Source organism: Lycium barbarum, chromosome 1, assembly GCF_019175385.1.
Source record: "Lycium barbarum isolate Lr01 chromosome 1, ASM1917538v2, whole genome shotgun sequence".
Lineage (NCBI taxonomy): Eukaryota > Viridiplantae > Streptophyta > Magnoliopsida > Solanales > Solanaceae > Lycium > Lycium barbarum.
In genome coordinates this window covers 37,605,951-37,678,039 of record NC_083337.1, presented here as the reverse complement: position 1 = coordinate 37,678,039, position 72,089 = coordinate 37,605,951, and the positions used below count along the sequence as shown (strand labels likewise).

The following is a 72,089-nucleotide window of genomic DNA, read 5'->3' as shown; positions in this document are numbered from 1 at the left end:
CTCTATATTTTTTCTACACCCCACATGATAAGGATGACTTCTAATTTATAAGTGAAGAAATTCATCCTTGAATTGAATTGGATGAAAAGTGAAATAGTGGGTATTAAATTGGTGACAATGTGAGTGAATTAATTTGACAATGGGGAGAAAAGTTACAAGGGAAATTAGTGCCACATTCGACCACTAACTAAAGTGAGTAATAAGGAACAAAATGCCACTAACGTGTGAAGGTAAATGCAGCATATTGGATAAGGAAGCAAATGAGACACTTTAATATAATACCCAACATAGAAAAATGAAAATCATGGTCAGAGATCCTCTCTTGAAATTTTCATCTGTGCAAGTTAATTTCTTTTCTCCAACTACCGTCCATGGCTATTGAGAAAGGCAAAGACCAATCCTCTAATTCTCTTCGCTTCCAGTACGTCCTTGGAAATATGACGTTTTCTTGAGTTGTACAAGTGATGATACTTCAAAAACTTTTGTTGCTCATCTCTACTCAACATTTTGCCAAGTTGGAATCAACACATTCATTGCAGGTGATGAGCAGCTCTCTGAAGTCGCAAAGGCAATTGAAGGATCGATGATTTTTATTAATATTCTCTCAAGAAACTATGCCTCATCTAGAAGGTGTCGTAATGAGCTTTTGCATATACTTGAACTCAAGAACAACTCGAAACAGTTAGTTCTTCCTATATTCTATGATGTTGATCCTTCTGATGTGCGCAAGCAAAGTGGAATCTTTGTTGAAGCCTTTGCAAGACACAAAATATGTTTCCAAGAGGAAAACAATATTCTACTCTGGAAAGCTGCACTCAATAAAGTTGGCAATTTATCTGGATGGGATCTCAGGCATGTTGCTCAAGGGTAATATTTCCTTTTTATAATTTCATCCCTATAGTTTATAAATTTCATCTCTATTTTGGGGGAAGGGGAGTCCTGTTGAATTCTGATTACCTCATCTAAAAGTTTAATCAGTTAAATTGTGCGCATTTTATTTACAATAATTATGTACTTGTTAGTAGTTGTGCGTCCACCAAAACAATGTACGAAAGGACCTGGTTATCTAACAGTTTCCTTATGCAGTGTAGTAAGTAAATAACATCGCATATTCACGTGGAAACTCCCTGCTCAAGGGATTAAAAACCACGACCTACCACATAGGATTTCAACTCCACTAACTGAGCAACTTTCAGATTGCAACCTCTTGCAATCTAGGAATTAACCTCTTAATCCCTCACCCTTACAATAACCCTGTTGTAAGCTACACACTCTTGACTACCTCTAGCCAAGCACTCAACAAAGTTTGACTACCTCTAGCCAAACCAACTAATACACCTTGACTATCTCTAGACAAGTGTACTACTCAAAAGCTTAAGTAGGTAAATAGCCTACAAACAACTTTTGAGAATTGCAGAATACCTACACAATAACTTCCATTAGAGAAGAGTAGGTTTACAATTTATAGAGCAAAAGACAAAGACTCAACAAACTTAAAGACCTAAAACATCTTCACTTGTAAGGAGCAGGTCCTGCAGTTTGTTGTAGCTTTGCACTTGGAGGCACTTGAAGAACCTTGTGTCGGATGCTTTTCAGTATGGTGAAATTAGGTTTTTCAAGGCTCACATAAGACCTTGTAACATGTTCATTATATACTAGGGAAACATGAGAAGTGAGATGGAAACAACTCATCTTTATGTTTGACCTTTAGTCCGCTGCAGCACTGCTGTCCTTGCACACAGTGAACAGTTGCAGCTTTACAGCTGTGACTGCTGACTGCAAGCTGTACAAAGAGAACAGATAGAAGACCAGGTCTCGCTTTGGTTCTTCACGGTTTGACAATCATCAAAACATAGAACGTATCATATCTTATCAATTTCCCCCTTTTTGATGATGACAAACTTAGAAGCGATGTTCCCCCTAAGGACCAGATCCCACTTGTTCCCCCTACAGATCAGACCATTTTTAGAACAAAACAACATGTTACAAACAACAACAGTACCAAGGATGGAAGACTGATAGTATTGATAGTGTCAAAGACATATGTCAGTTTCCTAGTTTTCAGGACCTTTCCCTCTTTCACAAACACATGACCTTCCCTTACCCTCTGATGGTATTTCTCCTTTTTGGTATCATCTAAAAGGGTAATTAGTATAAAAAAAAAATTCAGCATTACTAACTCGAGCCACAAGGGCGATACAACAGGAAATGTATAAGAGCAAGCAAGCAGTTAACCAAGAAAAGATAGAGTAAGAGCCCAGACAATTAATATATAACAACTTATAGTAGTCAATTCAGAAAGTGCATGAAAATAAAGATTGTCATAGATACCATAGCCATTGCTAAGCGAAAGAAAAAAGAAAAAACAGGGAGCAGAGAATATGAGTTAAAAGGGAAACAGAGGGAATGGAATATTGACAAAAGGATCTTGAAGGAGACTAAGGATTTTGGGAATTCTGAGTCAGAGCATTTAGAAATTTGTCCACGCATTCACTGTTGGCATGCTGGTCCTGGAGCATCTGGTCCTTGAGCTCGTTCACCTTCAGTGTCAATCTCTTGTTTTCTACTTTAAGCCTCTCGATCTCAATTCTTGCATCCTCCGAAGCACGTTGGGAACCAACTTCTTTCTCATTTAATCGAGCCCGAAGAAGAGCGTTCTTAGCCTTGACTCTCTGCAATTCAGCAGTGGTTCTCTCCTGTGCCTCAAGCAGAGGTGAGATTGTGGAGGTACTTCCAAAACCACCTTTCCTGGGTGTACATTCATGTTCTTCTAGGGTGGTCATAGAGAACATATGCTTCTTGGATCCCTTAGTAGCTTTGTCAGTATTGACCTTGAAATGTGGAAATACCTTGGTCAGAAAGAACCCATAAGGAAGCCCATGTTTTCCTTCTGGAGCATTTAGCACCTTGATTATATGCTCAATCATGATTGCAAGAAGGTTAATGGATTAGAAGTTATTCAATACCTCTATCAGCACCAGGTCTGTAATGGAGGCAACAATGTGACCCTCAGCCCTTGGAAGTAGCACTTTGTTGACCAACTCAAACATGAGTTAGTACTCCAGTTTTAGCTCTTTCTTTAGGAGTCTTGCCCTTGCACCTGCATTTTCTACAACATCTCTAGCAATCATTACTTTGAAATTTCTTGAAGCAACTTCATCAATGGTCCTTATTCCTTCAACAGGATCATCCAGAATTTCACCCAAAACCTCTTCATTTAAAAAAAACTCAGTCTCGCTGATTGATGCAATAAGGGTACTGTGATCACAGGAGTAGCAGAGATTGGCAAAGAACTTAGCTACTTGTACGTCGTAAGCACTTGGGACTGGTGAAGCAAACAGATGACTCCATTTATGAAATTCAACGATTTCAAGCAGTCCTCTCATCCCCAATTTGTCATCAATTTTAGGGTCAAACACCCTACCCAGCAACACCTTTTGTTTCTTCAGATTTTTCCTTCTTTCCTTTCAACTCTGAGCGACAGTTTTGCCCACCCTCTGCTTCTTTGAGGAACCTGATTCCTCGTTTCCTCTATCCTTTCTTTTTATAGAAGATTAAGTTCCTTTGATATATTTGTCACCCCCTACTGGTGTGACCCTTTGCTCACTCCTCTTTTTATTTTCCTTCTTTCTTATCTTAAAGTTTTTCCTCTCAAGCGGAGCATCTTCCACTTCTACCTCTTTTTCATCAATTTCATCATTAACTGTTGCAGTCTCCACATCTACCAGTTCAGTTTCATCAATCAATTGACTTCTCACCGGAGAGCCTCTAGTCTTTTTAGTACCTTTTGCTTTATTAGCCTGAAGAGCCGAATCCAAAGCAACATTTACAGCTTTCTTTCGCAGTCTAGTTCTCGGTGCAGTTCGAGCAAAGGTAGTTCTCATAGTGCATGCAGATTCTTTGGATTCTTCAGTCCCAGATCTTTTTCTCGGCTTAAAGATTAGAGGTATTTTATCCTCATCAGATTTATCAGCACGGTCATTATGACCATGATCCTTCTCCGGTGAAATCTCAGCCAGAGGTATAGCATCATGAGGTACAGGTTCAGGATTTAAAATTAAGTCTAAGTTCATTCTAGACAAACCTGGTGACTTGTTCCACACAGGAGATGTCCAGAGTTCAGATTCAGGTGCACTTTGTACTGAGGGAGCAGGTCCCTCTTTCATTTCCTCTGAAGGCCTTACACTCCCTAAATCACTTATAGTGCTCATGGTTTGTGCAATCTCTTCTATAAGAACAGTGTTACTGTCCAACCCACCAGACCGCCCTTGACCAATCCCAAAAAATAGACCCATCTACTTTTATGGGAGACGTCTCTACTGAATCCTCTACTCTTTTACTGAGATCAGAGGAAAGAGAATTACCTTCTTGCATACTGCTCATTTCCACACTATTCTTGTTGATTTCTGCGGTTTGTTCTACTTTGTCACTCACAACTTTCTCTTCATGCATGTCCTGAGAGACCAAGTTTTCTTTATCTAGGTTCGACTCTATTTTCCCAATAGATTGGCTCGTAACTTCTACTTCATTGTCTTGTCCTTCCATTTCATCAGTAGTTAGAAAGTATCTAGACACAGATACTATATGACCACTACTGATAGAGTCAGGTTTTTCGATTTGATCAGGAATGGTTGATGAAGGTACAATTTTTCTGGGAGTTCGGCTGGAGACAAGGGATTTTGAGGAAGTGGTGACGGGAGTTTGGGGTTTTGGGGAGGACATATGTTGTTTTGATTCAGTCGGAGTTTGGGCTTTGTACGATGAAAAAGTAGGGGCAGTTTCAGTTGAAGCTTGAATGGTGGATTCTTCGTTAGACATTATGGTTATTTTTTTATTCCAAGAAGGATTAAGAGAGTTTAGAGAGAGCAGGTTTATATGCCGAAGAAGAAGTGAGAGAGAAATTTGAGGTTTTGATTTCAAGTGAGGAAGGGAAAGAGAAATCATGGGTGTTTTAATGGGTAAAGTGACGAATGGGTCGGGTTGTGAGTTTTTTTTTTTGATCGGGTCGATTCAGAGAAGGTGTAATGCTAGAGGAAAATTTCAAAAATTAAGAGGGAACAGTTTTGATGACTAGTCACATAAATGACAATTTCAATTTCATACAGGTGCTGAAGAGACGACTAACTTGAGTTGAAGAGACCAAATCTCTTGACAGTTTTGCTTTAAAAAACATCCGGGCAAACATTCTGAAATATGCAGTATAACGGTTCTATTTTTTCCGATTTGTATTTGCACTTGCCTCATTTAAAAAGGAAAGTGTCCCGGGGAAGTACGGTTGTCAATCGTACCGGGAAAAAGGAAAAAATGTACTTATACGTGGATGGTGCTCTAAATGGACTTTATTTTAGAGTCGCAACCTAATATTTAGGAAATTAGGAAAACCAGTTTGAAAAGGGTTCATTCAAAACTGTTAAATTTTAAAAATTTCTAATCTAACCAAAGTATGGGTAAGGGTTCTGGTGATCCCCCGGAGAAGGTGTTAGGCACCCCCGTATTAAGGATCCGTAAAATACGGTTGACCTACGGGTTCTAATAGTATGCCTTTGTAGATATAAATTGCTTGTGATAAAAACTGTTTTGTTTCATATTTTCGCAAATAGAAATTAGTCATTCATGCAAAAAAACACTCCTTTTCAGGAAAAAAGGAAAAATGGTAGAGTTTTGCCCAAAATTGAGCGTTTAGGGTGTCGGACTAGAAGACTTAGGCTAATACCCGAAGGCTCTTAACCTAAGTAGGACTCTACGTAAGTCCACCCAAAAAATAGTTTTGGAGAAATATTTTTGTATAGAAAAATAGTTTTTTAAAGAAAATAATTTAGGCATACTATTATAGTCTATACAGTATTTTTTTTCCCCCTCCCATTTTTAGGAGGATTAATAGTGTTTCCACACTTCCCCTCCAGTGTGACTCGAACCCAGGACCTACCGGTCGTGGGTGGAGGTGCTTAACCACTGAGCCATCCCTCACTTGTCATCTATATAGTATTGTACATATGTATAGTCCATTTTTTATTCTATCTTTTGCCAAGTTTTAGTCAAATTTTATTTTTTAGTCTAAGTCTAAATAATCACAATTAGTCCCACAAGTTTTGACTGTTAGTCCAAATCGGTCCACACGTCCAAGTCCACAGGTTTCATAAATATTCAAATCAGTCCCACAACTTAACATCCATATTTTCATAAATTTCATCAATTTCTGCATACTACAACATACACAACCGTCCATAACATATAAAAGAAGATTGAATCTAACCTTTTTCCACTTGTCTTCTTACTTGGCTAGGGTTATGAACTTGAAAGAATGAATGGTTTTCTTGCTCCAACAATTATCCCACGTTAAAGAGGACCTTCAAATTAGTAGGAATACTAGAAGAAATAATTTTTTTGATCAAGATTTTTGGTCTCCAATTTTTGGCTCCCTTGGCTGAATGGGGTGATCTTTGTTTTTCTCTCCAAGTTTCTTGATTGTTCTTGAATTGAAGATGATAAAAATGATCCAATACTACTTATTTTAAGGCTCCATATGGGCCTTGTCCCATACCTTGGCCGGCCACCTTGGCCTTTTTTTACCTAAGCCCAATTTCGTTTTTTTTTTTTTTTTTTTTTTTTTTTTTTTTTTGTAATTCATGAAAATTTATTTTCCAAATTCGAAATTTTCCCTTGGCCTTCCTCCATATTTCTATGAGTCATCTTGCAAATTTTCCTTTTTACCCTTAGCCTCTCTTAATATCTCCACTTCAAAAAATTCATAACAACTTGTGTGCTAAGCAAGATTAAAACATAGCCTTGCTCTTAACTTCCCGCAATTATCTTGAATTATCCGAATGTACAAAATGCGGGATATAACATCCTCCCCCCCTTTAGAACTTTCGTCCTCGAATGTTCAACTGACCTTATGGGGTCTCATAATACTTCGGGGAGGTCTCTTTCTTTCCTTCAAAATTTTCCAAACGTTATAATTGCTATCCCCTTTTACGTACTCGCTTTCTTTCCATTCCCGAACATCGTTGTACTAGGACTTCCCAGCCTTAACTAGTGGTGGAACCAGTATCAGTCTACTTTGTAACATCTGTACCATATGTTTCGCGTTGTCTCTTAAATTCTGTTCAGTTAATGTCTTTCATATATCGCAACACTGGCTGCTGGGGCCCACCTGCAGATCGGTACAGTTATAAACGGGATATCATATGCATACATATGCATTTACTACCATTTTTCTTACAGAATATTTCCAAACGCTATTCAAACTTACTCTGATTCCAGAGCTGCGCTGCGTTTTCTTCCCTTTCACCGATCTAGTCCGCCTTAGCCTACGCGACCTTTCTAAGATTTCTAACCACCCCACATATTCTAATTTCCTTTCGGTTACCCTAATTTCCCATTTGTCTCTTATATCTATATTTGTGGAAATTTTAGTACACTTCCCAGGGGGTCACCCATCCCAAAATTGCTCTGGCCCCAGCACGCTTAACCTCGAAACTTTGATGAATTTCGGTGCATTAATGTTGGTATAATTGCATCCGCTTCCCCGCACGACCTTTGTCACGTAATCTAGGGTAAGTCGGGGTCCTAACAACTTCCGAAAGGTTCTCGTAACATATCTCACTCCGATCTAGAGAGAACCTTTTACTCTTACGACTATACAGTTATCGGGTTAGCCTTTTAAATTCTTAACATTCACTTTTCATCTGCACGTATGACTACCTCAGACAACTCTATCGATTCGGGTTGTATCCCAGTTTTACTATCAACCAGGGGGGAAAAATATATGATAAAATAGAGTCTGGATCTATCAATGCATATACACTTCGGGAGTAGATTAGTAATGTACCTGTAACCACATCTGGTGGCGCCTCCTGTTCCTGTCGGTTGGCCAATGCATATAAGCGGTTCGAAGGACCGCTGGAACTGGGAGCTCCGCCACGACCTCTACTGCGGCCTGCTGGTGTCGGCATACCCTGCTCCGTAGGGCGCATGACTACAGAAGGGGAAGATGAGCCAGCAACTGACCCAGTAGGCTGGGCTGAACCACCTGGACCACCTCTAAACGGGCACTCCCTCATAACATGGCCTTGACGGCCGCAAGAAAACAAAACACCGGTAGTGCGACGGCATTCTCCCAGATGGCGTCTGCCGCACCGAGGGAACTGAGGCAAAAGTGGCCTCGTCTGGCTGACCCCTCTACTCGCCTATGAACCCGAAGCCCTAGAGCTTTGACCAGCTCCTGAATATCTGACACTATCAAATCCCTCTCCGGTAGACTGTGAGGGTGCACTTCGCGCCGGCTGAGAAGACTGTCTAACATACTGTTAAGGCTGCCCGCCTCAAAACTCCCCAGAATGACCAGCTGATCTAGCCCTCTTGGGCTAGCCCCGGTCATAATCTTTGTTGGGCTGACGCCCTCTACGTCTATCCTCCATCCCCTGGGCATATGCCTGCACCCGAGCAATATCCATCCCGGGCTGGGATGCCACAGCCATACAGCTATCAATTAGATAATCATCCAACCCCATCACATACCGATGCACCCGATCAGTCATATCAGCTACGATGGTGGGTGCATATCTGGCTATGGAGTCAAACTCTAGGCTATACTCTCGAACACTTCTGCCCCTCTGTCTCAGCTGTAAAAATCTGTCAACCCTCGCTCGCCGCATCTCTGGAGGCAGAAAATGGCTAAGAAAGGCCTTTGTAAACTCATCCCACACCGCAGGGGGAGCATCCTCACCCCTAGACCGCTCCCAGGACTCGTACCAATTAACAGCTACATCACGTAATCGATATGAAGCCAGCTCGACAGACTCAATCTCAGAAGCTCTGACTAACCTCAGCGTACGCTGCATCTGTCGAATAAAGTTCTGGGGATCCTCCTCGGGCTTTGACCCGTGGAACTTTGGGGGATTACAGGTCAAGAAGTCACGAACCCTCCAGCTGTCACGTCTATCCACATCATCAACCCCTAGCCCGCGTCTGCGAGCCTGCCCTGCTACTAGTCTAGTCAGCAACTGTACGGCATCCCTCATCGCCCTGTCCTCCGCCCTGGGCTGAGGAGCTGGAGGCTCGGCGCTGGAGCCTCCGGAGCTAGCGGCGGAGCCGCCCCCTGATCCATAGCGGCAGCGGCTGCTGCTCCAAGCTCCTCTGATGATGGCGGCATAGCAGAGCCCGCTGACTGGGGCATAATCTCAGGCATAAGCTGAGCACGGGCCCTGGTAACTCTCTAGGCCTGGCTAGTCTCTCCAACTGCTACTGACTTGCCCTTCTGGGTAGTTGTCGCTTTTCTCAGAGGCATCGCTGAAAACATAACAATCTGTCAGAAAGGAACCATTCTAACAATACGGCTCTATCGCACGATCTAAGATCAAAAGAAAGGGTAACATCCTAAATGTCCTGTAGCCTCCTGTTTATAGATGTGGTGCACCACACACCGATAAACAAGACTCTACTAGACACGGCCTGTAGACATTCCGAGGACAAACCGCTCTGATACCACTTTTTTCACGACCCAACCCCATGGGTCGTGACTAGTGCCCGAGCTGGACACCCATACACACCTACTTACCAAATCGACATATCCATAACTTATCCATATCCAACATATATTAGTTTATACTGATACCGAGAACAGACATCGTCTTAAGTGGTCACCTGTAACATACATATCATACAGAAGCCACCAAGGCTGTCGTGGGAGATATCATCCAAACACATACACATATGTATACATACGTACAAGCCGTTAAGTCTATCATAGCAAATGGAACCGCTTAGGCGTACGCCACACAAACATAACTGAACCACAATGACCCATGACCCACATACATGTCTACAGGCCTCTAACAAAGACAACGGAATCACATGACGAGACAGGGCCCCGCCGTACCCCTGAATAGTCATATACGCATCAATATGTACAACGGAAAGATCTGTACCAAAAGTGTGGGCTCCGAACCAAAGGAGCACTCCAAAGTAGCAGAATGGGTACCCTAGGCTGGCAGATCACCACAATAAGCGTCTGTACCTGCGGGCATGAAACGCAGCCCCCGAAGAAAGGGGGTCAGTACGGAATATGTACTGAGTATGTAAGGCATGAAATACAGAAGGCATAACCACAACCGAAACAACCAGTACCAGAGTAAGTACACTATCCAGAATGCCAAAATGTTTACCTTCCAGACACAAATCATGTATACCGATGTCGTATGTCAGATGAAATACAGAAAATAAGTGAATCATCCAGAGTGCCAAAAGAGCTTACTTTTCAAACACGGATCATGCATGTCAGAATCATATATCACATATGCATATAACGTGCCCCGGCCCTCCAGTGAGGGACGCGGTAAGTCATATATCATGTATGCATATAACGTTCCCCGACCCTCTAGTGAGGGACGCGGTGAATCATATATCATGTATGCATATAACGTGCCCCGACCCTCCAGTGAGGGACGCGGTGAATGAAACCATGTATGTCATCATCATGTATCCTATTTGCATATAACGTACCCCGGCCCTCCATTGAGGGACGCGGTGAATGAAATCATGTATGCCAATGTCATGTATCATATATGCATATAACGTGCCCCGTCCCTCTATTGCGGGACGCGGTGAATGGAGTCATCATATGCCATCCTGACCGCCATTCCCGTGCCATCATATCATCATATACATATACATATAACGTGCCCCGGCCCGCAAGTGAGAGGGACATGGTGAACAATGTAGTGGAGTGCGCACGAGAACGTATCCTGGCCCGGGCTCAGTGAAGGACATACTGAGGCTTGCACGAACAGAGTAGTGCAAAACCATATGCACACAAATCAAGACTTGATAGACAAGTATACTTACCGGCACCTGAAGGCTCAGAAACAAGTTTCGGGTCAATCCGACTTAGTATAAGAAAGTTATGAGCGTTTGAAGTACAGAACCTTCTACAAGCGTTTCAGAAGCCATTTTTAGAAAATTAAAGCCACTATCATGTTAGGTACTTTTCGAATATCGTTATGGATCAAATCAATATACCGACATCATATATCATATATGCATATAACAAATTCATGCATGCATACTCATAGAACATCATACAGTGTATTGCTGCGGAACGTGCAACCCGATCTATAAATATATTGTATTACTGCCGAGGAACCTTCGGCCCGATCCAAGACTATATGCAAAAGTTAGAAACATTAATACTTACAGAACCATTTTAAGGACATGAACTCTTATACTTGTCTCGTTATCCAATCACGCCACAAACTCAACGATACTACGTATATTCATATCGCTAGGCAAATAAGAATCAGAGACAAACTCGGAAACATATCCAATAGAACTTTGGAAATCATGGATCCGTATCACAACCATATGAAATGGCTCATGGAGGTCAAGAATATTAGCCATCCTAGTGGCTCTAAGAATAGGAGTTGCTTTGTAATCATACATGTACGTCATATGTTCGTTTCATAAGGATCATGCCAAAAGAAAGAAAGGGTAAGCCTTACATACCTGCTCCACGACCTATTAGCTACGCTTACTTGTCCAACTTGCTAGTCTACATTCAAAAGAGGTTACACAATCACTAGATTCGTCGTCATACACTTGCCTTAGTTTCTCAAATAAATTCACTTATAATCTGCCGAAATTTCGGCAGCATTTCCGCTGTAAATACCACAACCCCGAGAATTCAACTCGGCCAAATCATCAACAACAAATCCAATGGTCATTCTAACAATATCAACAATCAATTCAAAACGCATTCTAACGTTAGCAACATTCTTTCTACAACCTTTAACGGCGTTTCATTTATATTCAATTCATAATTGTTCACATATTCAAATACTAATCCGAAACCATTCAAACAATATCCAAGAATACTTCAACTATCCGCCCGACATTTCAAACGGCCCAACCAACATACTACCCGAAACCTTCAAATTCAACAAGAACCATAACAACACATTTCTTTCTTTCAACTTCACGAATTACACGAACAATTCACGCTAACAACATTATCTTCCATAAAATACAAGAACACTACATTCAATTCACATTAACTTCTAAAACAAGTCTCCAACCATTACAACTTCACTGGGATCATTAAACTTTCATTATCAACATGGAATCCATAACAACAACAACCAAAATACTAAGTAAAATTGGTCCCTTAATCCTACACAACACACACGGCCACAATACTATATATACACGGCCACAACTTAACATCCATATTTTCATAAATTTCATCCATTTCTGCATACTACAACATACACAACCGTCCATAACATATAAAAGAAGATTGAATCTTACCTTTTTCCACTTGTCTTCTTACTTGGCTAGGGTTATGAACTTGCAAGAATGAATGGTTTTCTTGCTCCAACAATTATCCCACGTTAAAGAGGACCTTCAAATTAGTAGGAATACTAGAAGAACTAATTTTTTTGATCAAGATTTTTGGTCTCCAATTTTTGGCTCCCTTGGCCGAATGGGGTGGTCTTTGTTTTTCTCTCCAAGTTTCTTGATTGTTCTTGAATTGAAGATGATAAAAATGATCCAATACTACTTATTTTAAGGCTCCATATGGGCCTTGGCCCATACCTTGGCCGGCCACCTTGGCCCATACCTTGGCCGGCCACCTTGGCCTTTTTTTACTTAACCCCAAATTTTTTTTTTTTTGTAATTCATGAAAATTTATTTTCCAAATTCCAAATTTTCCTTTGGCCTTCCTCCATATTTCTATGAGTCATCTTGCAAATTTCCCTTTTTACCCTTAGCCTCTCTTAATATCTCCACTTCAAAAAATTTCATAACAACTTGTGTGCTAAGCAAGATTAAAACATAGCCTTGCTCTTAACTTCCCGCAATTATCTTGAATTATCCGAATGTACAAAATGCGGGATATAACAGGTAGGAAGAGCATGATAGGTTTAACATAAATGTCAGATAAGACAGAATCTAACTATGGTACAATGGATTGCCAAGACAGGATCAACAAGTTCTTAAGAGGGTGAAGCTAGCATAGGTGCAAACATAGTTCAAACCGCAGTCATAGCAAATTACAAATGATAGGAGGCTTATATGAGAGCAATTACAGATCCAAATAGTCCTAAACTGTGGCCATAATGGGTTTATGATACTGTCCTGGGCTCAAAATACCAACTAAACATATCATGGTTACTAACAGTCAGGCAGAGGTGGGAAACTATGCACATAGGCTACAGAAGATCACAAGTTAGCTATAGAGGCAGGTACAGGTGAGCAAATGCTATATCTGTTCTTGTATAGATAGTTTTTTATTTCACTTTTAGCTTGGCATTGGGTGTCAAAGTTCATAATCCAAAATGTCCTAAATAGAAGAGATCATGGTACACTTTTTAGATGATAAAGTAAGTAGTATTGGCAGTTAAGAGACAAGGATGTGAGGCAGTATAGACAGAAGTCAGGCGAGGGGCCATACTCATAGTTCTTGTTTTTAAATCTCTTTAAGGAGTGAAATAGCAATCAAGAAGAACAAAGTGATGAATTAACCAGCCATGAGTTCATTTTCTAATTAGCATGAAACTGAATCAGTTCCAAGAACCCTTCCTAAGCTATACTGCACTCATCCAAATGCCATAATGGCATGTAGTAGGTCCAAACCCTTCCAAGCTAGTCTCAACTTAAACAGGTCAAGATGTACAACAATGGCAATCACAAATTATCAGCTAATCATAAAAAATCAACTCAGCACACAATAGATCTTGGGAGGTACCAATAAAGTCTGAAAAATGGTCTGACCTCATTCCCATGATTACACAAGTAAGCAAGACATATGTAAAAATCCAAACCAAATTCAATCAAGCTACAACAAGGTCAAAAGGGAGCATGACACTGTCCTAGGTTCAGGTGCAGATCAACCATGATCCTAACAGACCTCATATAATAGGAAGTTTCAAGTAGGAGAAATGATAGGCTAAAAGGAATCAAATTTGGAACAAAAGGACTCATGACACTGAAGTAGGTCTTATTTCAGTTTGGATTTTAAAATTTAAAAAAAGGAGGGGGGGGGGGGGGGGGGGGGGGGACTGCAAGTCACCATAGCACATAATCACAATTTGAAAACTTTAAAATCAAGATAGGTCTACTTTCTCTAGCTTTTGATCTAAAAAAAAACATACTTAGCTGATAGGAGTCTTAATTTTCAAATCAAAGTCTAGAAGAGTGTCAAACTACTAGCTAGGGTAGATAGCAATATCAAAGAAAACAAGGTCTATCCAAATGGATCATAGTGATCCCACATAGTATTTCAATGAGCACAATATGATTTAAAAGCATATTTCAAAGCAAGTTTCCGTTCTTTTATTCACATAGCCAACCAATTTCCATAAAACTATATCAATTTTCAGAAAATTCAGATAAAAGAACTCAGAGGTGTATAGTCTTTATTGTAAGGTCAAAAGAGGTACTAAAAATGAGCACATGACAATTTGCACAAAACCAGGATACACAAATTCACCTTTTCAGATTTTTATAAGTAAAGATAGGCAAAAATGCAATCCAGTAGGATTTTACTTTACTTAGAAGTCATGTTCTTACTCAGTGATGTCTAGTTATGCAAATTCCAGAAGAGGAACAAGTTACTTTTGATGCCAATGGCCAACTAAGTCATCTAGAGGGAAACTAAGTTATAAGGAGAAACAGCTTCACACTAAAAAATACAACAATTATCTAACAATTTTGAGGTTTCATAACCATTATGACACCAACTTACACCTTTTATGCTCTCTTTTGAAAACCAGATTCACTTTTCAAGCCTACATGGCTTAAATAATTTTAAACAGAATGAATATCAAAATGAAAAGGGGTTTCCAAACCTGCTCCATTACTTGACTTTCAAGATTTCAAATAAGCACAAATATATGTCCATGTAGACTGATAGGATTCCATTTAGCAGGGAAGATCCCAATTTCTCAACTAACTCATTTATATAATTTCCAGATTTCCAAGTTTTTTCACAAGATTCATAATAAATCCATTTTTTCTTGTTCTTATTAAGCTACTTAGACAAGAAGAAAATCAACAAAACCATCCAGTTTACACTTCTTAAAATAGCATGAACATTTAGACAGTTTTCAAAGTCCTATGTTTACAGACCAGACTCTAACAAGTTTTTGAAATCTTTTGAAATCTCCCTCCTTTTTACAGAAAACTGAGAATGCATAGTCCACAAATCAAGTCATTAAACACTTAGCATAGTTTTGGTATCATGTTTTAGTAGTTTAAATAGCTACAGAATGTTAAGCTTTAAGTCTTAAACCCCAAACATTCAAGGTATTAGGCTGTGTTCACACGAAGCTCACTTAATCCTAACAAATGATTCCAACATTAATTTGGAAGGTAGAATCTCATCAACCTGAGACAGTTTTCACACATAGAACAAATATACCACTAAAATGAACCAAGATAGCCAATAAAGATCACATCTGGCTAAGCTAAAGGCCAAATGAAGTCCAATATCACAAAATTCATTTCGGGGTATTAAAAAATAATAACTTCAATCTAATTAAAATAAATACTATTTAGCACTGTTTCATTAAAAAAGGGTCTCAAGCATCAAAATTTCAAAAAAAAAAAAAAAAAAAAAAAAACAAGCATAACACAGAATTGAGATTAATACCCCCTTCTTAAACCTATTTCGTCTCATTTTTAAACCTAACAGGTTGTAACACCAACTTAGTTATAATAAGCCCACCTTTAATTCATTCCTTATATCTTAAATAATCAAAAACATGGACAGGATCATCATTATAAATAATAAATCATCAGCTTATAACACTTTGCATAATATATAAGCTAGAGTAGTAAATATTCAAAAATGAAAATAAAGTTTGGGATTAGAATAGGATTTCCCTTTTGTAGGGGCAACCAAAAGATCAAAAGGAGAGGTTAGATCAAAACAACTTCAACACTAGCACTTATCCTTTGAAAAACAGCCTTTGGTTTTTTTTTTTTTTGCTCGTATATGAATAGTATAATATAGTATATTGATATATTGCAGTATTTCTTGGTATATAATAGTATATTGATAGTATTTTTAGTAGTAGAAGGTTTAAATTCTCGGAGAACCTTTTTCAACTTCTCCAAAAAAATTCTGAAGAAAGGTCCCCTAAAATGGCAACCTAACTCTTCTATTTATAACACTAAAATAGGGTTTAGGGATAGACATGGAAAGAATTTCATACCAATATCCGAGTTTCCCCCAAATTCTTAAACCCTAATTCAAACAATTTCAAAATTCAGTAAACGACAAACAAATTTTCCAGCAAATTGTACTAATTCGTGCCATATCTAACAAAACTTCATATAAATCACATAAGACAGCTAGAATCTTACTAATTGTACCCTAAAATTTCAAATAAAAATCAGAAAAAAATAGGATAGTATGCCTCGTCACTAATAAAACAAAAAATGCTACATTCTAACGGTATAATAGTACTAGGTTGGTACAAAAATGAGATAAAATCCCAAAAGCATGGTACTCAACTTGAACGGACTCATGGGAAATTATCCCTGGGTGCTTCATTTGTTGTGTGTAGTGCACAAGATGGCTAAGAGCTTCGATGCTCCACCCATGGCAACTACACACATTGAAGAAACCGAGCAACATCCCAATTCGAGTCAATTTTTAATATCAAAACAAACGAGTTATACGAAAATAAACCTGGCAACCATAAGAAAACATGGTAGAGGACAGAAACCCTTAAAAATCCGGCTACAACAGCCATGAAACGCTGCTAATTGGACTGATAAAGCAAACCCTAATGGCTTCGCCATTTTGCCTCAAGGAGGAGAAGAGGAGTCGGGTAATTGAAAAATAAAAGAGTGGGGGTGGAAGTTTATTTTTAATAAACGTCCACCCTTTATTGTTTATAAACTCCCCCCCCCCCCCCCCCCACTCCAAGTTTTTTGAATTATATTTATGAAAGGAAATAACTCGTAGTTTCTTGTAATTGCTAATTTTTAGGGAAACAATAATTAAACGTCAATCTTTGCAATTTTCTTGGGATTTTTAATTAAATTCTTTAAGGGCATCCTTACTCCGTCTTGGACTCGGGAAATTTGAAAATTAAAATACGCGTTTTATGAGGTGAAATTAGGTGTCAACAATTGCCCCTTCGAATTTGACAAACCTAATTTTTACCTAATAATAGAAATTACAGGCTTTCTTGCGCAAAATTTTGAAAGTATGACCAGACCTCGATTTTTTGGCTTGCTACATATCTCAGGCTAAATGAGAATTCAGGCCATTTGTAGTTCTGACTCTGAGGACTATAAAAGAATAAGAGTTTTCTTTAAACTACCTCGAGGTGTCCCGAGATAATTATAGGGATATGGCTGATCCTCGAAAATTGAGTAGCCTACATATCCCTGGCTTTGGGAATCAGGCCAATTGTAGTTCGACTCGATAGCCCAAAAAGGAATATCCCTTTATGTGGGAATCCCTTTGGCTATTTCCGATTGAAAAATCTGAACCGGAGGTGGTGATTTTTGAAAAGGACTTATTAATGTTGATGCTTGAACTGATCTCCAATCCCTGGTGTAAAAATCTTGACTCTCGTACATGTTTTTTGACCGGCTGCCCGAGAAAACTTCCATGTATGCTCTGCATGTTTTGAATCCGGCTTTTGCTTCCATCTTCGGTAGCTTCTAGCTCGTTTTCCAAATGTTGAGTCTTGCGTGTCAATCTTTTGAAAATTTTGATTTTAATGTAGTCATACCTGAGTGGCATTTGCCATTTTGTTGACATTGAAGTCATCTTCTGACATTTTGACCATCTTTTCGGAAATGCTTGTCCGTCTTCTTTCTTTTTTCCTGCAAGTGTGTGTTTTTCGTGTATTTTTTTGAAAAAATGATCTACTCTAGATAATAATCACGATACTTTGACCGGCTCCCTTTTCTGTCATTTTCAGATGTTTTCATTGTTCAATGATAACTTCCGTTGGGATCTGGGTCGGGCTATACCGCATTTTTGCGAACCTACACACCCCATTCCGGTTGTTGTTTCGTAAGCAAGATGCTACTAATGAAAACCATGTTTTCAAGTGCGGGGTCATTTTTGCTTCTTATGACATCCGCCACCCCTGAAAATTTGGACTCACATCATTTTTACATATTGCGGTGACTGTTGCAAATCTGGTGTCGACTACATCGTTATTCTCATACGAAGCTTGCAGTGTACCAGTTCAGGACTACATCATTTATAGTCAAAAATACCCAAATGTACACTGCATATCAGAGTGCAATATCATATTCCTTTCATGATGACTACTAACCTCTGTGTCCAGAATTACAACATTTAATCAGAATATTCAAGTTAACTACTGCATATTCAAATGTGGAGTCTTTTCTTATGACTACCACTATCCCTGAACCATGATTACGTTAACTTGAAATAGACTGCAGTAGCGACCGCAAATCTTGATGTAGGAATCACATTCGTATTTCAACGATTATGGACATCAACCTTGGAATTATGCTACCTATTTTTTGGCTATATATATGGATGGAGACTCATCCCCTTCGGCACGTAGTCGTTTAATCCATATCGTCATTTTGAGGAGTGAAGCTTGCCTCGGTGGCAAGACTGATACCTTCTTTTTTTGACTCCGGGGAAGAATACCCACCCGTCGACAGGGTTCACATCTTCCAAAAGGACTTGACTTGATTGTGAATACAGCATTTCGATACCGATATCAACGTGTCGTTTTAAAATTTTAGATTTTTATGACGTCTATTCAGTCAATGTATCAACACAAGCCATGTGACGTCTAGGCCAGGGTCTCAATACGTTGACACAATATTGTTTAGTGGAGACTAGGCTTTTGGTATCGTGATTATGTCTTTCAGTAGTCTTTAAAAAATATCTTTGGTAAACAAAAAACATCTCTGTGCTCTGCAAAACGAACAAACTTATCAGCATAAAGCAAACTTTACTTAGGTAGGGCTTCGTTACCCTTTCGTATACTCTTTTGCGCCGCTATTCCTTGAAGCTTCTCCTTCACTTGGCTTGTTGTCGTTATCCTGTTTTAAACATTCTAGCAAACAAGTTAGTTTAAAACATCCATGCTTGTTTGTTCCTGCATCCACAGAAAATTAGTCAGTTTTCTATATGGTCGACCGCTCCCCCTGCGCATGGACTTCTTCCGTTCACATTTTGGCAGGAAAGGATGCTCATTTTTCTTAAAATCTTTTATTTTTTCCAGCGGAGCCGAAAAGTTTTAGGGCGATGATTTTTGGAGAAAATATGTATTTTGGTATATTATATATGTTTCGAAAATGATATATTTTACACACGCCCTTTTAATGTCATGACATTGGTTACTCAAATAAGGTCTCTCGTCTCTTTTTCTCTTTCTTGATCTCGACTTGTGAAATTTTCGAATCCCTTTCGAAAATTTTGCCCCAGTTTGTATACATCTTTATACCGACTTGAATTTTGCTATGTCGAAGGAATTTTTGAGAACCTCTCAAAACTTCTGCCCCAGTGTAAGTGTGTACTTGTCAATCCTTGATTTCACCATGCTTGAGGAATTTTTGAGATCCCTCTCGAAAATTCTGCCCCAGTGTAGAAGTTTTAATTAGTCCGTTCCTTAGAACTGATATATTTAAAGAAATTTTGAGGTCCTCTCAAAAGTTCTGCCCTAGTTTCCTTGTGGGGTTACCTTCATTTTTCTGAGGTTTCCTAAGGTTTATTTAGAATTTTGTTTGGAATGACCGAGCTCGGAAGAGCGCCTATGTATCTCAGTTCGGGAATCAGGTCGAAACGTATTTCGGGATAAACATATTGGAATTTTTTTTGTGAGACCGAACTCAAAAGAGCGCCTACGTATCCTAAAATGGGAATCAGGTCATAAAGTAATTCAAAATACTTAATTTTGGATTTTTGGTTTAAAGCGACCGAGCTTGAAAAAGCGCATACGTATCCCCTTATAAGTATAGGGAATCAGGTCCTTGCATAGTTCGTACATGGTTTTGGATTTGTTTTTTTTTGTTTTTTTCTTTCTTTCTAAAAATGCAAAGTTACAAGCAAAGAAAACGTAATTAAAGCAACATAAACTATAAAAACTCTGAATCTTCGGAGTCGTCTCCTTCTTCACACATAGTATCTCTTGATGGCATCTGAATTTATTGCTCTTGGCCACTCCTGACCATACATTTCAGCAAGTACCACTGCTCCTCCTGGTAGCACCTTTCAGACCATAGGGCCCTTGCCAGTTTGGTGCAAACTTTCCCTTGTATTCTTCTTGGTTTGGAAATATTCGTTTGAGCACCAATTGCCCAACTTGAAACACCCTGGTTCTCACATGCTTGTTGAAAGCTCGCGCCATTCTTTGTTGGTATAGTTGACCATGGAAAACAACAATCATCCTCTTTTAATCTACCAGGCCCAGTTGCTCATACCTCTTGCGGATTCATTTTGCATCGTCCAATTCATCTTCTTGTACTATCCGAAGTGAAGGAATTTCTACTTCGGCCAGTATTACTGCTTCAGTGCCATACACCAACAGGTACAGAGTGGCCCTAGTTGAAGTTCTGGCAGTAGTGTGATATCCCAATAATGCATATGGTAGTTGTTCATACCAGTCTTTGTAGTTATCAATCATCTTTCTGAGGATCTTCTTGATGTTTTTGTTGGCAGCTTCCACAGCCCCATTCATTTGTGGCCGATATGCGGTTGAATTTCGGTGAGTGATTCGGAACTGCGCACACATTTCTTTCATCAAGTGGCTATTCATATTAGCCCCATTGTCTGTTATGATTGATTTTAGGATACCAAATTGGCATATGATGTTGTTGCGCACAAAATCTGTGACTACTTTCTTTGTTACTGATGAATAAGATGTGTTTCCACCCACTTGGTGAATTAGTTTATGGCAACCAAAATGAAGCGGTGTTTGTTAGACGCAGCTGGCTCAATTGGCCCTTTGACATACATGCCCCAAGTGGCGAATGGCCAAGGTGACATCATAGCATTCGGTTCTGTCGAAGGAACCTTTATCAAGTCTCCATGAATCTGACATTTCTGGATGAATCTGCTACAGTCATTCTCCATGGTCATCCAGTAATAACCTGTTCTTAAGATTTTCTCTGCTAGCACGAACCCATTCATGTAAGGCCCGCAGGTTCCGGTATATACTTCTTCAATCAATCTTGTAGCTTCAACAGAGTCAACACATCTAAGCAATCCCAAATCTGGAGTTCTTTGTACAGGACATTCTTGTTGGGAAAGAAAACATTCGCCAACTTCCTGATAGTTTTCTTCTGGTTGATGGTGATTCCTTCGGGGTATTCTTCTTTCTCCAGGAACATTTTAATGTCAACATACCAAGGTTTTCCATCAGTCTCTGCCTCTACAAAAGCACAGTGAGCCGGTCGATCTCTGATTTCAATTTTGACAGGATCAATGTATCTACTGTCAGGATGTTGAATCATGGATGCTATTGTTGCCAATGCATCAGCAAACTCATTCTGAGTTCTCGCTATGTCCTTGAACTTGACTTCTTGGAACCGATTTGCCAATCTTTGCACAAGTCCGACATACAATATGATCTTCTCGTTTTTGGTGACACATTCTCCTCAAACTTGATGAATCAACAAATCCGAATCACCAATTACTTGAAGGTTTTGCACATCCATGTCAAGGGTTAAACGTAGACCCAAAATACATGCTTTGTATTCAGCCATGTTATTGGTGCAACTAAAGCTCAACTTGGCTGCCACTGGATAATATTGTCCTGATTCTGAAACCAAAACAGCTCTGATTCCTAATCCTTTAAAGTTGACCACTCCATCAAAGTATACTTTCCATTCTGATTCATCTTCACTTTCTTCGCCCTCAACTTTCATTATTTCTTCATTCAGAAGTAAGTCCAAAGAGGTACGGGATTACCGGGCTCCCTGCCAGTAGATCTGCCAACTTGCCCTTTGACTGCTTTCTGTGCGATGTATTGAATGTCGAACTCACTTAATAGCATTTTCCATTTGGCTAATTTCCCTATGGGAATAGGTTGGCAAAAGATGTACCTTAGGGAGTCTATCCTTGAGATCAAATGAGTCGTGTATGCAGCTATATAATGTCTCAACTTCTGAGACACCCAGGTTAGAGCGCAACACGTCTTTTCCACCAAGAAATATCTGGATTCACATGGTGTGAACTTCTTACTGATGTAATAGATGGCCCTTTTTTCTTGCCTGTTTCGTCATTTTGTGCCAACATACACCCAAAAGCATTTTCTGATACTGACATGTACAGTAGCAATAGACTTCCTGGCTTTGGCGGGACCAAAACGAGTGGATTTCACAGGTATCTTTTGATTGTGTCAAAGGCTATCTGACAGTCTTCCGTCCATTTAGTTGGAGCATCTTTCTTGAGGAGTTTGAGGATTGGTTCTATGATTACTGTGGACTGGGCGATGAAGCGTCCAATGTAATTCAACCTGCCTAAGAAACTCATGACCTCTTTCTTCGTTCTTGGCGGTGGGAGTTCTTGGATTGATTTGATCTTTGTGGGATCCAATTCAATACCATGATGACTGACTATGAATCCTAGTAATTTTCCAGTAGGCACTCTAAATGCGCATTTTGCGGGATTGAACTTCTAATCATACTTGCGGAGTCTGTCAAAGAATCTTTTTAGATGTTTAAGATGGTTCTCACCCATTCGGGAATTGATGACGACGTCATCGTCCTCATGTAAGTAGTGCCAGCATTCTTGAGCCCAAAAAGCATTACCCGATAATGATACACTCCCCACGGTGTGATGAATGCCGTCTTTTGAGCATCTTTTTCATCCATCAATATCTGATGATATCCCGCGTAACAATCCATAAAAGATTGCACCTCATGCTTGGCGCAGTTATCAATGAGTATGTGAATGTTCGGGAGTGGGAAATTATCCTTTGGGCTAGCACGATTAAGATCACGGTAGTCCACACAGATCCTTATTTTCCCATCTTTCTTTGGTACCGAGACTATATTTTCCAACCATGTTGGGTACGGCGTCACTTCAACACCTCCCGACTGAATCTGTTTCTCTACTTCTTCTTTAATTCGGATACTGACATCAGGCTTTGGCTGCCAGATTTTCTGTTTTACTGGGGAAAATCCTTCAAGGATCGGCAACCTATAGGAAACAATGTCCGTACTCAAACCTGGCATTTCGGCGTATGAACAAGCGAAAACATTTTCATATTATTTCAACAAACTCCGATACCCTTCTTTCGCAGCTTCTGTCAAATGCACACGTATTCCAGTTTCCCGAACCAACTCTTTATCTCCTAGATTAACTGCCTCTGTTTTCTCTAGGTTTGGCGTTGGTCTGTTCTCGTATTCCTCTTCAACATCTATCAACCCTTCTGGTTCAGTTATCTCTTCTTCTTGATCGTCGTTTTTACTTGTTTCGTAACATGTCATGACATTATTTGTGGCCTCTGTATTATTACTGTAAAACAAAATAACATGGTTATTAATCATGTAATAGAAATTTTAATTACATATTTATATATATATATATATATATATATATATATATATAGGTAAGTAAAACGATTTTGTCTTATTGTAAACTTTGAGGCATTTTCATTGAAATTTTAAAAAGAGCGGTACAAACTGTGGTCCTAACTCAGAATGAAACATCGAGCCATTTCCGTTATTTAACAACACGTAATAAAAACATGAAAAGATGAGAAGCCGAGCCTCAAAGCCAACTTTCGCTGTTTTTTATGAAAATAAGCATTCTTTCTACCGCAGAGTGAACAACGGTGTAGTAAGTCCATCCACTTGGTTTTTCCCCGGGCTCTGCTTGGCGAATCTCCAGTGCTTCAAAGCATTCTTCAATGATGGTTGCGCATTCCTCTTCCCAAAACAACGCACTTAAATGTCACGACCCAACCCCGTGGGCCAAGACTAGTGCCCGAACTAGACACCCGTATACGAACCTGTTAAAATATAATCAAACTGAATCTATGAACAATATGGAAACTTGCAAAAGAACTCAACCGGTTCATAACGTCATCATATATGTATATTCAGATAAACTATCTCCTGAGGAGTCACAACTGATCAAATCATAAAATGATACGCAAGCCGACAAGGCTGCCACTACACATCAACATCATGTCATATGCAAGCCGACAAGGCTGCCACTACACATCAACATCATGTCATATGCAAGCCGACAAGGCTGCCACTACAGACGGACATCATATCATAGCACATCGGATAGACACAGCTGAACAGAACCTATACACAACCCACACATATGTCTACAGACCTCTAACAGCACTAACAGTGAAATATGACGGGACAGGGCCCCGTCGTACCCCTAGATAAACATACATATATATATATATATATATATATATATATATATATATATATATATATATATATATATATATATATATATATATATATATATATCATAAGATCTGTACCAAAAGTCTAAGCTCCGGAACAACGGAGCTCTCCAAGACAGCTGAGTAGAAGTCCTATGTTGAAGGGTCACCAAACCGACTATCTGTACCTGCGGGAGTGAAACGCAGCCCCCCCCCCCCCCCCCCCCCCCGAAGAAAGGGGGTCAGTACGGAATATGTACTGAGTATATAAAGCATGAAATGCGGTAAAAAGGATCATAACTAAAATAAGGAGTACAGAAACAAGTACAATGTCCAGAATACCAAAACACTTGCCCTTTTGAAACATAAATCATACATGTCAATATCATATATCATACCCGGCCCGTTATGGGGCTCGGTGAACATGGTCGCCACCCCGTCTTTGGCGCCATAACACAGCATAACTCCATAAACACATCATAACGCCATAACACAGCATAACTCCACAAACACAGCATAACGCCATAACACAGCATAACTCCATAAACACAGCATAACACCATAACACAGCATAACTCCATAAACACGGCATAACGCCATAGCACAGCATAACTCCATAAACACAGCATAACGCCATAACACAGCATAACTCCAGTATGTATATATATATATATATATCATATTCTGGCCCTCTAATGAGAGACTCGGTGAATAATGCTGTGAGACTGCGCACGATAACATACCCAACCCGGGACTCGGTGAAAGACATATTGAGGCATGCACGAGCAGAGCAGTGAGCAACAATATGCAATTTAAAACATTATCAAGACTCAAACAGAATAAGAAGAAGAGATTAACACCTGAGTATCAATAGCGACAATCATATCAAGTATCCCTCCAATGTCATTATAGATTATATCAAAAGAGCCTTAGAAATCATAGACATGTATCAAGATAACATGAAATAGCTTATAGAATTAAAGGGCATTAGTCATCGTAAAGTCTCTAAGAATAGGAGCTTATATATATCGACTACTATCCAACGTATAGAAAACTGAAGAGGGAAGCTCAATCATTTTAAGAGTTGTAACACCATGAAGTGAATAAGAATCATGAATCACGCTCGAAACTTATGAATAGAATTACACCAAAGCTCATATAATTCATCACTTAAATCTAAGACATGCCAAAAGAAAGAAGGGACGGCTTTACATACCTGCTGAAGGTTATTCGTTATCTCGTTCGCTTCGTCGCCCCTTAAGCCTATTTAATATAAAAGTCACGTTATCGTTAGTAACTATACCTCCTAGCTCATAAATCTGTGACCAATCGCCTATAGAACTTATTCTCTAACTTATAATTTCTCGATTAGGGTTTTTCATTAGTTAAGGACTTAACGGAAATCGGGCAGCATTTCCCCCATATATTTGCTAACTCGAATTTCCAATTATCCTCCTGTTATCACAGAAATGCCAACAACAACATATGGACATAATCATACCTTCAATCCTTCCAATCCAACAAGGATAACAACATGTCCACAAATAACACAACTTTAACTTTAACCATTTAATTTCTTCATTTTTTTACCATATAATCCATGACAACAACAACCATAATGCTACTTAAAATCAATTCACCATTCTTAATCAAAACAGCCCCCTACTTGGCTCAATCTACACTTTAATCTGAACATACATATCCCCTTATATTCAACACACATCTACCCAATTATACAAGCTTAAACTACCTCCAAAACTTGTAGAAAAAGATTGAATCTTACCTTAGAAACCAAGCTCTTATTATCAAACGTGTAGCCTCCTTCAAGAACAGCCATGGCCGTGAGCTTGGTAGCCATGGTTGTTCATGTTTCCTTCTTCAATTAAGCAATCTAATGGCATAAGCAAAATCTGCCCGTGAGCTTTTCAATAGCTGCCATGGCCGTGAGTTGCCATGGCTATGCTATGAGCTTGTGTTTCAAGAAATTATAAGATAGATGATACGAATAATGAATCATCTTGTGCCTTATATAGGCAGCTCATAAGTCTTACACGTACCCCCCACCAAATGCACCATCATTTCATTATATATATTTTTTTTAATTAATAATGGGTGGGGCCCACAAATTATATTTAACTTAATTAATTTTAATTAATCACTTATCCCTACTTAATAATCTAATCATAATTAATTAGTCCCTAATTTCCAATAATATTTCTACACTAAATAAAATTTATAAACAATTTGTGTTCTGATTAAAAATTGAAAATTAAAAGTTCCTATTTCATGTCCAAAAATAATCCTGTCTTTAACTTGAGTCAATTTTCTTGCGAATAATTCGACATATAAAAAAAACGGGGTATAACATCCTTCCCCCCTTTAGAACATTCGTCCTCGAATGTTAAACTGATCCTGAATTCCCAATACTTTCTCAAGTGTTCTCTTATTTAATTATGCCCTTCACATACCTTTTCCATTGGTCGATTCGCTATAATTCATTATAACGCATCCCAGATCTCTACATAGTCATTCCTGTAATATTCCCTCTTTTTTTGCTTCTCGAGGTAATAATTCCACGTCATTGTCTTTACTCTCTTCTTTATTTCACAGTCGGTTGTCAGTAGTGTTGCGGGTTCTTCTGTTGAAATGTTACTGTCTCTCTTGTTTGCATAGGGTTCAGTTGTACTGTCACTGATTGATTCGAACTTGTACTCATGGTGCATCCAGTAACCAGTAACCCGTTTGTTCTGCATGTCTCGGTTAGATCATTTCGTAATTTCCTTTACCCTAACTGGCAATACTTTAGGCATATTACCTCGTGTCGTTTCTCTATTTTTGACTCAAACTCTTCTATTGCCCCTTTACTCAAATTTGTTCTTAGTTCTCCTATCACATATCTTATTGCAATCTTTACACGAGTATGTGTAGGTGTTCAAATCAGCCAAGAAAATACCTTAGCGTCATTTCACTAGTCTTTGTGCTTTACCTTACATTCTTCCCTCGTACCTTTCAATGGTATCGGGGCCCAATTATGACTTTTGCTCTCAGTACTAAGTATATCTCTGTAGTTTTGCCGCAAACCATTTTGCACCTTTCTTTGATGTATCCAAAATATCGCAACCACATTGTTGTTACTGAATTCTTACTCTTCTTATCAAGTACTCACTTGGTCTCATTCTTAGCATACAAATATTCGTAGGTTGCATAACTATTCTTGTACAATTTGTACAAAGTGCATATAATCTTAGTCATAGTCTTTCCTTCTCCTGGCTTATTCTGCTCTACATATCTTATTGTACTATCATTCACTTGCTGTCTATTTCGCCATACTCCTTCCCCTTCCTTTATTCACCATTTGATTTCCTCATATCCTGCTATACGAGATTTCCTACCCCTTTTCCTTTGCTACTTCTAAGTTATAGTATCATTAACAAGCAACCCCATTGCCAACGTCTTAACCTCTAATCCAGTATAGCATTGTTATCCTTTATAATATCTCTTAAGTTACTCGTTACCATTTTCTTGTCGTATTCTTCCTTTTTTATAAGCATCCACCTACTAATGTTATATTATCCAAGATCTTTACCAATAATTCTCAGCACTGTCTCCAATACCATCTTGGCTTCTATCAGTTTATTGCTGGCTTTCAGATCTCACTAACTTATTTCAGCATGGGATCTCACTTGAAGTTTAAGTATTCACATTAAACGTGTTGCAGTGTCAGTTGATTTCATCTCACACTTGCATTTCTCTCATCCGCTTCCCTCCTTTTGGGTGTACTCACATCATTATCTATTTATATTCCGCTCTATGCCTCCATTTCCAATTTTCAAATTTCTATGATTATTTTTCCAATACATTTGGTATACTGCGCCATATCCATGTCTTCCTTTATATCATCTATAATTTAGGTTACCCATGTATGAAACTCAAACACAATCACGAGGCGATGAGAACTCTAGATATATAGTACAAAATCTTATTTGATGGTTGGTACCCGAGTAATGTAATTAATGTAGCAATTTATCCGAAGCCACATTCCATTCATTCCAATCAGTAATTAGCTAGTGCTTATAGTCGTTTTAAATTCTCCATTCGGTAGCACTTATATTCTAATGGTAAGTGTCCCAAGCTTTCTTACAACACTATCTTTATCCCAACGGATATCACCTGTTTCCTCTAATAACCTCACAATACATCAGTTGTTTCGCAAATCTACAATCCTTGTCCTTTAAGGATTTCGCTATTTTCCGAGGTGAAGTCACATACACGCAGTGCTCCTTTATGCCTCATGCTCTTTCATTCTTGTTGTGTACCCAACGCTAACTTCTAAATTACTCAAAATCATATCAAAGTCGTCTTAATAGTGGTCTTGTCTTATCACCTTCTCGTCATACTACACCTTAAGTTCGTAGCTATATATTTCCCTTTTGTTCTATACTCATACTCAATTAATTACGTCTGTCTTGGGTGTTTTTTTTTTTTGTATTCCTTTCATTTCTCCAGTCTATGTCCATCTTTTATTTTATGCACCAGGAATTTCATGCTACTCCTGTATCCTTCGGTAAACACTATTTCTACATAACCCCTTTCTCATTTTCAAAACATATTCTGTTCATCCCTATTTGTCCTTATCATACCAGTCATTTCTGGCATTCATTCTGTCTCATTGCTCATCTTCCCTTAGTTCGGTCTTTCACAATTCTGTCGCTTATATTACTCACTTTCTCAGCTATACACGTCATAACGCATCGCTACACTGTAATCCTACTCGCTTTCTTCTTATCTTCTTCTTTCAATTAACTTCTTCTCTTCCTGTGCTCGGTTTCACTTTCGTTACCACTTGATCTCTATTCTGAACTTTTCCTATAGAACTTTGTAAGTCCCCCCCCCCCCCCCCCCTTTTTTTTTATTCGTTCTATATTTGCCTTTCCGTTTCACACTGATGACATCATATCCTTTAGTTACTTCCTTGCTAGGCTTTACTCATTTCTATAACAATCCTTATGGTATTCACATTACATCCTGTTCGTAACCCATCCTATAACATAACACTTCTTAACCTTATTCACGATTCTTACTATGTTTTAATTACACCCTATGGACTAGGCGTAATTAACCCTTCACCCTTTCTGATCAATCTTATCCTTAATACCTCACAAGCTGTCTTATCAATACCTTAATAATTTGTCATAACTCTTCCTCCTCCGTACTTTTATCTCAATCATACTATTACTCGTTTTAACTGTAAACTCGCCGTAATTTATCCCTACATATCGGTTCACTCGATACCTCAATAAAATGTTTTGTTAAGAGTTATCGCCTTTTTCTAAATCATCCCTTAGTATCACAAGCCCTTCCGAATCATCCTAGAATTTCACCAACAACATGTGAAATACATGATCCTAGACAGCCCACTAGTTTAAGTTTTCCTTCCACAAATTCCATCTCCAATTAGTTGATTAAGAACTAATAAAATGTCACCATGAGGCATTCTCCAATCACCACCAAAAGGAAACTAGAATCCGACAAGCACCACAGGACTTCTAGTGCTTGATTCACATGGTTTACCTCCAGATTTTTTTTTTGGGCCATGAACGAACTATTTAGTTCACAAACTACTTGTTGTATGCTTTGTACTCTTCCAATAAAGTAAAACTTAACTACTGGACATTTTTGCCCTTCAACATGAGCTTTTTCTAAGGCAAAATGTGGTTGGAAAGTATTCTGGTCCGTCCAAATGAATTCCCAACTTTGCTGCTCATATATGCTTTTTCGGAATAAAATTTTCCAAATAAGAATAGTGCCTATTACGGATGACATGGGGGGTATCTCTTAAAGCTTTAATCCAACATAATAAATTTACCCTATCGGTATCGACTTTCAAGACATATTATGAACTTATATCTCATTCTTTTTTTTTATTTCTGGGAAAATTTGAGCAGAGTTTCCTCTGTACTTCTCACTATCCCAAAACCTGCACGCAGGAAATACCAACAATGCCTCACAGGGCCAACATATATACGCATATATCATATCGTATCATAGCCACACAGGGCTCCCGATTTCCAGTAACAAGTATAAAGGTGTCGAAACTTACCTCACATATCGCACCTCGAGACGTACCTGATCCTTTAACGATCCGTCCTGTTATACCTTCCTATCTACCTTCTCTTTCATTCTTTAACTTTACATTTCAATCATATTTCAATACCCTTACCTTATCCAACATGCCTCTTTCGCACCGTTACTTACCTGTGTACTTTGTAGCTTCCAATATCGTCAGTCGCTTCCGTCTGTCGATGTCGTTATTCAGCTAAAATCAAAGGTTAATATAAGGAATTTCATTTCCGATTGTTGGGATCTATCGCACGATCTTAGATATGAAAGAAAGGTAACATCCTAAATGTCCTGTAACTTCCTGTTTATAGATGTGGTGCACAACACACCGATAAACAAGACTCTACTAGATACGGTCTGTAGACACTCCGAGGACGAATTACTCTGATACCACTTTTGTCACGACCCAACATCGTGGGCCATGACTAGTGCCCGAATTGGACACTCGTATACGAACCTGTTAAAATATAATCAAACTAAATCTACGAACAATATGAAAACTTGCAAAAGAACTCCAACGGTTCATAACGTCATCATATATGTATATTCAGATAAACTGTCTCCTGAGGAGTCATAACTGATCAAATCATAAAATGATACGCAAGCCGTCAAGGCTGCCACTACACATCAACATCATGTAATATGCAAGCCGACAAGGCTGCCACTACAGACGGACATCATATCATAGCACATCGGATAGACACAGCTGAACAGAACTTATACACAACCCACACATATGTCTACAGACCTCTAAGAGTTCTAACAGTGAAATATGATGGGACAGGGCCCCGTCGTACCCCTGGATAAACATATATATATATATATATATATATATATATATATATATATATATATATATATATATATATATATATATCATAAGATCTGTACCAAAAGTCTAAACTCCGGAACAACGGAGCTCTCCAAGACAGCTGAGTAGAAGTCTTGTGCTGAAGGGTCATCAAACCGATTATCTGTACCTGCGGGCATGAAACGCAGCCCCCCGAAGAAAGGGGGTCAGTACGGAATATGTACTGAGTCTATAAAACATGAAATGCGGTAAAAAGGATCATAACTGAAATAAGGAGTACAGAAACATGTACAATGTCCAGAATACCAAAACACTTGCCCTTTTGAAACATAAATCATGCATGTCAATATCATATATCATACCCGGCCCGTTATGGGGCTCGGTGAACATGGTCGCCACCCCGTCTTTGGCGCCACAACACAGCATAACTCCATAAACACATCATAACGCCATAACACAGCATAACTCCACAAACACAGCATAACGCCATAACACAGCATAACTCCATAAACACAGCATAACGCCATAACACAACATAACTCCATAAACACGGCATAACGCCATAGCACAGCACAACTCCATAAACACAGCATAACGCCATAGCACAGCATAACTCCATAAACACAGCATAACGCCATAACACAGCATAACTCCAGTATATATATATATATATATATATATATATATATATATATATATATATATATATATATATATATAATATTCTGGCCCTCTAATGAGAGACTCGGTGAATAATGCTGTGAGGCTGCGCACGATAACATACCCAACCCGGGACTCGGTGAAAGACATATTGAGGCATGCACGAGCAGAGCAGTGAGCAACAATATGCAATTTAAAACATTATCAAGACTCAAACAGAATAAGAAGAAGAGATTAACACCTGAGTATCAATAGCGACAATCATATCAAGTATCCCTCGAATGTCATTATAGATTATATCAAAAGAGCCTTAGAAATCATAGACATGTATCAAGATAATATGAAATAGCTTATAGAAGTAAAGGACATTAGTCATCGTAAAGTCTCTAAGAATAGGAGCTTATATATATCGACTACTATCCAACGTATAGAAAACTGAAGAGGGAAGCTCAATCATTTTAAGAGTTGTAACACCAAGAAGTGAATAAGAATCATGAATCACGCTCGAAACTTATGAATAGAATTAAACCAAAGCTCATATAATTCATCACTTAAATCTAAGACATGCCAAAAGAAAGAAGGGACGGCTTTACATACCTGCTGAAGGTTATTCGTTATCTCGTTCGCTTCGTCGCCCCTTAAGCCTATTTAATATAAAAGTAACGTTATCGTTAGTAACTATACTTCCTAGCTCATAAATCTGTGACCAATCGCCTATAGAACTTATTCTTTAACTTATACTTTCTCGATTAGGGTTTTTCATTAGTTAAGGACTTAACGGAAATCGGGCAGCATTTCCCCCATATATTTGCCTAACTCGAATTTCCAATTATCCTCCTGTTATCACAGAAATGCCAACAACAACATATGGACATAATCATACCTTCAATCCTTCCAATCCAACAAGGATAACAACATGTCCACAAACAACACAACTTTAACTTTAACCATTTAATTTCTTCATTTTTTTACCATATAATCCATGACAACAACAACCATAATGCTACTTAAAATCAATTCACCATTCTTAATCAAAACAGCCCCCTACTTGGCTCAATCTACACTTTAATCTCAACATACATATCCCCTTATATTCAACACACATCTACCCAATTATACAAGCTTAAACTACCTCCAAAACTTGTAGAAAAAGATTGAATCTTACCTTAGAAACCAAGCTCTTATTATCAAACGTGTAGCCTCCTTCAAGAACAGTCATGGCCGTGAGCTTGGTAGCCATGGCTGTTCATGTTTCCTTCTTCAATTAAGCGATCTAATGGCATAAGAAAAATCTGGCCGTGAGCTTTTCAATAGCTGCCATGGCCGTGAGTTGCCATGGCTATGCTATGAGCTTTTGTTTCAAGAAATTATAAGATAGATGATATGAATAATAAATCATCTTGTGCCTTATATAGGCAGCTCATAAGTCTTACACGTACCCCCCACCAAATGCACCATCATTTCATTATATTTTTTTATTTTTTTTAATTAATAACGGGTGGGGCCCACAAATTATATTTAACTTAATTAATTTTAATTAATCACTAATCCCTACTTAATAATCTAATCATAATTAATTAGTCCCTAATTTCCAATAATATTTCTACACTAAATAAAATTTTTAAACAATTTGTGTTCTGATTAAAAATTGAAAATTAAAAGTTCCTATTTCATGTCCGAAAATAATCCCGTCTTTAACTTGAGTCGATTTGCTTGCGAATAATTCGACGTATAAAAATACGGGGTATAACATTAAACCCCCTTATGGATCTTTGCTGTTGTGACTCATTGGGCATGCTGTGAAGGACTGGTATAGATGAGGGAACGACTTTCTCATTTCAACAGGACCTCTTGGCCCATATTCTGCTTCTTCCGCTTCTGCCTCACATGGCTCGTATCCAACCCCAAATCGATATTTTCCATTTTTAATACTCACTGGTTCTTTGATTCCATGTAAGTTCTTTCCCAGACCTTTTTCCGGGCTCAAACCCACTCCTTATCATAGTTGTAGCAACCATTTTGTAGACCAGTGGCATAAGAATATCTTCATCATATCCCCTACGGTCTATCATGGCTAGTCAACAGTGTGAAAGTCAGCTCCAACTAGTCACCTCTCTATGACTGGCACAGAGTTGTCCGGATAGTTGTGGATACTTCCTTTACCATGAATCACAACTTCCTGATCGTCCCATATGAATTTGAGAGACTGGTGTAACAAAGATGCTACAACTCCAGCGGCGTGCAATCATGGTCATCCCAATAATAAGTTGTAGCTTGTTTTGATATCCATGATGACGAACTTCACTACGAACTCTGCGGGACCCATTTGTATATGTAGATCTATTTCTCCAATTGGGTTGCTGGTTGCGCCATCATAAGATTTTACATTGGTTCGACTCTGACGGATCTTGCCAATATCATACCCGAATTATTTCAAAGTCGTCACAGGGGATACATTCAACCCGGCCCCTCCATCAATCAGTACTTGAGGGATAATCTTGTCACGGCACTTGACTGTTATGTGCAGGGCTTTATTGTGGGACTTCCCTTCCCTTGGTAATTCATCATCAGAAAATAATATCCTATGCGCTCGAACAACATACCCTACGATCTCAGCCAACGTTTCATTTGTAGTGCCGGCGGGCACTTCGACTTCATCCAAATCTTTCATTAAGGATAAGTGATGTTGAGACGAACTGAGTAGTAATGACATTATAGATATCCTAGCAGGAGTCTTATGTAGGTGCTCAAAAATCAAATAATCCTTGACTGACATTTGCCTCCAAAAGTTTTCAGCTTCGCCTTCAGTGATTGGTCTTTTTTGAGGTTTTTCGCGACGTGGTGCTTTGAGCACAGGTTCTTCTAAGGCATAATACCTTACTGACCTGGTCGCTTTCGGAAAAAGGTAGCCTTGTGTGTAAGCACAGCAATGAACCGCGGCGAACCCTCAGACGACCTATCTAAGATTCCACAGCAGCTATCTCTTTTTCTTTATCGACTATCATCTGGTGCGGCGGTTTGATCACAAAGGGTGCGTTCTCAACTGGTCCTGATGTTTTGAGTATGAATGGCCCGTTCTGAATTCGAGCGAATGTTGAGGGATATTTGAGCACGAAAGGCTCTCTTTTGTCTACAGTAGATGTCTCAGATTTCTTTATCAAAGGGCTTAACTCTACTTTTCACTCTTGTAAAGACAACGAGGCGACAGTGCTTTCTAACCCTTCAATATCTGGACGAATTATCGCAGGGCTCTCTTCCCATTCATCACCTCTTTCTATCATGTGAATTTGAATCCCTCCAGGTTTCGGGAGGGGATTTGTGTCCACGTTTGGAGGTGTTGGTTCTAGGATAAGCTCATGATTTTCAATCATATCTTGTAGTTTGTGCCTTAGTTTATGCAATATTCGGTGGCATGGCCAACTTGGTTAGAATGATAGGCGCAAGTGAAATACGGCCTGACCATCGATCCATGGGATTAGCAGGTTTTGGTGGAACATCGTTCATTCGCCCGGCATCTTTTAGCTTGGCAAATAAACTAGTCCTTGATTCTGGAAAAGGAGTGAATGCTCTCATAGGTTTCTTTTGGGGTGCCTCATAGTTTGCTGGGAGAGGCTGGTTTTGGAAAGTTTGGTTTTTTTGGAGCTTGGTTATTGGGTACTGGCATTCGTTAATTTAGTCGTGGAGCTCAGTTGCTAGGTGCTGGAATCTGATAATTTGGTTGTGGAGCTTGGTAGCCAGGTTGAGCGTAGCACACAAATATTGGGCTATATTAGGGTGAAGTGGTTATATAGCTGGTTGGTGGAGGTGATTGGTAGTTATCATGATTTTTGTGGGTCTTCTCTTATCCTCGACTTTTTGGGCTAGTAGTTCTAGAAACATAGGCTATATCTTCTCTCTTCTTTTAGCCACCTGCGGCGCCAGACGCACCTGATCTATTTAGTACATTAACAATCCTGCCGATCTTGAGGCCATCTGCAAAGGAACTCCCTTTCATAGTTATCATTTTGTAAAAGCAATCAGCTTCTTGGTACCGTATAATGCGGCTACCAGCTTGACTTCAGTCATAGGTGGTTGCACATGCGCTGCTTTATCTCTCCAGCAACTGGCATATTCTCTGTAGGTTTCAGTCGACTTCTGACGAATTGTCTCCAATGAGAAGCGATCAGGCACATTTTTCACATTAAAGCGGAATCTTTCCATGAATGAACTTGCCATCTCTTCCCATGTTTTCCATCAGCTAATATCTTGAGAGATAAACAATTCTGTGGCTGTTCCCGACAAGCTTCGACTAAACAACCTCATGAGCAAAGTTTAATTTCCGCCATTTCCAACCAACTGGTCGCAATAAGCTCTTAAGTGGGCCCTGGGGTTGCCCGATCCATTGAAATGCTCCAATTTGGGAATTCTGAAGCCTTCTAGTAGACCTAGGTCTAGATGTATGCACAAGTCAGAGTATCTCAGCCCTTCTTTCATTTTAGATCCATATTCTAGTTCAGCAATTTTCTTCCCCATCTCCTTCTCGATCTTATCTATTCTTGATTCAAAGAACATTTCCATGTTCTCCAGTTCTGGAAAAGAGTCAATATGGGTGACATGGTCTTGAAAAGTGACATTTGGTTGCACGGGGTGAATCACAGGAACTCCTCTTGCCCGAGGGGCTTGATAAGCATTTGTGTTTGTAACGTGAGCAGGTGTTTGAAAAGCTGGGGTTTGGTGGGAGGAATTCCCCATATGGGTGATATTTCGGCGTAGTGGAGTTTGAAAAGTATTCCCAGTCTAGGTTTGTGGGAAATGGTCAGGGATTGGCAATTCAAGATTTGGGAAAATGGGTGGAGGCCTTCTTGCCTCAGCATTAGTAGCACTTTCTTTTTCAACCCTCAGGCGGTCTGCTTCTTCTGTAGCTTCAGCCAACTGCCTCATTAGCAGGTTAACATCCTCTTCCAAAGGAATTCCAGCTATGTCAGTTATTGGGGTACCCTCGACTAAAGCATTTTTGTTCGATGGTGGAGTTTCAGGCATGTTTTCTTCTTGAGGGTTTAAGGACGCTGCGGCAGCTTTTGATCGAGTAACCGGTGCCAGCGAATCGACCCCTGTCTATAAGAGAAACAACTCAAAATCTCCCAAGTTAGTGTTAGATTTAAGCACGAAACACAAGATATCACGTTGTTTGCAGTTTATAGCACATATATTCATATATTTTATTTCAACTCTTGACTGATTCACATTCTAAGGGTATTTTGGTCTTTTTGTATTTTTGGGAATAGTGATTTTTTGGTAAGTGGTTTTTATGGTTGATTTGCTTCTACCCATCCTGTACTAAGGGGGATTTAGATTTTTATTATAAAAGCACCGAGTCTTAAATAGACTGCCTACGTATCCCATCAAAGAGAAATCAGGTGTATCCATTGTTCAGGCATACATAGAAAAGATTTTTTCCTATGCTACCCGAAACTTAGTTTTTCTACCCTGACCAGGCCTTAGGTAGGCTTCCCGCGTATCTCCAATGGGACATCATATCGGCGTGGTTCCGTTTACATAAAAAGGGAAAGGGATATTCTATCTTATTGAAAACTGCAAAGGGATACTTATGTTTTTTCTACCCAACCATACTAAGCAAGTCTTCATTGTCTTCTTCATCTTCATCTTCTATCCTTGTCTTCCTGCAACAATCCAAACATGGCCTTCATTCACGAGGCGTTCCAGTTCAAGCTTGAAATCCACACATTCTTCAATGTCATGTCCAGGGCGGCTATGGTGACTCACGCAAACCCTTTCTTTTGGAGATCCTAGGCGACCCTGATAGGTTTGTGGCACTGCTCTTATCTTCTTCACACTATATAGTAGAGAGTGAATCCTGGCATATGACTCTTCGAATTTGGAAAAGTTGCTTCTCCAGAACCAAACCTTTGATATACTTTCTGGATGATTTCTTCCTTGGTCATGAGTCAGGAAAGAGTGCCCCCCCCCCCCCCCCCCAATAGTTGGCTAATTCTCTCTTGGTTAATCCATTGGATAAGCTTCCTTTCCAATGCTCCATACTCATTGGCTGTATGACCTGACTGACTTCGGTGGTAGAGGCATTTTCTATAAATCATAGAAGGAGCGCATGGTGGCAACAGATTTAGGCTTTGCGCGTATACTCCAAAGCTCCCCAAAGTCTATAAGAGTTCTTGCTTGCACAACTCTACTGGCGTACCCTAATTGTGTGATCCTATGCCCTTAAGAACAATTGTGCATGAAACTGGAGGTTCCTCTAGCTGAGATTCGCGCGGGTCTCCATAGACTTTTAGATTGAGGATAAGTAGTTCGTCATCTCCATATGGTATGGGGTCAAGCCCTTCCTGTTAATTGAGTGGGACAAAACTCCTAAGTGGTGCTTCAGGTGCCCTTCTCGATTTTACCCGAATAGCAGGGTGTTGCTTAGTTAGTTCCTCAACATAAGCTAGGAGGGTTTCAGCTTCTTTCATCTTCTCATTGGCTCCCTTAGTAGTTTGTACAACCTCTTTCATTCTAGCATTGGCTAGGGCCATTCTATCATCCCATTGTCGACTTTTTTCACTTGTCGCTTCCATGTTCTCATCGTCACTGACCAGGTTGACGTAAGGAGAAGTCGCACTCATGTTGTCTGGAATCTCCATTTCCTATTAGCAAATCAACCTTTTAAAGTGGAGCTAATTTCGGTTTTAGGGGTTATTTTTCTTTGTTTTTCTTTTGGGTAGTAATCGGAATATGGACCAATCAAGAGCTTCAACAATATATATGATTGTCACACAAAGCAGTTATATCAAATAAGAATTTAGACAATATATATTTCTCTTTCCTATACCTCGTTGCTCCGAGGCTACTAGCGTATGAAACAGAATTGTGCCATATGTAAAACAAATATATTATTCCCAAAATAAAAATCCCAGTGTTTCTCATTAATAGTATTTTCCCAAGTGGGATTACAAGGCTTTTAAAGTAAACACAATAATTAGAAAAAGTCCACTCCTGGATAGAAATCTGCTCTCTATCATCTCGTGCCTTCTTGGCCCTTCGGAGGGCGATCTGAATGGCTACATGGGCTGGCATCAATGTTGTCCCAATCCATTGACCCCTCTGATCGTCAGTCAACGACGTCTCCATATCTATGGCTTCCTTAACAAAAGTGTCAAGTCATTCCAAGCTCTTCAATCAGGCATTTGCCTCGTCTGTCAAACTCTTAATTATCTCTTGATTGTATTCTATTTTTTCTTGATGATCCATTTCTCTTCCTTCCATTCATCGTTTCATTATTCTAACTTGAATTGCATTCGCAGCTTCCCTATTCTCAGGAAATTTGTACAGATACGGTCTTGGAGTGGCAGTACCAGCTATCTCATCCCTAAGCCACTCGTAGTAATTTTCATCATGACTTGGATTGTTTGGATCCTTATCCAACTAATCTTCCCTTATCACATTCTTCCAATCTTTCTGAGCATCTTTTATACCTTCGATACGACCTTCTTCATAATCTCGTACAAACTCTCCCATATTACCCATTTTGGAATAACTTGTCTCATACCAAACTGTCTAAGTATTCTCAATGGTGCATAGGGTCTGATTCCCCTAATGCCCATAAGCGGTAGATATGGGCACCTACGGCTCTTAACACAAACAGTCTTGGAATGAAAATCAGGTACCCTCCACCTGATATGTTCTTCTCTCAGTCTGGAAAAGATGTGAGCCCGTCCTCTTTTATCTTGAACCCCACAAGGCATAGCGGCGACTCCCAAATCATCCTCTCTCAGGGCTGGATCTCGGCAGTTAGATGTACCACTCCTATCTAAATGCTTAAGTATCCACCATTGGACTAAGAGTTTGCAACCTTGGAAATAATAATGACGGTTGTGGCATTTTATCAAAGCTCGGTATATATCTAATAGGATAATAGGGATGATGTCAAAATATTTGGTAAGCCCGTTCATCGTAACTCCTCTAAGAACAGCATGGGCAACAAAGACAACCCGAGTGTCAACAACTAGGGAGGCATTTAGTGGAAATACCATGGTTCCTAGTAGACAAATGATAAAGGCTAGTGTTTGGTTAGCTTCCCAGGATTAGAGTGAGGAAAACTCAAGGATATGGGTTTCATACCCCTGTTTGGATGAATACCTCCCATATAACTCTCTAAAGGCTATAGTGGGTCCCTGTGCCCACTCATCAAACAAAGGGTGAAGAAAACACATAGCTTTAGGCATGCAAGAATAACTAAGGCAAGACACAACAAGTGTTTGAGACTCAGAAGATAGCAATGGCACAGTTAGGAAGAGCATGATAGGTTTAACATGAATATAGGATTAGACAGAATCTAACTATGGTATAATGGATAGCCAAGATAGGATCAACAAGTTCTTAAGAGGGTGAAGCTAACATAGGTGCAAACATAGTTCAAACTGTAGTCATAACAAATCACAAATGATAGGAGGCTTATATGAGAGCAAATACAGATCCAAATAGTCCTAAACTGTGGCCATAATGGGTTCATGATACTGTCCTGGGCTCAAAATACCAACTAAACATATCATGGTTACTGACAATAGCACAGTTAAAAAGAGCTTGATAGGTTTAACATGAATGTAGGATCAGACAGAATCTAACTATGGTATAATGGATAGCCAAGACAGGATCAACAAGTTCTTAAGAGGGTGAAGCTAACATAGGTACAAACATAGTTCAAACTGCAGTCATAACAAATCACAAATGATAGAAGGCTTATATGAGAGCAAATACATATCCAAATAGTCCTAAACTGTGGCCATAATGGGTTCATGATACTGTCCTGGGCTCAAAATACCAACTAAACATATCATGGTTACTAACAGTCGGGAAGAGGTGGGAAACTATGCCCAATCGGCTTTGTTGACAGCAAACATGCCTTTGATTTCTTTTGGGGTAGGTTTGTGAGGGATAAGAATATTTTGAGTTCTTTTGGATCTGTTAGCGCTTCCTACGCTTTCCAAGACATCTCTAATCTCTTCTAAAGTGGGAGTTATCTCTATTTCTCCAAATCTGAACACCATTTTGTCGTTGACCCAATAACCAGTAATAATCTCTAGCAGACCCGGATCCGCAGTCATATCCATCAACGAAGGCAGATGCCCTATAAAACCCTTTATCTCTTTCTTCTGATCATTAGTCAACCTTTCCACCATATCACTAAACCTGGTGGTGGACCCATAACCATATCAAACTGCACATTAGGAGACATCTGCAAGACAGAACACTGTTAGTTCCCCACCCCCAGGAATAGTAATTTATTTCACACACGGCACAATAATGCTTCCAAATAGCAAATAGTGGGATGCAGTGTCTTCAGGTTTTTACTCCATCTGAACACAGTAAGGTGTCTTTCCTATCTGATTCAGGTAGGTCTAAGATACTCAAACCGGTCTATGGCCAGCATGCGATACATCAGTAGGGATTTGGCTTCGCTCTACGCTAATTATTCTAAAGTGGTTTTTCAAGCGAACGACACAGGTTACCCAAGCGGACAAGCTGGGGTGGGCTTTTTAAGGTTGTGGGATGACCGCATGCCCACTCGACCTTAGAGACCTCCAAAGAATATATCAAAAGGTTTTTTGGTGAAGGTATGACCGCAGCTCATCCCGCGTCATCACCTTTTTAGAAAAAATGTAAAATAAAGGCCAGGAGTGGTGGAGTATGCATGCATGAATGACAGTTATATTTTGCGAAAATTTAAACACAAAAACAATTTATATCACTTAAACAATTTAAATCATACAAACACACAAATTATTGGAACCCTTATGGTTAGAACCTTAAATTGTTCCCCACCAGAGTCGCCATCTATAGCGGTTCTATTTTTTCCGATTCGTATTTGCACTTGTTTCATTTAAAAAAGAAAGTGTCCCGGGAAAGTACGGTTGTCAATCGTACCGGGAAAAGGAAAAAATATACTTCTACATGGATGGTGCTCTAAATGGACTTTATTTTAGAGTCGCCACCTAATTTTTAGGAAATTTGGAAAACCAGTTTGAAAATGGTTCATTCAAAACGGTTAAATTTTAAAAGAATCCTAATCTAACCAAAGTATGGTTAAGGGTTCTGGTGATCCTCCGAAAAAGGTGTTAGGCGCCCCGGTATTAAGGATCCGTAAAATACGGTTGACCTATGGGTTCTAATAGTATGCCTTTGTAGATGTAAATTGCTTGTGATAAAAATAGTTTTCTTTCATATTTCCGCAAATAGAAATTAGTCATTCATGCCAAAAACACTCTTTTTCAAGAAAAAACGAAAAATGATAGAGTTTTGCCCAAAATTGGGCGTTTAGGGTGTCGGACTAGAACACTTAGGCTAATACCCGAAGGCTCTTAACCTAAGTAGGACTCTACGTAAGTCCACCCAAAAAATAGTTTTGGAGAAATATTTTTAAGTATAGAAAAATAATTTTTTAAAGAAAATAATTTAGGCATACTATTATAGTCTATATAGTATTCTACATATGTATAGTCCATTTTTTATTCTATCTTTTGCCAAGTTTTTGCCAAATTTTATTTTTTAGTCTAAGTCTAAATAATCACAATTAGTCCCACAAGTTTTGAATATTAGTCCCCACGTCCAAGTCCACAGGTTTCGTAAATATTCAAATCAGCCCTCAAATTTCATAAAATCGGTAGTTTTGGTCCTTTTAATCAAAATCAGTCACAATTTGCATTAATGCCTTAGAACTAGCCTTAAATTTGTAGCAAATTTATTTTGGCGACTTTAAAATACGACAATCTCACAAGGGTTCCAATTGATATAATAATTGCGCAAATAATAATTTAAAGTGCATAATTAAAGGAGATATAGAATTTGAGCCAACCAAGCCCAAAAAGAAAAATGTTTATGCAATCAGGTTAATCTTAATTCCAACATATGCTCTATTTCGCTCCAAGTTGGGTTGACTAAATCTAGATACGTTAGTGGGCCCTATGGGGCCCACCAACGGGTTCGGATGGACAAAGATACAAATGGTATACATGACATTAGTATACGTTCACAAATCAAACTAAGTACAAAATTAAATAGCTATAATAATTATTACAATGCCAAAAAATGAATTACATCAGATTTGGGCCAAGCCCATATGATAACTCAAAATTGTAGCAAATATCGCAAAAGAAAGCCCAGAACAATTGATAGCAGCTCAGATATGCAAATCGCATGTGACAGGCCATATGTAGTTCGACCCCATATCCCTGGCTTTGGGAATCAGGCCAATTGTAGTTCTACTCGATAGCCCGAAAAGGAATATCCCTTTATGTGGGAATCCCTTTGGCTATTTCCAATTGAAAAATCTGAAACAAAAATGCCATAGAGTAGTTCATCAAACAAAGGGTGAAGAAAACACATAGCTTTAGGCATGCAAGAATAACTATGGCAAGACACAACAAGTGTTTGAGACTCAGAAGATAGCAATGGCACAGTTAGGAAAAGCATGATAAGTTTAACATGAATGTAGGATCAGACAGAATCTAACTATGGTATAATGGATAGCCAAGACAGGATCAACACGTTTTTAAGAGGGTGAAGCTAACATAGGTGCAAACATAGTTCAAACTGTAGTCATAACAAATCACAAATGATAGGAGGCTTTTATGAGAGCAAATACAGGTCCAAATAGTCCTAGACTGTGGCCATAATGGGTTCATGATACTGTCCTGGGCTAAAAATACCAACTAAACATATCATGGTTACTAACAGTCGGGCAGAGGTGGGAAACTATGCATATAGGCTAGAGAAGATCACAAGTTAGCTATAGAGGCAGGTAAAGGTGAGCAAATGTTATATATGTTCTTGTATAGATAGTTTTTTATTTCACTTTTAGCATGGCATTGGGTGTCAAAGTTCATAATCCAAACATGGCCTAAATAGAAGAGATCATGGTACACTTTTTAGATGATAAAGCAAGTAGTATTGGTAGTTAAGAGACAAGGATGTGAGGCAGTACAGACAGAAGTCAGGCCAGGGGCCATTCTCATAGTCCTTGTTTTTAAATCTCTTTAAGGAGTGAAATAGCAATAAGAACAAAGGGATGAATTAACCAACCATGAGTTCATTTTCTAATCAGCAGGAAACTGAATCAGTTCCAAAAACCCTTCCTAAGCTAGACTGCACTCATCCAAAGCCCATAATGGCAAGTAGTAGGTCCAAACCCTTCCAGGCTAGTCTCAACTTAAACAGGTTAAGATGTCTAACAATGCCAATCACAAATTATCAGCTACTCATAAAAAATCAACTCAGCATGCAATAGGTCTTGGGAGGTACCAATAAAGTCTGAAAAATGGTCTGACCTCATTCCCATGATTAGACAAGTAAGCAAGACATATGAAAAAATCCAAACCAGATTCAATCAAGCCACAATAAGGTCAAAAGGGAGCATGACACTGTCCTAGGTTCAGGTGCAGATCAACCATGATCCTAACAGACCTCATATATTAGGAAGTTTCAAGTTGGAGAAATGATATGCTCCAAGGAATAAAAATTGAAACAAAACGACTCATGGCACAGAAGTAGGTCTTATTTCAGTTTGGATTTTCAGAATTAAAAAAAAAAGGGGGGGGGGGGGGGGGGGGGGGGGACTGCAAGTCACCATAGCACATAATCACAATTTGAAAACTTTAAAATCATGATATGTCTACTTTCTCCAGCTTTTGATCTAAAAAGAAACATAGCTGATAGGAGTCTTAATTTTCAAATAAAGTCTAGAAGAGTGTCAAACTACTAGCTAGGGTGGACAGCAATATCAAAGAAAACAAGGTCTATCCAAATGGATCATAGTGATCCCACATAGTATATCAATAAGCACAATATGATTTAAAAGCAGATTTCAAAGCAAGTTTCCCTTCTTTTATTCACATCGCCAACCAATTTCCATAAAGCTATAACAATTTTCAGAAAATTCATAGAAAAGAACTCAGAGGTGCATAGTCTTTATTGTAAGGTCAAAAGAGGTACTAAAAATGAGCATATGACAATTTGCACAAAATCAGGATACACAAATTCACCTTTTCAGATTTTTATAAGTAAAGATAGGCAAAAATGCAATCCAGTAGGATTTTACTTTACTTAGAAGTCATGTTCTTACTCAGTGAGGTCTAGTTATGCAAATTCCAGAAGAGGAACAAGTTACTTTTGAAGCCAATGGAAAACTAAGTCATCTAGAGGGAAACTAAGTTATAAGGACAAATAGCTTCACACAAAAAAAGATAGCAATTATCTAACAATCTTGAGGTTTCATAACCATTATGACACCAACTTACACCTTTTATGCTCTCTTTTGAAAACCAGATTCACTTTTCAAGCCTATATGGCTTAAATAATTTTAAACAGAATGAATATCAAAATGAAAAGGAGTTTCCAAACCTGCTCCATTACTTAACTTTCAAGATTTCAAATAAGCACAAATATAGGTCCATGTAGACTGATAGGATTCCATTTAGCAGGGAAGATCCCAATTTCTCAAATTATTCATTTATACAATTTCCAGATTTCCAAGTTTTTTCACAAGATTCATAATAAATCCATTTTTTCTTGTTCTTATTAAGCTACTTAGACAAGAAGAAAATCAACAAAACCATCCAGTTTACACTTCTTAAAATAGCATGAACATTTAGATAGTTTTCAAAGTCCTAAGTTTACAGACCAGACTCTAACATGTTTTTGAAATCTCCCTCCTTTTTACAGAAAACTGAGAATGCACATAGTCCACAAATCAAGTCATTAAACACTTAGCATAGTTTTGGTATCATGTTTTAGAAGTTTAAATAGCTACAGAATGTTAAGCTTTAAGTCTTAAACCCCAAACATTCAAGGTATTAGGTTGTGTTCACAAGAAGCTCACTTAATCCTAACAAATGATTCCAACCTTAATTTTGAAGGCAGAATCTCATCAAGCTGAGACAATTTTCACTCATAGAACAAATATACCACTAAAATGAACTAAGATAGCCAATAAAGATCACATTTGGCTAAGCTAAAGGCCAAATAAAGTCCAATATCACAAAATCCATTTCAAGGTATTAAAAAATAATAACTTCAATCTAACTAAAATAATTACTATTTAGCACTGTTTCATTAAAAGGGGTCTCAAGCATCAAAATCCGAGTTTCCCCCCAATTCTTAAACCCTAATTCATACAATTTCAAAATTCAGTAAAAGACAAACAAATTTTCCATTAAATTGTACTAATTCGTGCCATATCTAACAAAACTTCATATAAATCACATAAGATAGCTAGAATCTTACTAATTGTACCCTAAATTTCAAATAAAAATCAGAAAAAAAAAGTATAGTACGGCTCGTCACTAATAAAACAAAAATGCTACATTCTAACGGTATAATAGTACTAGGTTGGCACAAAAATGAGATAAAATCCCCAAAGCATGGTACTCAACTTGAACGGACTCATGGGAAATTATACCTGGGTCCTTCATTTGTTGTGTGTAGTGCACAAGATGGCTAAAAGCTTCAATGCTCCGCCTATGAAAACTACACACAATGAAGAAACCGAGCAACATCCCTATTCAAGTCAATTTCAAGATCAAAACAAATGATTTATAAAAAAATAAACCTGGCAACCATAAGAAAACATGGTAGAGGACAGAAACCCTAAAAAATACGGCGTACAACAGCCATGAAACGCCGCTAATTGGACTGATAAAGCAAACCCTAATGGCGTCACCATTTCGCCTCAAGGAGGAGAAGAGGAGTTGGGAAACTAAAAAATAAAAGAGTGGGGGTGGAAGTTAATTAACTTCCACCCTTTATTTTTTATAAACTTTCCTCCCCTAGGTTTTAAGAGTTTTAAATTAGCCCTCCTCCCAATTTAAATCAAATAAAGATTAAGTAATATAAATAACATACATAACTCAATAAAATAGTTATTTAGTCTAATTAAAATTTAAAACTCGCAAATTTAAAATATTAGCTTCAAAACGACCCTCATATTGATATAGTTCTGGAGGATATTTAAGAATGTGAAAAAATGCGGTCAATAATAAGTCGTAATTCATATGTTGTCTTGATTAATAATTTTCGCGAGCTAGACGGAGCGGGATACATATTTTCTTTTTGAATTATATTTATGAAAGTAAATAACTCATTATTTCTTATAATAGCTAATTTTTAGGAAAACAATAATTAAACGTCAATCTTTGCAATTTTCTTGGGATTTTTAAAATTTTAAATTCTTTGAGGGCATCCTTACTCCTTCTTGGACTCGGAAAATTTGAAAATTAAAATACGCGTTTTATGAGGTGAAAATTAGGTGTCAACATGCAGTATCACTTATGCTTGCGTTGTTCTGAAACATCCATGCGTGTATACCTGTAACAGTACATATGCGAGTTAGATGTCACCGAAAAATACTTTTTACCATAATGTACCTCTCCTCTTATCATAGCCACTGTAGAAAGGAAGGAGCTTCTTCTAATCATGTTATCTGCTTAGTGTCAGCAACCTAGTCTTTCATGTTGCATAGAATGTTTTGCCTTGTTGAATAAGTTCATGCATTCAGCAACCATACTCAGAAACATTAGACTTTCTTGAGAGGTAGGAAGGACCAGGTCTCTTCATGTTTGCTCCAACACGGCATCTTTGTTTACATATCTTCACTTCGTGCCTTCTGCACTTTTGCGACATCTTCTTCAGTAGTAGCCATTTTTAATATCATGGGAGAGTGGCTTGCTCATATTTTCTATTTTTAGAAACACACACTCTTCTTGGAAGCTCTTGAGTGAGAAGAAAAGAAAAAAAAATCTTGATAGCCCTTTTCTCACCCAACCCTTCTGACTGGATTACTGACTCCGTTTGGGAACCAACACCAAATTGGGTCCCTTGGAGTGATGAATAGTATGGATTGAGCTTCCTCTTTTCAATTCAGGTAAGTCTTCTCCTTTCTGGTGCAGACCGGATTCCTCCTCTCTTGGTTTCTGTTTAGCAATGTCTTCATTGTGGGGATAGTTGTAGTTGTTGGTCTTTTGAGATCCACACTCTTGTCTACCCTTTGTTCTTATTGGTGTGGTTGAGAAGTAGGTCTCATGTATATATTCCTCTAGCTTGATGTTCACTTCATTCATGATTTTCTGAGGTTCCTTATTCTTTTCGAGCTCAGCTTCGTGACTCATTTTGGATTGTACACGCTTGATCTCATGCTCGATATGAACTCTACTATCTTTCTCCTTCGCTCTGAACTGTTCATCCATTAGCTCTTTGATATGACTATTTAGAAGAAGGTTTTCCTTAGTTACTCCCTCAACTTGTTCCCTCAAATGTGCAATGCAAACCACCATTTCATCTCTTTCTTGTTCGGCACTGTTAAGTTTCTCAGTTAAAATCTCTTTTTCTTTAATGAGTCCACAATGCCCATTTATCAACTTCTTTGCCAAGGAGACTAATCTTTTATGATAACAACCCTCCAGCTTTACTTGATCATCAAGAAGATTCACTATCCTCCTTGCTTTCATCATCAGTCCCAGATTGTTCCATGAGAACAATATCTGAATTATCCGTTGAAAATTCATTTCTGACAGCAGTCTTGGGAGAATTTCTTAAGTCAGCTTCATCTTCAGATTCTCTCGTGAAATCTTTCCAAGCAGTTAAAACCTGCCTCATTTGATTTTCAGCTACTTCTTTTCTTCTGAGCCCTTTGTCAGGACCCTGGTTCCTTGTAGCTATTTGGTTGGAGTTGTCCTTGAGGTAATCCTACTTGAGATTTTTGCCATGGATCCTTTTCTTCAGAAATCTAGCACTTCTTCGGGCCAATCTTTGAAATCTGCGAGTGAGATGCGTCATTTCTGATTCAACATCATAACTTGAGTCTCTTCTACTCTCATCATTTAGACCATTCCTTTTCTCTTTCCTTGCCTCCTCTTCTTTCAGATCTGACTTTCTCGTGAGCTCATGTATCTTGAGTTCATCAATGGTTAGATTTTGGAGGTCCTTAGTTTCAGTAATAACATTTACCTTGTTTAACTAAGAGCCTGGGAGCGCATTTAGCAGTTTGTGAACTAGAAGCTTTGTCTCCATGATTATGCCCTGAGAGTGAAGTTCATTTATGATTGAGGTGAATCTAGCCTGCATATTGTGGATAGATTCACTGTCCTTCATTCTAAAAAACTCGTATGTTTTGGTGAGCGTCTGACGAGCATCCCAGATGCTCCTTGCAGATCTGCATGAAGAATTGCCCCTTTACTCATCAGTCTCAATACAATTTCTCTTGAAGTTTGGTGACCATGAGCTGGATTTTCTTTCTTTGTTTGGTGAAGCAGCCATGAGAACGATCCTTTCTAGGTGTTAACCTTTTAGAAAGAACATGCTCTGATACCAATTGTTAGTAGCTATGCGTCCATTAAAACAATGTATGAATGGATCTGGTTATCTAACAGTTCCCTTATGCAGTGCAGTAAGTAAATAACACGGGATATTCACGTGGAAAACTCCTTGCTCAATGGATTAAACACCACGACCTACCACGTAGGATTTCAACTGCAGTAACGGAGCAACTTTCAGATTACAACCTCTTGTAATCTAGGAATTAACCTCTTAATCCCTCACTCTTACAATAACCTCACTCTTACAATAACCCTATTGTAAGCTACACACTCTTGACTACCTCTAGCCAAGCACTCAACAAAGTTTGACTACCTCTAGCCAAACCAACTAATACACCTTGACTACCTTTAGACAAGTGTACCACTCAAAAGCTTAAGTAGGTAAACAGCCTACAAACAACTTTTGAGAATTCAGAATACCTACACAACAACTTCCTTTAGAGAAGAGTAGGTTTACAATTTGTAGAGCAAAAGACAAAGACTCAACAAACTTAAAGACCTAAAACATCTTCACTTGTAAGGAGCAGGTCCTGCAGTTTGTTGTAGGTTTTCACTTAAGAGGCACTTAAAGAACCTTGTGTCGGCTACTCTTTAGTATGGTGAAATTAGGTTTTTCAAGGCTGGCATAAGACCTTGTAACATGTGGCTTATATACTAGGGAAACATGAGAAGTGAGATAGAAACAAATCATCTTTATGTTTGACCTTTAGTCCGCTGCAGCACTGTTGTCCTTGCACACAATGAACAGTTGCAGCTTTACAGCTGTGACTGTTGACTGCAGGTTGTGCACAGAGAATAGATAGAAGACCAGGTCTCACTCTGGTTCTTCACGGTTTGACAATCATCAAAATATAGAATGTATCACACCTTATCAGTACTTAATATGCTCGCTCACGTGTAAACCTACATAATTCTTTTTATGGGCAAAACAAGTCTAAAGATAAAGGGTAACGTAGAGCTTGAACTCATGACTTCTATCTGTACCTAGTAGAAGATGAAATTCAGATACAACCATCAACTATAACTATAAACAACATCAAGTGGAAATCCAATAGGGATTCAATTCATCCTCTCCCGAGTGCTTAAATGCCCTATCTCCATTACCACGTCGTATAAAATCTTATGTTGTTAGTGAGTGTATATTTTTATTCAACAAATTATATCTCTAACAAGAAAATCAGGTGATGAATTTTTTGTGATTTAGCTAAAGCAGAGTACAATGTCTTGCAAGTAGTATCTTTTTGATTCACCGATGCATCAAATGTTTAGTTCAACTTGAAGTTTCAGCTTAGGTTAAATTGATTACCAATGCAACTCTTCAAGTAGGCTCCACTTAATGATACTTGCTTGAAGACCGAATTTATAACCATACGCTTGGAGAAAATCATTTTGTTGTTGCTGTTCCTTTTATTGAATTTTCTAATTGCGAAATGACAATTCCCATTATTGTTCAAGAAACAAAGGAACCAAAGCATCAGTTGTATGGTGTTTGAATCGAAATTTATCCATAGAGTTACGGAGAAAGTCTTACATGAAGTAAAATCTGGAACACCCCCCTCTATATTACGAGTCCGGAACCAAAAAGACCATTTGAACCAAAATACCCAACAAAAAAAAGGTTACCATATATATATAGCAGTAATTTACTGCGCTAAAGGGGCCCCTTTTTTTTCTCTTTTGGTTAACTCCTCTTTCTTTGCACTTTTTAACGTACTTTAGCCATAGATAAATCATTCTTCGGGACTCCGAAACTTCAATCTTTTATATAGAATCCTACTTATTTTTGTGCGATTAATAAGGTAGGCTCAATACATCAAGGATAAGAAAAACTTCAGATTGTCGTTTTAGTGGTTGAAAAGTGCTCGAACTCCATTTTTTGTTTGAAGACTTGGTGTCATTAGCTTTAAGTTCTTTATGTTTTAGGGTTTAGATTTAAGCGTGCTATTTTTTAGTCAAAATTTCAGCATTCATACCAATCTCAAAATAATTAAATTGCATCATTCATAACAATATGAAAATACTTAAACTTGTTCATTAATAACAAACCGAAAGTAGTAAAAATACAATCATCAAAGAAAGAAAAAACATAAAATACATTCATCAATTCATGCCCTTGAGTTGATCTTCTGCCACCACCGTGAGATGTGCAACCACCACTAGATCTGGCACCACCACGAAAGTTTCCTCCGCCACGAGAGGTACTTCTACCGCCAGATGTATTTTGACCACCATGCCGTAAGGGACACTTATGCTTATCATGACCAACATAATTGGAAAATAAGCATTTTCGATTGTATCTCTCTGGTGGAACATCCATTTCATTAGGAATATGGGAGTATGCTTTCTTTTTGAATTTACGGATAAATGTTTTATTTGCAACCATGGAAAATGGATCCGGTGGCCAATAACTCTCACAACCAAATGGGTAGAACCTTCCAGCATACGTTTTTGCATAATTTTCAACTCTATATTCCTTAGCCACGTATGGGGAGGCGTTCTTTCCAATTGTGATAAAAAACTTGAAGGCATGAGAACATGGCACGTGATATGATTGCCACTTGCCACATGTGCATGTTCTTGGAATCTCACAATTTGTGACGATGTTATCTCCTTTACCTTGGTGCACACTTGTTGTGAGTTCAAATATGCGCTCTGCATAGTTGTACTTCATCCGGTTGTGTTGCTGAGCCTTAAATTTGTGATACTCGAACAATTGTGACGGTTTTGGCATCCATTGTAAACTGTCTGCCTCAAGTCCTTTGGCCTCTTTTGATCTAGTGACAAACCGCTCCACAACCTGCTTAAAAGTCATTCTCACCATTGCGGTGGCGGGTAGTTCCCGTGCAGATTTCAACAAGCCATTGAATGACTCAGAGCTATTTGTTGTCAGTATCCCCCATCGCCTACCTTCATCCTGGTGTAATGTCTATTTGTATTTATCAATTGTATTCAACCAGTGGAAGGCTTCCTCATCCGCCTGCCTAATAATCTCTATCTACAGGTGAAACTTCTTCTCCTGATGTTATGTTGCAGCCGCCCACATCCAATTGCAAAGTACTGGGCTTCGATATTCCTTTTGGAAGTTTGCCTTCAAATGCCTTAAACAATAACGATGGTAGGCAAAGGGCGGCTGCCACCCATGCGAATTAAACATATTGTTCAATATGCCAGCATTTCTATCTGATATAACACATATGCCCATACAATCCTTAGTTACCCCAAGTAGTTCAAAAACAGACCCCGCGTATTAGTGCTCTCATTAGTTGCAATTGCAAAAGCTAGCGGGAATATAGATCCATTTGCATCCATTCCAACTGCAATTAGCAGATTTATGTCATATACCCCGTACACATGTGTTCTATCCATTGATATTACTGGCCGACAATGAGCAAAACCATCAATGCATAGTCTGAATGCCCAAAACTCAAACTCAAAAATATTACCGGGCACACCAGGCTTCGATTTGAGCTTCCATTCAACAACAGTACTGGGATTGAAGTATTGTAGAGTCGTCATGTAGCTCGGTAACGTCCTGAAAAAGCCCTCCCAATTGTCGTAGACTACCTCATGTGCACGTCTACGCCCAACATACACCTTTCGCCTACTAACAGTTTTGCGATATACTTTCAGGACTGCTGTAATATAATTTTATTAGGGTACGTGGATAAGTTCAAATATCAGCATATAGCAATGAGGAACATCGTATTAACATCAAAATTAAAATAAACTTAGGCGAATGGGATACCTTGGGATTTTTGCAATGTCGCCAACTAACACAGCATTAATCATATTGGTATCTAGATTGCAATGATCATCTGGGAGGTCACCCATATCACAGGTGTGCCTTGTGTAGAACTTTGAAATAGTCCATATCTTTTCAGCAATCTGCTTACCACGGAGCATTCATTGGCAACCTTGATTTTTTTGCTTGTAGAACAATCCCTAAATTTTTCGCGTGGAATCGTCAACTTTGAACTCCCTCATCCCCTGGGTGCAATAAATCTTAACAGCCCTTTGCAATGATTTTTTTGAGTTGAAAATCATGTCTTTTTCAATATGAACCTTCTGTTTTTCAAGATCCACTGGCTCTTTCCACAAACTTCGCCGAATATCATCATCATCCCTAGTAAAGACAAAGGCATCAGGGTGATCTTGAAGATGGTCAAGATAGGAGATCTCATCGGAATGCCACTGAATCGGGGTCGACTCTTATTGTTGAAATTGGCTTTGCGACATAGGCGCTTGCTGGTCAAATGGATGTTGTGAATTCCGTTCTTCCTGGTGTGCCGGACTATTCATTGTGTGTTGTAACAGTTCTACTTGATATTGAGGATTTGTACTAACCTCAACCTCATCCTCATCCTCACTTTCTTCATCTTCACTTTCCTCCACATTAGCTATTTCCTCACTATCACTCGATGATGTCACTATATTGTTATATCCCGTATTTTTGAACCTCGGAGCATCTGCTGGGGTGGGGCCCACATATCGAGATTTTTTTTGGAACATCTGAAAAGTCATATGAATCACATATGTAAAGTTAAACACAACTCATGAAGTACCTTTGGACCAAATCAAAGTGGAAACCCTCCAAACGAATATTTTTAAGAAAACGTTTTCGGGTGACCTGACTTTGGGGGGCAAAAACTGTATTGTAAGTTTGGAATTTCGAAAATACCTTGAAATAGAAGTTGTATATAATTGAATTAGCTTTCCATCCATAGGTCGTGGGTTCCCAGGTGACGTCGGTACAAGGAGATATGAACGTTTTAAGGTCGAAAGGTCAGTGGGCTAGGCCCAACTCGGGACCAACCGAGTTGGCCCAAAAAAATGAAAAAAAAAATTCAGGCCCAAGTGAGGAGCCATTCGGCCATGGTCCATAAAAAGGATCCAAGCCCATGGAATTAATTCATGTGGTCAATGAATAAAAGACCACTTAATCATCCAAATTCCATAGAACTTTCAAGAGAAAGAATAGGAGGAAAAACAAGAGAAAAACAAGAACAAAAAGAGGGCATTTCGGGTTTGGCCATAGAAAAATCACCCCTCAAAATCTTGCCTCTAAAATTATTTTCTTGTTGAATTCCTACTAAATTAAGTGTCCTCTACAACTTGGTGTAATTGTTTTGGAAGAAGGAGCACTTATTTCTTCAAGTTGACAACTTGTTCAAGTGAAGAAGTTTGTAGAAAAAGGTAAGAATCAATTCCTTTTTCTTATGTTATGAAGGTTTGTTTATGTTGTGGTATGTGGAAATGAGTAGAAATTATGGAAATAAGGAAGTTTGCAAAGTGGGTATGTATATATATATGTAGCCATGGGTGTATATGTGTTGTATACATATATGAGTTGAATTTTATGTTGCATTCTAGTTGTGGTTATGATGGAAATTATATTGGGAATGAAAGTTGAATGAATTTTGGTTGAAGTTGGAATGTAGATGATTATGTCACTTTAGAATAATTTTGTGATATTATGGAAATGAAGTTGTTAAGATGTGAATTATGATTATGGTTGATGAATTTGGAAGTTGGAAACTTGTTATGAAGTTGTATGCCAAAGATTTGATGTTTTGCATAAGTTATGATTTTGGCGGAAGATTGTATATCATGTATATCGAGTGTATATCTTAAGGAAAACGATATGAAATGTTTCTAGAACTATATGGTGATGATCATGATGGTTGTTGAATATGAAATTATTGATCTTAGTTGAAAGTTGGGTTGAATTGTAGATTATGTCAACTTGTGAGAAAAATGACTAGTTGAAGGATATTTGTGTTTTTAATGTTCATTGTTGATATTGTTGTTGTCGTTTGGGTTGTTGTTGATGATTTATAGCCGAGTTGAATTCTCGGGGTGTCATATGTATAGGGGAAGTGCTGCCGAAATTTCGGTAGCCAAATATGCTTAAAGTTGAAATAATGGCATTAATAATTCACAATTGGTAAACTTGACCAATTGCAGTTTTTCGACGAAACGGGAAGTGAGTTTGGAAAGGCTTAAGGAGCGCGAAAGGTATGTAAAGCAACCCCAATTCTTCCCTTGGCATGCCCCTAGTGTGTTAGGGTCGGATCCGGGCCTCGAAGGACCTCTGGCCCTCGGAATCCGCAAGACAAAATTTCAGTTTTTTCCTTCAGTAGAATTGAACCATTTTGATACGCTTTTTCTGAAATTATGCAATTTTGCTCTAAATTATTCAGAAAATCATAGAATGTTTGTATAACCTTTTTAGGTGATACTGTATGCTTAGAGGGCACAATTTTAGCCCGCCGCCTTGTTTGTCCCAATGCGGGCCCGCTATTTACGGTTTTGCCCCTAATGTGTTAAAGCTTCCTTTTTAAGCGATTTTTGAAAGAAATGTTTTAATTACCCTACTAATCGCTTAACGAATATTATTTTAAATATTCTGTTAAATATTATAAATTATTTTGACACTCGGAATGACTTCGGGAAAGTTATACTTCTGTAATTTATTATGATATCCGAAATACATTTATTATGATTCCGTCCGACCCCATTGGATTTGTTTGTCTTTGATACGCTTCATCGAGTCTTTGAAAACATTTATTATATTTTTAAATTGCATTAGTCTCTCACTACTCCATTCGTGGATGTCCCAATGTTTCCCACACTGAGCCCGGGCCAGGATATGTTGTCAAGCGTAATTCTCTGCATTGTTCGCCGCGTCCCGATGTGAGGGGGCAGGTATACGCGTACATGGGTCTGTGGAGTATGATGTGCCATGTCCGCCTATTCTGATCTGATCTGTATGGCCATTTTGATATGACATTATATGATACGGGGCCACGCCCCTTTTTCTGATTCCTCTGTATAGTGGCACCAGCGTCGGGAGGGTGGCCACATTCTGTCTGCCGAGTCCCGTGTCAGGGACCGGATATGATATGATATGACATATGTTTCTGTACACATTCTGTCTGTTGTGGAAATATGCATTTGACACTCTGGATTCTGTACTCATTTTCTGTAACCATTATGATTTGACTTCTGTGATTCCGCTTTACATATTCAGTACATATTTCGTACTGACCCCCTTTCTTCGGGGGCTGCGTTTTCATGCCGCGCCGGTACTGACGACAGGTTCGCTGATCCACACGTTTAGGATCCTATTTCTGCTATTTGGGGCGCTCTCTTCTACAGAGCCCAGCTTTTGGTACAGTCTGTCACTGCTATCTGGATATGTACTTTGTTCAGGGTATGACGGGGCCCTGTCCCGTCTTATGATTATGATATGTTCTGTAGAGGTCTGTGGATACATCTGTGTGGGTTCTGTACATATGTTTGGGATATTCTGTTCTGTGATGGCCTTATCGGCCTATGTGTGCCAAGTCTGCTTTTCTGCTAAATTCTGTAGCGACCACTAATATTATTATTATATTATTATTCTGTTAATATGCTTATTTGGGGTATCGGGTACGTATAGGTGCCCAGCTCGGGCACTGGTCGCGGCCCACGGGGTTGGGTCGTGACATATATAATTCAGATAATCCGAACCATCCATAGCAAGTCTTTGCCTATAATTTGGTGCAATGACCATATTCTCCCTACATAAGAAACTAGAGTATTTTAACTACTACACATCAAATAATACTATAAGATGTTAAAAAAATAGACGTACCGATAGTAAAAAAACTGCACCGAAACTTGAGAAAGGACCATAATTTTGAGTAGGTGCATAACCCCTAAAAATATAATCAACATCATTAGTAGCATTCAAGTAATAAACATATGCTACTACACATAACAATAATGATAATAATGAATATTTACCACTGCCCATCACATTGCTGACTTAAACTTTCCAGAGGCATTTGACTCCTCAAAATGCCTTCATAAGTGCTCATGTCAGGGTAATTGTGTTCATGGGTAGGTTCTACTTCAGTAACTTAAGCCTGAATTCTAGATGGGCTTGCCCGACAAGGTCTATTTCGGACTTCCCAAGGAGCTGTAGTCATGACTTTAAGTCGATTAATGAGGACCTTCTCTACGTACATTTCAAGAACGTTTAAAGTTATGCATTCCCTATAATCGTAAGGCGCCTTCAAATAATCCGTCAAAGAAACATCGTCTTAAATGTACCACTGTCCATAACTAGTTACACCTTGCGGCGTAAATGATATTGGATATCTTCCAATTATATTTAAATCAAAATCACTCCTACTAACTTGTAGTAAATTATACAAGGCTTGGAGTAGTTTTGAGAATTTTAAGTTAAGTGGAAACTTAACATGCTATTTTGGGGGAGAGTCATAACGCAAATTATTTTTCTCGAATATAATTTTTCCATCCCAGAATAAAGAAACCCTAATTTTTGGAACATCTTCCATTTTTTGACTAATTTAGGAGTACAAAATGTAAAAGTTGGATGAAACTTAGAATTTCTGTAAAATATAGAAATTGGATGAAACTTAGAAACTGTGTCTTCCTTTCATACAAAATCTGTATTAATAGGGTTTGAATATTCGATCAACACATGCATGCAATTAGTGTGTCTTGCAGTGTTACATCAAGTCAAATTAAGTACGGAGTGCTGCAACATACTTGAATTTACCACATCTTTTCAATATAGCGCATCATTTTAATGCGTTTTTCTGACATAAAGCAATAATTTACTGCGTTATGCCAGGATAACGCAGTCAATTGATGCGTTAATAATGTATAATGTAGTAAATTACTGCGTTATACATTATTAACGCAGCAATTGACTGCGTTATCCTGGCATAACACAGTAAATTACTACTTTATGTCAGAAACCCTATATTGTCAATTGCAGTTGTCATACAGAAAAATGTCATAATTCGAATCTAAAATTTGTGTTTGATGCTAGCGAGTGTTATATAAATGTAATTGACGAATAACTACCAACCACACAAAATTGAGTTAATATGTCATTTTTTAACCAATTTGGAGATATTAGTCGTATTACAACGTTCTCTCCAGGAGACATATTCGACGCAATGGGTAGGACATGGGAATTGGGTGAAGATATTGAATACTCGAATAACCCGAACGAGAGATACAATCAATGTTACAACAATATGATGACAGACGAGTTGAATTGGTGTGTTAGGGAGGTTACAGCATTGGAACAAAACTTGAGGTCACTAGGGCTTAAACGCCAAAAAAGACGTGCCATCTCAATGCCTCGTGGCACTCTACAAGAGTTGAATTTTTCTCTTAACCGTTTTCGCGAAGAGAACAATCGGATGAAAATACGTTGCCTCGGGGTAGAATATGGTCCACATAGTCACGTCAGATTCAGATCCAAATGGGATTCGGACTGTGAGATGTCCGATGACGATAATTCCCAATGACATTATTAATAGTTGTACTGTATTAAATAAAGTTGGTAGGGGTCATAGTCATGATAATTGAATTTGATACCTATATAAAGAACCTTTTGCTACTTAGTATCTACTAAAAATTCAATGTCGAATAGTAGAAATACAGATTGGTCGGTATTTTTTCCACGGGATTCAAATAGCAGTGGTGATGACAACTCAAATCAAAGCAACTATTCAGGTGATTCCTCAACCGATAACAGTGAATTCGTGCTAGACGATTTCAAGCCCCACCTTTTAATAGAGTGTAATGACGATTTTCGCGAGCTGAACTATTCAGATCCACGTGAATATTATTGTGGTTTACGTAGCGAATCGGCATATCGATACGCCGAATCACAACGTCTTGTTCGTGACTTAGACAATATCAACGCTCAAATCCCAACAAGGTACTCAATAAACATGCCTCGAGTAGGTCCAGAAACTTGCGAGCTTGCCATACAAAGGATTAGAAAAGAAAACAACAGAATGCTAGCACGACGTTGTATATTTTACATGCTAAAGTTGGCCGAAGAACAAGCATCATCAACAAGTAGAGAATTAACATCTACAGAAAAAAGATATGTCTTAAGGAACCCAAAATATTGTTCTGAAGACGATATTGAGGACTTCTATTCTGCTGATGATTAAGAATATTGTGATTTTAGTTCTATGTTTAATTTATGATGATGTTGTTAATTTGAAGAATATTAGTATGTTTAGTTTTGCATCAACTCAAGAGCCTGAATTGATGAATGTATTTTAAGTTTTTTCTTTCTTTGATGATTGTATTTTTACTACTTTCGGTTTGTTATTAATGAATAATTTTAAGTATTTTCATATTGTGATGAATGATGCAATTTAATTATTTTGAGATTGGTATGAATGCTGCAATTTTGACTAAAAAATAGCACGCTTAAATCTAAACCCTAAAACATAAAGAACTTAAAGCTAATGACACCAAGTCTTCAAACAAAAACGGAGTCCGAACACTTTTCAACCACTAAAACGACAATCCGAAGTTTTGCTTATCCTTGATGTATTGAGCCTACCTTATTAATCGCACAAAAATAAGCAGGGTTCTATATAAAAGATTGAAGTTTCGGTGTCCCGAAGCATGATTAATCTATGGCTAAAGTATGTTAAAAAGTGTAAAGAAAGAGAACTTAACCAAAAGAAAAAAAAAAAGGACCCTTTAGCGCTTTAAATTACTGCGTTAAAGGTAGTATGGTAAGCTTCTTTTTTTTGTTGGGGTATTTTTGTTCAAATGGTCTTTTCTGGGGTCATTTTGGTTTCGGACACCTATATTACCAAGCACCATGTGTCACTTTTCCCCCGTGTTAATCAAATAGAGAAGTTACTGTTCAAAGGAGCTTCTGATGATGTTTGAGTGATTGGGATTCATGGCATCGGTGGAATTGCCAAAACAACTCTTGCAAAAGCTGTGTTCAACCAAGTTCTTCAGCATTTTGAAGCAAGTTGCTTTCTTGAAAATGTGAAATAAGAGGCTACGGAAAGACATAATGGATTAGTTCATTTACAAGAGCAACTTCTTGGAACAATTCTTCGGAAAAAGATCAAATTATACAATGTTGATGAGGGCATTACATTGATCAAAGAAGCGCTTTGGCAGAAAAAGGTTTTAATCATCCTTGATAATTTGGATGATCAATGTCAGTTAACTGCATTGCTTGGAGAACGTGATTGGCTTCTCCCGGGTAGTAGAGTTATCATCACAACTCGAGACAAGCATTTGCTGAAAGAACTACAAATGAATGAGCAATATGAAGCCATGAAATTGGATCACATAAGCTTTTTACAACTCTTCACTTTACATGCTTGTAGAAATGCACCACTAGCCGAAGACTACAGTAATTTTTTAGAAGGCATTATAACTTATTGTAGAGGTGTTCCACTAGCTCTTGAAGTTTTGGGTGCTTATTTATCTGATAAAAAGCTCGAATAATGGAAAAATGCCTTGGAGATATTAAGGGTGACTCCATCTAACGATATTCATACAAAACTTAGAATAAGTTTTGATGGACTTCCTGATTATTTTACCAAGGCTGTTTTCCTGGATATTGCTTGTTTCTTCATCAAAATTCAAAAGAGTGAGGCCATAACTACGTTCAAAGCTTATGGTTTCTATCCAGATGTTGAAATCTGTCAATTGATTGACAAGTCATTGTTAAAAATCGATGAATATAGACATCTGAACATGCATAATTTGATTCTGGATATGGGACGAGAAATTGTTCACAGAGAATCACCTGATAACCCAGACACGCGTAGCAGATTATGGTGCTCTAAAGACATTTCTATTGTGGTCATAGGACATAAGGTATCGTATCATTCAATTAATTTGCTCCCTTTTTTTAATGATTCTCTAGCTCTCCCTAGAGAAGTAATGAATATCTATTAATGTAACTTAATCCTTGCTTACAGGGTACAAGAGCAGTCAAAGCAATAATCCTTATCTCCTGATCTGAAGGATATTCCTTGAATACTAAAACAATTGAAAAGAAGGCCAAGCTAAGGCTCCAAGAATTAATCATGTGCAGCTATATGGAAGTTTTCAATGCCTCCCTAAGTCATTAAAATGTTTGCGTTGGCACTATTGTCCAATGAAATATATACCATCTGATTTTTGTTTGGATAATCTTGTTCTTCTCGACATGCCTTAGAGTAATTTCGAAGAATTCCAAGCCCCTTTAAAAGTTTGACATTTCTTCTGAAATTATCTTTTGGAAACTTGTAAAAAGAATCAAACTTTTTCCGTTCTTTCTTGTTCTTCTTTCGGAAGCAGTGTTTCAAGTGTTTGAAGCAAATGATATTCAGTTGTTGTGAGAACCTCAAGATATCTCCAAAGTTTGCTGGTTTACATCGTCTTGAGGTATTATCATTTAGTAGTTGTCCAAACTTCGTAGTCTCAACTTGACTTCTTGTCATAATATAAGAAAGCTTCTAAGGCAAATATGTGATTTAAAATCACTTGAAACGTTGAATCTCACTGGCTGCCCAAAGCTGAAAGAATTGCCTGATGATTTGGGAAGTTGGAATGTCTAAAAGAAGTGGATGTTGTTTCCACGGTTATCACAGTAACACCAAATTCTTTAGGACATTCAAAGAACTTGGAGATGCTACTGTTATCTCAGGATTTCTTGTTTAAAGAACAATCTCGACTTCTCGACATTCTTCAGCTTGGCTGCAACCACAAAAAAACCTCAGTCAGCTAGGATTTTTATCATCTTCTTTAAAAACTTTACAATTTGAGAACTGCAATCTGTGTGAAATAGATGTTCCTTATATATAATCTTGGGATCTTATCATCTCTACGAAGTATATGTTTCAGCGCAAATAATTTCCAAGCCACACCCTTCAACCTTTGTAACCTTCCTTGTCAAGCCCCGAACCATGGCCTGGGCGTAACACGCCACTCGGTACCTGACTGCATGTGACAGAGCGAACCACATGGCTTGATGAATCATCATGAGGCATACATGAGCGGAAATACAATGTGAAGTGCATGATGAGCTTTTATAAAACATAGTAAGTCATAATATTAAACATAAGTACTTGATTAAGTCATGAATGCGGGCAATATCATCAATGAGCCAAACCGGCTAACCAACTCTGGAAGTCTACTATGACACTTGTCTTGTCTATGAAACCTCTAACATGAGTCTGAAACGCGTAACATACTTGCTGGAACAAGGCTCCCAGCATACCTTTAGATGCAAAACTAAATAAAGAAAGACAATGCCTAAACCCCGAATGAGATGGGGCTCACCAATAAGCTGGTACGTGCAGATCCTAATGAGCAGAGGCATCGTCCTGTAAATCCGTACCTGCATCGTGAAATGCAGGCCCCCGGGCAATAAAAGGGGACGTCAGCACATTGAATGTACTGGTATGGAAAGCAACTGAAAGAAATAACATGGGACATGCAATAACATGATAAGAACTGAAACTGAAAACCTGGACATGAACATGAGCATGAGCATGGGTACATATATATATATAACATAAGTAAAACATGACAAGTAGGGAGAGCATTTCATAAATTGACAACATGATATCACCATGTGGATACGTGGAGTCTGGTACCTCGCCGGACCAGCAGAGCCCCATACCTTTCCAGGGTATAAGGTGGTAACGTGCTTGATGGATCCGTTCAGTGTAAATTAAGGAATCGTCCTAACTGGGCGGAGCGATCCTTGTCCTACGGTGGCTGCGTAGTTTCAGGCTATCTGAGCCTTCTCAGTAACTTGTGCAACTCCTAAAAACATGAACATGATATAGTTGGCTAAGAAGCCTGTGACTTTCATGACATAACTTGTAAATAACTTGTAATTATGATTTCACGAAATAACTTGTAAACATGGTTTCATGAAATAACTTGTATTTAGCATGTTGTATCTTGAGTCATGGCATGAAGATAGTTATATAATACAATTGCATGAAAACTTGTAGACATGTAGGATATTCATGAAATAAGCATTTTTATTTAAAAACATGCATGCAAGAACCCATGGAATACAAGATATGGGTTTTCATGGATTACGGACGGATTCTCAATAATCATAAAGAAATATTAAGAGCTCAATGATGGAATTATAATAGTTCATACATAATATAATCATGGACATGGACCTAGGGTTATCATGAGCATGGTATAGAAACCCTAGTTTTAGTAGAGAATCATAATATATGGATTATGAGGCGTGGGGAAGAACAATGATGTTCCCACACGTAGATAGTAACTCTACATACCTGGTAATGCTCCAAACTTGAATCAAAGACTTTAACTTTGAAGATGATTTCCAAAATCTTGAATCTTGAACCTTGAGATGGGTTTTTTTGAAAACCCTAGGTTAGGAATGATGATTTCTTGTTTAGATTATAAGGATACATATATATATTAGAATTGACTTAGAATGATTAAAATAGGCTTACCTTGGTGTTCTTGATGATGGGAGAGAATAGAAGGTCGTTCTAGGGCTTGGGGTGTTAAGAATGAATTGAAAAAGCCTTAAAACGAAGTTTTAAAATTGCTGTCGGACCCATTTTACGCCCTATTTTACGGCCCATAAAAGTTTTACGGACCGTAAATCAATCACAGTGATTTGGGCTTTCTGGGCCATTTTTACGGCCTAAATCTACGGCCCATATAATTTTCACGGCCCGTAGATTCCGCCGTAAATCGGCAGAACTCGTTTTTAGTAAAACGGACATAAATTTTTTTACAGATGTCTGTTTAACCTCCATAATATACCATTGGAAAGGTATTTCAATGATATACAACATTCAAGAAGAATATTTTCCCAAATTCCTTACAGATTTTTCCGTATACTCATTTTAATTGAGACGAAAATCCATTCACCGAAAACTTCTTCAAAGTAAGTATAGAGTCTCACGCTCCCTAATTTAAATGTTGACAAATTTTCTTCTTGTTCTTACATAAGTCTCTGTCAATCTCACCTATTGTACTATTTGTCATGATTTGCATGAAATAGACTCATTATGAGCATGGAGGTGAACTTGACATAGGGTTTTGCAGCAATGTCGTTCCAGATTGGTTTAGCTACCAAGTTGAGGGCTGTTCAATGAGCTTCAATAGGCCATTACATGTCGAGAGTAAATTCCTGGGCATGTTTCTGTGGGTTGTTTATGGAACTGTGGATGAAACTAAAAATGTTTATCCTAAAGTCACCATTATTGATGAAACAAATGGATTTGAATTTAGTCGTCGTCTGTGGACAACAATATCCTTTGTAGAAAATGCGTCCATCAATTACATAGCATCAGATTGTTTCAAATGCGCGGTTAAAAGCAGTGAAAAAATGAGCATTCATGTTGAATCCTATGATTTTCCAACTGAAGATTTTGTGAGGAAGTGTGGAGTTCATCTATTGTATGAAAGCAAGGATGGATTGGTCCATTCTTTGTCTGTGAGTTCTATTCCTTGTTTTGACAGTGAAAATGAACAGACAATCAGCCATTTTTCTAAGAAAATAAGAGTGTAATCTCATTCAGAGTAGCTAGTATTGAGAGAGAGTGAATTTGCCTATGCATTTAGTTTAGGGATGAAATTTTTGCACAACTTATTGCAAGATCTGTTGAGTGTATCCAAATTTATTGTATTATTAATATTGTTTTCGACTGACCTGTTAGGTTGTTACAGAGTTGTATCCACTTTCTTAAATGGGATCATTTTCTCCACATTTATTAGTAATACTAGTTGTCGGACATGTGCGTTGCACGTGTATTTCATGCTAATTAGTACAGACGTTTTAAAATGGTATAAACAATAATAGAATAGTTTATGATGAATTAAACAGATTTGAAAGGAAGAAATTCCTAATAATATTTAATGTAGGTTTAAGTCATAAACAACTTATATAGTACACTTGGTAGTTATTTTAAGCAATGAGTATTTGCAGTTCATGATATACAAACATTTGGTTCAAAAAGGTATCGAACTTTATACATACACAAGAACAATACATGCAGCCAATTGCAATAATGTAAAACATAAATTTAACCACTAAGAAATTAAACAATATAAAAACTGGAGGAAACATTACCTTGTAAATTAAGTTGGATAATCATAGATTACGTCGAAGGGGGAATTAAATCGGGCACAAAGTCTAATCTTGAATTCATGATAGATGCCTAAAAAATTCAGCTAATTTTCTCAGGGAAAAAAAAATTGGAATGAAAGACCTTTTCTTAGTATTTCTCTTCTTTATTTCCACTACCTTAGCAAGGATTTTGTTCATTATATATAGTGTGTTGGAATTGTTGTTAACTATAACACAAATAACTGTAATAAATGAGAAAATGAAGGAGAGAAAAATGAAAAGTCTGCAATTCTTTTCACATGTCTAACTTATCTAGATGAAATCATGAAATAAATAAGGAAGATTAAAAGTCTTTAAACTCCTTGAGTATTAGAAAATTGAGAGGAAAACGTAAGAAAGTGGCTGAAAAGATTAAATCGCATTTCATGTGAGGTGTCATATTCAATGTAGCTATAATTTTCTTTAGTTAATGCATACAAATGATGTGAAATTGTGAGCTTTAGAGATCAAGGATTCATCAATGGTGGAAATCACCTGAAAGCAAATCGTAGGGAAGATGTTTTCATTGCACAATAACGGTTTGGATTAATCAATTACAGTTGTACAACTACAATTTATAGCTAAGGGGTCGTTTGGTTGGAAACAAGTTAACCCGTGATAATTTATCTTGGGATAGCCCGGGATTAGTTATTCCACCCTTCCACGGGAATAAAATAACACTACAATCCCGGGATTAGTTATATTGCGATTTTATCCCAACCAAACGTGGATATATTCATCTCAAATGTAATCCCGGAATTATTTACCCTTATCCCTCGTACCAATCGAGCCTTGAAGCTAATGGAAGAAAATTATCTCAGTTTCTAACCGCCTTTCACTACTTGTAACTAACTGCCAGCTAAGCACCTATCAGTGAATTAAGTTAGCAACCAACTGTGTCACGTGGACAACTAATCTAACTAACTAGCTGTGTTCAATTAGTAATCACAATAAATTATGAACTAATCTAACTAACTAGCTGCGTTCAATTAGTAATCACAATAAATGATGAATGATTTTCAGATAGATCAAAATGAACTGGAAATACGTTTGAACTTCATTTTCAACTCTTTAGATTATCCTTAAAGCATAATGTATTGGTTAATAAGTGGTTGACTTCCTAGTTAATGTTTCATTTATCAATTATTGGAAGATAAATTTAATATTTAGTACAAAAATATTATAAAAATAGTGTTTAGATGAGGGGCAATAATGTCATTCAGATTTTAATGTACATTTTGGCAATTCAACTTTGCACTTACCCCATGTTTGGATGGTTATTTCTCGTGGTTCATTATTGTATTGTTTTCTATGAAATCATGTTTGTTGCCATTGTTTTTAGAATTATGTTGTATGGTGTTGTAAACCCGTTGTAATCCCGTGGTTATATAACCATGAAAAAGTTCAATTTTTGTAACCACAGATTTGGTGGTTTTTGTGTGGTTACGTATTTCATTTTTCCGTTATACCCCACCCCATCCACCCTCCTCCATCACACCCAAACCTACCCGCCCCACCCCCCAACCCCAACCCTCTACCACCCACCTCACCCCCACCCTACCACCCCACCCCCACCCCTACCCACTACCCTCACCACCACCCCACCATTGGTGGTATTCACATTGAAGATTTGGAGGCACTCCTTGACGATGAGGGGATTTTGAGGATCAAGGGTTGCATATGTGTTCCCCAGGTAGGTGATTTAACCAGATTGATCATGGAGGAGGCTCACAGTTCAAAGTATTCTATTCATCCAGGAGCTACAAAGATGTATCGAGATTTGAAGCAACATTATTGGTGTTGTAGTATGAAGAGGGACATTGCAGGATTCGTGTCTCGGTGTTTAAATTGTCAACAAGTGAAGTACAGGCATCAAAAGCCGGGTGGAATTACTCAAAGTATGCCTATACCTGAGTGGAAATGGGAGCATATTTCTATGGACTTTGTGGTTGGATTACCACAAATTTTGGGAAAATTTGATGCTATTTGGGTCATTGTGGACTGTTTGACTAAGTCGGCTCATTTTGTACCCGTTTAGACTACCTACAATTCAGAGAAGTTGGACAGAATCTATATCCGAGAGATAGTGTGTTTGCATGGTGTACCCATTTCTTTCATTTTGGATCGAGGCACTCAGTTTACGTCGCATTTCTGGCGATCTATGCAGAAGTAGTTAGGTACTCGAGTGGAGCTTATTACAACATTTTACCCTCAGACTGACGGTTAGTCCGAGAGTACTATTTAGGTCCTTCGGAATATGTTGCGGGCCTGTGTGATTGATTGTGGTGGTCATTTTGACTAGTTCTTGCCTTTGGCTGAGTTTGCTTACAACAACAGTTACCATTCGAGCATTGAGATGGCACCATTCGATGCATTGTATGGTAGGAGGCGTCAATCTCCAATTGGTTGGTTTCATGCATTTGAGTTGAGGCCTTGGGGTACAAACTTGTTGAGGGATTCTTTGGACAAGGTCAAGTTGATCCAAGAGAGACTTCTCACAGCTCAGAGTAGGCAAAAGACTTATGCGGATCGAAAGGTTCATGATTCAAAGTTCACGATTTGTGAGCGAGTATTGCTGAAGGTTTCACCCATGAAAGGTGTGATGAGGTTTGGAAAGAAGGGCAAGTTGAGCCCTAGATATATTGGTCTGCTTGAGATTGTTCAGCACATTGGTGAGGTATCCTATGAGTTGGCTTTACCTCTCGGTTTATCAGGTGTTCACCCCATGTTCCATAATTCTATGCTCAAGAAATACCATGCTGTTTTAACTAGAATTCGGTGTTGCTTAATCAGAATTTGACCTTCGAGGAAGAGCCAGTTGCTATTTTGGATAGGGAAATTCGAAAGTTGAGGTCCAAGGAAATTATGTTATAGATACATAAAGATGCATACGATCATGCGTAAGATGTTATGGTATCACACAGGTTTCAGTCCTCAGTGGTAAGTCAAAGGTTCACAGGTTGATTCTTATCCCTCCTATTCTACAGTATGATATTGTTATTGTTATGTTTCATTCTGCCTTACATACTCGGTATATTATTTCGTACTGACGTCTCTTTGCCTGGGAAAGCTGCGTTCATGCCCGCAGGTTCAGACAGGTTGACAAGAGGATTGCACCGATGAGGTTTGCCGAGTATTAGCTTGGATTAGTGAGCTCCACTTCTTTTTGGAGCATTGCCGAGTCAGTATGTCGAATATGTATTTCAGGTTATGGGTACGTCGGGGCCCCGTCCCAACTTTTATATATATATATATATATATATATATATTGTAGTTATGTATTCTTAGAGGCTTTGCAGACAGAGTCATGCACACAGTGAGTCATATCATGTCAGTCGTAATGTTGGCCTCGTAGGCCCTTGTACTTATACATATGTATGCCTTTGGGCTGTTGGTAATAGAAACGTATGTTGGCCTAGATGGCCCAGTGTTTGTTATATAAGATGGCCCAGGTTGGCCTTGTTTGTCTTTCGGGACATAGATGATACGAGCCATAGTTTGGTTCGCTCAGCCCTGAGTAGGTGTCGGGTGCCAATCACGCCTCATCAAGGTTGGGGTGTGACACAAGTTTTTCCAAATTTTCGACAAACTTAATTTCTTTCGATTCGCTTGATCCTTGAACCTTTGGACACTTGCTTAGCACTTGTTAAAAGTATTCCTTAACCTTATAAGGATTCCATGACCTCTCCGAGCTTACGTTAGTTTACTTACGACGCAAACGATGCAAAAATTTTGAGGTGTAACAACATGAAGCTCCACAACTCTCATCAATGGTGTTTCTACACCCAACAACCTATTCTCTTGCTCCTAGATGATTCTACAATCTCATATTGCTATAATCAATATCATTCTTCATCACCCATAAGATAAACAACCCCCTTAATCAATAATCAACAATCAACAACCCAAACCTATAACCGTTCATGCTTTTCTATCAAACCCATCAACTCATATCTCGTGAACTTATAGTCTATAGTCAGCAATACAAAGCTATAGTCAATTAATGGATGAAGGTATTACTTTTTGATGTTCAATTCCCTTGAATTCGGATTCTAAGGTTCGTTCGTTCGTCCAAAATCAAGTCTCAATCGATTATCCATGGATTTGAAGGATTTAATCATGTTAATAAGGTATTGGGGAATTGAAATCAACTTAGAATCCTCATTAAAACTTACCTTGAAGGGTTCTTTAGGCTTGGGATGAATTCTATCTCTTTCTAGGTCGTTTTTCGCGTTTGGAGAAGTTGGGGAAATAAACCCCAACCTTAAATAAATAATAAAATACGTAACTTGTAATTTTACGACTCTCGCGCCACCCATGCGTCGCAAGGGTGCCGCACAAGGCAAAATTTTGGTCAGAGACAGTCTCTGCTTGTGCCACCCTTGCGACGCAAGGGTGTCGCACCTGCTGCACTGCCTTCAGTAAAACGGACATAACTCTTTGTACAGAACTCCGTTTGGGCTCCACCATATATAGTTGGAAAGGTATTTCAAAGGACTACAACTTTCATTTAAAGCTTTCTCAAATTCCGAACGGATTAGGTAGACCTTCCATAAACTTAGTCGATTTTATCAAACCTTATGCACCTCACAGTCCGTCTTGATTCCAAAACAACTATTTCCACCCAAACTCGTCCCGATGGGACATCATATGGCTAATATGTCACCTTAACACTCATTTAACATATTCACACTTAATCCGAATTTACGGAGTGTTACACTTCGCTTCCAGTTCGTCCTTGGAAATATGACATTTTCTTGAGTTGTAGAAGTGATGATACTTGAAAACTTTTGTTGCTCATCTCTACTCAACACTTTGACAAGTTGGAATCAACATATTCATTACTGGTGATGAACAGATCTCTGAAGTCACGAATGCAATTGAAGGATCAATCATTTTTATTATTATTCTCTCAAAAAACTATGCCTCATCTAAAAGGTGTCTTAATGAGCTTTTGCATATCCTTGAACTCAAGAACAATTCCAAATGGTTAGTTCTTCCTATATTCTATGATGTTAATCCTTCTGATGTGCGCAAGCAAAGTGGAATCTTTGCTGAAGCCTTTGCAAGACACAAAATATGTTCCCAAGAGGAAAACAATATTCCACTCTGGAAAGTTGCACTCAATAAAGTTGGTAATTTATCATGATGGGATATCCGGCATGTTGTTCAAGGGTAATATTTTGTTTTTATAATTTCGTTCCTATTCTATTATTTTCATCTCTTTTTTGGGGAAGGGGGAATCATGTTGAAGTCTGATTATCTCGTCTAAAAATTTAATCTGTTAGACATTATACATTTACATTTACTTAATTATGTCCTTAATTAAGTACTTTGATTAGTATTTGTGCGCTGCCATTCTCTGTTTTTAGGTACTAAATTGAATTGAAGTATTTTTAGGCATTTGATTTGCTGTTTCTTGTTGTGTTTTCTGGTATTATTCTTACTCTGCTATTTCTTTGTGTGTGATTTGTTTGTGCAATCTATGTGAACTCATTCTTGCTTATTAGTATTTATTTTAGTTGATACTTGAGTAGTTTACATTTGCTTTAGTGGCTCTAGCGAATGATGGTAAACTAGGGTCATGTTCTCGGGTAGGGACGGGGACGGGGGGTGGGAGGGGCAGAGGCGTATCTAGCCTACAAGGTAGGGGTTCAACCCCAAACTTTCGATGCGGAACCTAAATTTATGTGTAAAAAATTATTAAAATTGCAATAATTAGTATATATGAACCCCTAACTTTAAATATATAACGGGTTCAATGCTAAAAATCTTAAAATTGAACCCATAAAATTTAAATCCTGAATCGGCCTCTGAGATGGGGGTGGTGGTAAGGGGGTTAAGCTAGGCCCAATAGCTATTGGCAAGTGATGGGTTGTCACTCTCTATAAATATAGGTCTAACCCCCTTTTTATTCTATTTAAAAAATCATAGCATATTCTCTTCTTGATTATGTGGTATAATAATTGACGTCCCATTGGTCGAGATAGCTAGTAAATCGTGGAAGTTGGTTTTAGGCTTAACCGCCTATTACTATCACTGCTGCCTCAATGGGGATGAATGGTACACTTCTTATTCTAATCTCAAGAATATGTTTATACTTGTGTCTTAATATATGTTATTGCTACGAATTAATTATCTTACAAATTTCAGTAACCGACTAATTTCAAACACACATGTATGTTTGGTTTGGTTTTAATTTTTCTATCCGATTTTGTTTCTCCATTTGGTTTATCTAGTTTGGGAACTTCGGGCCTATTCCGATACCCAAAGCTGAGGAAGTCTTCACACCTAATATTCACCAAATTGCAAGTGCAAGGATTATCCAACACCCTCTTCAAATCTGAAATAAGGTAATGCAAGTCTGTTTTCCATAATCATAATTCAATTGTGTATCTTGTGATAAAAATCTGGTTAAGCTAATACTCTTTATTTCCGGATCATTGTTGGAATCATAACAACGCCACAACATTGATAAAGTGTTGGGATATATACTACTCCCTCCATTTCAAAATATTTGTCTTATTTTTCTTTTTATTCCGTTTAAAAAGAATATTTTTTTCTTTTTTGACAACTCTTTAATTTCAATTTTTCGCATGACATGTTTAAGATCACAAGATTACATGACATTTTGGTACATTCTACATATCTTTAATTTAAAATCACACAATTCAAAAGTCTTCTCTATTTTTTTAAACTTGGTGTCAAGTAATAATTAGACAAATTTTTGAAACGGAAGGAGTATTAACTATACATAACAGCGCCATAACATTGACTAAGTTTAGCATGAAAATTTGATTTTGCCAAATTGA

The 72,089-nt window shown here is 38.2% G+C and overlaps 1 pseudogene; it reads left to right on the top strand.

Annotated features, from left to right (window-relative positions):
- Positions 1-58,291: 58,291 nt before the first annotated feature.
- LOC132611314 (disease resistance protein RPV1-like) lies at positions 58,292-60,620 on the top strand (annotated as a pseudogene).
- The last annotated feature ends 11,469 nt before the right edge of the window (positions 60,621-72,089 follow it).